The following is a 72089-nucleotide window of genomic DNA, read 5'->3' as shown; positions in this document are numbered from 1 at the left end:
ATTTTAAGTCTAAGGGAACGAAAAAAATCAGTTAAATCCATCTCTAAGTCAAACCAATTTACCTTTGTACTTGGGCAAAAGGTGAGACCCTTGGACAGGACACTCAGTTGGGCTTCAGTCAATTCAACTGAGGATAAATTAAAGACTATTGTCTCTTTCTCTGAGATGGCGCTTTGGTTGATTGCAGTCTGGTTCTGTTCTGTCGCTGTTTTCCCTTGTCTTCTATACCGGCGACCTCCCCTCCTGGTTCTTGTTCTTTTCCTTTCTTTATCTCTGGATCCACCCCTAAAAAAGCTTTATCTTCATCTGTGGGCAATGGAGTATACTTTTTCTTTCTCCTATTATCACGATTGGAGCTCATTGATGGCTGGTCAGTTTGCCAGGTGTATATATCACCTCGTTTGTAGTCGTCCACATCACGTGACCACTTGCTCCTTTTCCCTTCCTCCAATTCCATCTGAAACTTATCAAGTTGAATTTTAATTTCCTCTTTGTATAAAGTAAGATCGTCGGCAGGTAATTGTGTCTGCAATGTCCGTTCAACCTCTGTCAGTTCCTCCGAAAGTGAGGCCACTTCTATTTGCAAAAAATCGATGTTTAGCAAAATATAATCAAGTGAATACCTGTTTGATAACATCTCGAAGCGTTTACAAAATAATTCATTATTAGGAAAAAGATTCGGCCGCAGATTTGAACGCATTCCTCTCGGAATTTTCTTTTCTTTATAATACTGCCCCAGAGTGGCCATATGTAATCTCATTGCAATGAGGCGCCTGGATAAAGCGACATACTTGCGTTTGAGTTCCTTTACGGTTGGAGCTTGTAGAAATGAGGCATCACTCTCAATTCCCCGCATAATGCGATCCACCTCCTCAGCAGTATAGGTGCCGCCATAGGGTGTTTCCGTATTTGACATGGTAAATACTTCAGGTGTGCTCACCCACGGTGCCAGTAATAGTAGATGAAAAAAGTCCAGTGGGAGCACCACCAGAGTACGGGTGCAAAGTCCAACACAGGGCAGTGGCAAACCCCAAAATTGTATAAAGCGAAGAAGTAGGACTGCACTCCAAAATGTAGTAAAATAGCAGTGATTTATTCACCCATAATATGGCAAGTCTTGCGACGTTTCGGCTCACAAGAGCCTTCCTCAAGCATAGTAACAGTGAAAGTCAGAACATATAAAGGCATTTACAAAGTGTCCAACCCACAAAGGTGTGGTCACAATCAATTACAATTACATACATCTGGTTGAGATCAATAAAGTGCAAATATATAAAGTGACAAGTGCTAAATAATGTACAACTCTAGGGATGCCTTACCCTCAGCGAGAGCCAAAATGTGTACAATACTTTGTATAGGTAGATTCACAATTAAATAAGTGACTTATTGAATGGGGATCACAGAAACACGGCCTTCAGTGGCGATGGGGCCCACATATACCATCGCGTTCGTTGCGGATCTTCAACTCATCAATGCGCATGTTCGCACTGACCTCATGGTGTGCGTCATAGTGTAAAGTTCGCGCGCATGCGCATGAGCGCAAATACGCGCGCACGCGTCTGCGCGCAAATTCGCGCGCACGCGTTCGCGCGCAAATTCGCACGCATGCGTATCATGCGATCGGCGCAAAGGGCACCATTTTACTTAAGGGAATCCACCCTACAATTCTATTTGTATTATATGTGACTGTTATATAAGTAGGAACGTTATATAAACATGCGACCGCTGTAGGGATCTCCTACAAAAGCCAGCTTCTGGACCGGGATCCCGACCTTACGAGCGAGACACCTGACCAGGGGGCCGTGAATGCCAGGGGAGCGCATTTCCATGATCTCTGCCGGCAGTCTAGGCCCATTGCTGGTAATTAAAGCAGTCATGAAGAGATACTCACTCCCAAATAAACAGTCATATCATATAAATATAAAGGTACAGATGTATATCTGAAGTGACGCATGGATGTAAAGACGCAAAGACGCAGATGTCCACGCTGGGCCGCATCGTCCACAAAGGCAAAAAATTCCAGGATCCACATCCAATAGTGTGAAAATATATAAAACCTAAAAACAAAGAGAGAGGAATAAATATTTCCAAATATAGTACAGATATATATTGATCTTTTCACGGTTATCTTACACCAATATACCGATATAAGGAGGACAGGAACACATATATGCGATTGGACTAAGAACGACCCGCAGATCCACAACACTGTCACCTGAACTCGATGTTGAGACCCTTAGGGTGCAAGCTGTCAAGATCATAAATCCAGCGTAATTCTCTTTTTTTCAAGAGAGTTAAGCGATCACCACCTCTTCTAGGGAGCCTAACCTGATCGATGATCCAACATCTTAGATCCCGCTCGCAGTGTCCTAGGGATCCAAAATGTCTGGATACTGGTAGATCAGTGCGTTTCTTCCTTATTGAGTTCCTATGGTTATTCAACCTAACTTTTAATTCTGTAGAAGTTTCCCCAACATATAATAAGTTACAGGGGCAGGCCAACACATATATCACATATGACGATGAACAGTTTAAATGGAACTTAATGGGGTATTCTTTATTTGTGAACGGATGTACAAAGGACTTAGCTTTGCAAATATGTCGACAATTGACGCAACCGAGACACGGAAAACATCCGAGGCCCGGCTGCGCCAATGTCCGCTGCACACTGATCTTCTTCGGACCTATATCAGCCCTGACCAATTGATCTTTAAGGTTTTTATTTTTACGGTACGATAGAAGAGGAGGGAATTTAAATTCCGGAACATCTACAATGGACCTGCTTAAGATACTCCAATTATTTTTGAGGATACGACCTATCTCCAAAGAACACTCAGAGTAGGTAGACCTGAATGGTATTCTCTGAGTTTCCTTGGGGGTAGTTGATATTATTTCAGTATTCGTATCTAGAATTTTATTCTTGTGTGTATCTAATAATTTACGGGGATAGCCCCGGTCCCTGAATTTACAAGCCATCGTTTCCAATGTGTCTAACAGTTCAGTATGGTCAGAGACAATGCGTTTCGTACGTAAAAATTGTGAGTAAGGGAGGTGTTTCACTAAACTGCGTGGGTGATTACTTTCGTATCGCAAAATAGTGTTCCTATCGGTCGGCTTAACATACAATCCTGTACCAATTGTACCATCGACCAATTTCACATTGGTATCCAAGAATGATAATTGTGTCTTGGAGTATGATACAGTGTATTGAAGATCCGGGTCTATATTATTAAGGTATGCATGGAACTCACTCAATTGTGATTCCGTACCAGACCACAGGAGGAAGACGTCATCTATGTATCTCCACCACCTAATCACATGTTCAAAGTGGTGGGACACATAGATAAAGTCTTCCTCCATGTGTCGCATGTAGATATTTGCGTACGTTGGGGCCACATTGGACCCCATCGCCACGCCACGTTTCTGATTATAGAAAATGTCTTGAAACAAGAAGTAATTGTTTTCAAGAATTAGTCTCAGTAGAGTATTTATAAAACATTTCGCATTCTGTGTTACGGGCGAGTCATCCAGATATTTGTTGACCGCACTAATGCCCTTCTCATGCCCTATTGATGTGTATAAAGACACAACATCAAAGGATACGAGAATCACAGTCTGCATGTCACTGATGTCCACAGCCCTCAGTTGTTCTAGAAAATCGCCTGTATCCTTTATATAAGACTTTCCAGCCATTGAAAATTCTCTGAGTAACCTGTCTAGAAAAATGGATATCCTACTGAAGACAGAATCAGAGCCAGACACGATGGGGCGGCCGGGGGGGTCCACCAAGCTCTTATGGACCTTAGGTAATATATATATGACGGGAGTAATGGGAGTAGTGATCGTCAGATACTCCCTTAATCCCTCATCTATAATACCCCCGGCCACCGCATCGGATAGGCTCTCTGTTGATAATGGCCATAATGCGAAATTTAGGGTCACCTTGCAATACACCATACACATTTATATCACTCAGTTGACGTTCGATTTCCTTAATATACTTTTGTGTATCAAGGACAACTACCCCACCGCCCTTATCGGCCGGTTTAATAGTTAACTGGGGGTTGTTCTTGAGTTGGGATAGGGCCTCTATTTCAGCAGTGGTCAGATTGGGGTTGCTTACTCTAGCTGTATCCCCATGTAGGGATTTTAGCATACTGACATCTCGTTGAACTGCCGAAATATAGGCCTCTATCGCAGGTTCGTCTATATTAGGAAAAAAGGCGCTTTTATTAAACAGGTTTAATCCCCTAAGTGAAAATTCGCTAGAGCATGTTTGTAAATTTACATTACGTCCCTTAAAGAATATTTTAAGTCTAAGGGAACGAAAAAAATCAGTTAAATCCATCTCTAAGTCAAACCAATTTACCTTTGTACTTGGGCAAAAGGTGAGACCCTTGGACAGGACACTCAGTTGGGCTTCAGTCAATTCAACTGAGGATAAATTAAAGACTATTGTCTCTTTCTCTGAGATGGCGCTTTGGTTGATTGCAGTCTGGTTCTGTTCTGTCGCTGTTTTCCCTTGTCTTCTATACCGGCGACCTCCCCTCCTGGTTCTTGTTCTTTTCCTTTCTTTATCTCTGGATCCACCCCTAAAAAAGCTTTATCTTCATCTGTGGGCAATGGAGTATACTTTTTCTTTCTCCTATTATCACGATTGGAGCTCATTGATGGCTGGTCAGTTTGCCAGGTGTATATATCACCTCGTTTGTAGTCGTCCACATCACGTGACCACTTGCTCCTTTTCCCTTCCTCCAATTCCATCTGAAACTTATCAAGTTGAATTTTAATTTCCTCTTTGTATAAAGTAAGATCGTCGGCAGGTAATTGTGTCTGCAATGTCCGTTCAACCTCTGTCAGTTCCTCCGAAAGTGAGGCCACTTCTATTTGCAAAAAATCGATGTTTAGCAAAATATAATCAAGTGAATACCTGTTTGATAACATCTCGAAGCGTTTACAAAATAATTCATTATTAGGAAAAAGATTCGGCCGCAGATTTGAACGCATTCCTCTCGGAATTTTCTTTTCTTTATAATACTGCCCCAGAGTGGCCATATGTAATCTCATTGCAATGAGGCGCCTGGATAAAGCGACATACTTGCGTTTGAGTTCCTTTACGGTTGGAGCTTGTAGAAATGAGGCATCACTCTCAATTCCCCGCATAATGCGATCCACCTCCTCAGTAGTATAGGTGCCGCCATAGGGTGTTTCCGTATTTGACAGGAGGGGAGGTCGCCGGTATAGAAGACAAGGGAAAACAGCGACAGAACAGAACCAGACTGCAATCAACCAAAGCGCCATCTCAGAGAAAGAGACAATAGTCTTTAATTTATCCTCAGTTGAATTGACTGAAGCCCAACTGAGTGTCCTGTCCAAGGGTCTCACCTTTTGCCCAAGTACAAAGGTAAATTGGTTTGACTTAGAGATGGATTTAACTGATTTTTTTCGTTCCCTTAGACTTAAAATATTCTTTAAGGGACGTAATGTAAATTTACAAACATGCTCTAGCGAATTTTCACTTAGGGGATTAAACCTGTTTAATAAAAGCGCCTTTTTTCCTAATATAGACGAACCTGCGATAGAGGCCTATATTTCGGCAGTTCAACGAGATGTCAGTATGCTAAAATCCCTACATGGGGATACAGCTAGAGTAAGCAACCCCAATCTGACCACTGCTGAAATAGAGGCCCTATCCCAACTCAAGAACAACCCCCAGTTAACTATTAAACCGGCCGATAAGGGCGGTGGGGTAGTTGTCCTTGATACACAAAAGTATATTAAGGAAATCGAACGTCAACTGAGTGATATAAATGTGTATGGTGTATTGCAAGGTGACCCTAAATTTCGCATTATGGCCATTATCAACAGAGAGCCTATCCGATGCGGTGGCCGGGGGTATTATAGATGAGGGATTAAGGGAGTATCTGACGATCACTACTCCCATTACTCCCGTCATATATATATTACCTAAGGTCCATAAGAGCTTGGTGGACCCCCCCGGCCGCCCCATCGTGTCTGGCTCTGATTCTGTCTTCAGTAGGATATCCATTTTTCTAGACAGGTTACTCAGAGAATTTTCAATGGCTGGAAAGTCTTATATAAAGGATACAGGCGATTTTCTAGAACAACTGAGGGCTGTGGACATCAGTGACATGCAGACTGTGATTCTCGTATCCTTTGATGTTGTGTCTTTATACACATCAATAGGGCATGAGAAGGGCATTAGTGCGGTCAACAAATATCTGGATGACTCGCCCGTAACACAGAATGCGAAATGTTTTATAAATACTCTACTGAGACTAATTCTTGAAAACAATTACTTCTTGTTTCAAGACATTTTCTATAATCAGAAACGTGGCGTGGCGATGGGGTCCAATGTGGCCCCAACGTACGCAAATATCTACATGCGACACATGGAGGAAGACTTTATCTATGTGTCCCACCACTTTGAACATGTGATTAGGTGGTGGAGATACATAGATGACGTCTTCCTCCTGTGGTCTGGTACGGAATCACAATTGAGTGAGTTCCATGCATACCTTAATAATATAGACCCGGATCTTCAATACACTGTATCATACTCCAAGACACAATTATCATTCTTGGATACCAATGTGAAATTGGTCGATGGTACAATTGGTACAGGATTGTATGTTAAGCCGACCGATAGGAACACTATTTTGCGATACGAAAGTAATCACCCACGCAGTTTAGTGAAACACCTCCCTTACTCACAATTTTTACGTACGAAACGCATTGTCTCTGACCATACTGAACTGTTAGACACATTGGAAACGATGGCTTGTAAATTCAGGGACCGGGGCTATCCCCGTAAATTATTAGATACACACAAGAATAAAATTCTAGATACGAATACTGAAATAATATCAACTACCCCCAAGGAAACTCAGAGAATACCATTCAGGTCTACCTACTCTGAGTGTTCTTTGGAGATAGGTCGTATCCTCAAAAATAATTGGAGTATCTTAAGCAGGTCCATTGTAGATGTTCCGGAATTTAAATTCCCTCCTCTTCTATCGTACCGTAAAAATAAAAACCTTAAAGATCAATTGGTCAGGGCTGATATAGGTCCGAAGAAGATCAGTGTGCAGCGGACATTGGCGCAGCCGGGCCTCGGATGTTTTCCGTGTCTCGGTTGCGTCAATTGTCGACATATTTGCAAAGCTAAGTCCTTTGTACATCCGTTCACAAATAAAGAATACCCCATTAAGTTCCATTTAAACTGTTCATCGTCATATGTGATATATGTGTTGGCCTGCCCCTGTAACTTATTATATGTTGGGGAAACTTCTACAGAATTAAAAGTTAGGTTGAATAACCATAGGAACTCAATAAGGAAGAAACGCACTGATCTACCAGTATCCAGACATTTTGGATCCCTAGGACACTGCGAGCGGGATCTAAGATGTTGGATCATCGATCAGGTTAGGCTCCCTAGAAGAGGTGGTGATCGCTTAACTCTCTTGAAAAAAAGAGAATTACGCTGGATTTATGATCTTGACAGCTTGCACCCTAAGGGTCTCAACATCGAGTTCAGGTGACAGTGTTGTGGATCTGCGGGTCGTTCTTAGTCCAATCGCATATATGTGTTCCTGTCCTCCTTATATCGGTATATTGGTGTAAGATAACCGTGAAAAGATCAATATATATCTGTACTATATTTGGAAATATTTATTCCTCTCTCTTTGTTTTTAGGTTTTATATATTTTCACACTATTGGATGTGGATCCTGGAATTTTTTGCCTTTGTGGACGATGCGGCCCAGCGTGGACATCTGCGTCTTTGCGTCTTTACATCCATGCGTCACTTCAGATATACATCTGTACCTTTATATTTATATGATATGACTGTTTATTTGGGAGTGAGTATCTCTTCATGACTGCTTTAATTACCAGCAATGGGCCTAGACTGCCGGCAGAGATCATGGAAATGCGCTCCCCTGGCATTCACGGCCCCCTGGTCAGGTGTCTCGCTCGTAAGGTCGGGATCCCGGTCCAGAAGCTGGCTTTTGTAGGAGATCCCTACAGCGGTCGCATGTTTATATAACGTTCCTACTTATATAACAGTCACATATAATACAAATAGAATTGTAGGGTGGATTCCCTTAAGTAAAATGGTGCCCTTGCGCCGATCGCATGATACGCATGCGTGCGAATTTGCGCGCGAACGCGTGCGCGCGAATTTGCGCGCAGACGCGTGCGCGCGAATTTGCGCTCATGCGCATGCGCGCGAACTTTACACTATGACGCACACCATGAGGTCAGTGCGAACATGCGCATTGATGAGTTGAAGATCCGCAACGAACGCGATGGTATATGTGGGCCCCATCGCCACTGAAGGCCGTGTTTCTGTGATCCCCATTCAATAAGTCACTTATTTAATTGTGAATCTACCTATACAAAGTATTGTACACATTTTGGCTCTCGCTGAGGGTAAGGCATCCCTAGAGTTGTACATTATTTAGCACTTGTCACTTTATATATTTGCACTTTATTGATCTCAACCAGATGTATGTAATTGTAATTGATTGTGACCACACCTTTGTGGGTTGGACACTTTGTAAATGTCCTTTATATGTTCTGACTTTCACTGTTACTATGCTTGAGGAAGGCTCTTGTGAGCCGAAACGTCGCAAGACTTGCCATATTATGGGTGAATAAATCACTGCTATTTTACTACATTTTGGAGTGCAGTCCTACTTCTTCGCTTTATATATATATATATATATATATATATATATATCACATAAACCACATACATGTACACAAATCACTGAAGGCTGATAATGAATACATGGAAAGTATCGCAATGTGGTGGATCCATGATCACTGTTGGGTGTGGAAGCGGAACATCTGGTAATGTCATCATGTAGAATCTTCAGGCCTAGGGAAGCTCCCATACTCTATATGATGTCATAATCAATCTCTGGTCTGGCCAACTTCTTGTGACATCATAATGTGCAGAATCTGGATGAGGTCAGCCTCTTATGATGTCATAATTAGGGATGAGCGAACTCGAACTGTATAGTTCGGGTTCGTACCGAATTTTGGGGTGTCCGTGACACGGACCCGAACCCGGACATTTTCGTAAAAGTCCGGGTTCGGGTTCGGTGTTCGTCGCTTTCTTCGCGCTTTTGTGACGCTTTCTTGGCGCTTTTTGAAAGGCTGCAAAGCAGCCAATCAACAAGCGTCATACTACTTGCCCCAAGAGGCCATCACAGCCATGCCTACTATTGGCATGGCTGTGATTGGCCAGAGCACCATGTGACCCAGCCTCTATTTAAGCTGGAGTCACATAGCGCCGCCCGTCACTCTGCTCTGATTAGCGTAGGGAGAGGTTGCGGCTGCGACAGTAGGGCGAGATTAGGCAGATTAACTCCTCCAAAGGACTTGATTAACTGATCGATCTGCAGCTGTGGATCATTGAGCTGCTGATCCTCAATTGCTCACTGTTTTTAGGCTGCACAGACCGTTTGTCAGTCTCATTTTTCTGGGGTGATCGGCGGCCATTTTGTGTCTTGTGGTGCGCCAGCACAAGCTGCGACCAAGTGCATTTAACCCTCAATGGTGTGGTTGTTTTTTGGCTAAAGCCTACATCAGGGTGAAGCTGTCACACCAAGTGCATTTATCCAGCAATAGTCTGTTCATTTTTTGGCCATATACAAAATCAGGGGCAAGCTGCGCCTGTCACCAAGTGCATTTAACCCTCAATGGTGTGGTTGTTTTTTGGCTAAAGCCTACATCAGGGTGAAGCTGTGACACCAAGTGCATTTAACCAGCAATAGTCTGTTCATTTTTTGGCCATATACAAAATCAGGGGCAAGCTGCGCCTGTCACCAAGTGCATTTAACCCTCAATGGTGTGGTTGTTTTTTGGCTAAAGCCTACATCAGGGTGAAGCTGTCACACCAAGTGCATTTAACCAGCAATAGTCTGTTCATTTTTTGGCCATATACAAAATCAGGGGCAAGCTGCGCCTGTCACCAAGTGCATTTAACCCTCAATGGTGTGGTTGTTTTTTGGCTAAAGCCTACATCAGGGTGAAGCTGTCACACCAAGTGCATTTAACCAGCAATAGTCTGTTTATTTTTTGGCCATATCCCAGTCTAATTCTGTCACTAAATCCATACCGGTCACCCAGCGCCTAAATACTAGGCCTCAAATTTATATCCAGCTAAATCTGTCCCTAGTGCTGTAGCTGGGCGAGTTATTTAGTGTCCGTTCAAGCACATTTCTTGTTCTGGGTTGAAATACAATTCCCAATTTAGCAATTTCATAATTTAGTGGTTCCTGCTATATCAGAGCTATTTGAAATCTATCCCAAAAAGGGTATATAATATTGAAGGTGCACATTGGGTCATTCAGAATAACTTCACACACACCCGCTACTGTGTATTTCCAAGTCTAATTCTGTCACTAAACCCATACCTGTCACCCAGCGCCTAAATACTAGGCCTCAAATTTAAATCCCTCTAAATCTCTCGTTACCCACCGCTGTACTGTTGTTGCTGGGCAAGATATTTAGTGTCCGTCAAAGCACATTTTTTGTTCTGGGTTGAAGTACAATTCCCAATTTAGCAATTTCATAATTTAGTGGTTTCTGCTATATCAGAGCTATTTGAAATCTATCCCTAAAAGGGTATATAATATTGAAGGTGCACATAGGGTTGTTGTGGAATCATATATCTATATATCTAGTATCAAATGTATACTTGCTTGTATTATATCTAACAGTTTGCTTAACAAACAAGATGGCCCCTGAAGTAGCAGCCAGCTCCCTTAATAATCCCTTACTAAACACTTTATGATATTGAAATTGCTGACATAGTGCTGACATTGCTAAAGTATGGAGTGATAATGTGATACCTTGTCATGGGACTTAGTAATGTGACAATTAGATCATCAAAATTAGCCGAGTCATAAAGTTCCTCTTTTTTGTTATAAAATATCATGTAATCTCAATAAACGCAGCATCTTGCATTGACTGACTTCTCTGTGACAGTCTGTGTGTGATCTCTTTCAAGGCGTACGTATGCCAATCATTTTATATCATTCGGAGCAATACATCAACAATACATCACTGACTATTGGAGTCAGATCCAGAACCATATCAGTTGGCGCCAAACGACGTGGGGCCTGAGGATTGGACCTCCTGCTGGCGTACCCCCAGAGACTGGACCCAGAGAGACAAGCCAACGGACACCGGGACCGCGGCCCGTAATAAGAGGTGAGAAAATATATTCATCTTACCTATTCTGTGTCCCTTGGCTTAGTCTATCCATATTTGTTCTAGGGAGGGGTGCACCGACAGTGAGGCATCCTCAGGGGCATGAAAGTAAGAACCCCATTGTATTGATAAGCTTGATGTATTGTGTTTTATTATTTTTTTGTGTATGGTCGGTTTCTCTGGTCTCTGGGAGAAAGGAGAGGCATAGACTGACAGAACAATAGAAGTCTCCTAAAGTGCCTACATTGAGGGGTAACCCTGGTGTGTAACCCCAAGAAATAGTAGAAGGGAAGGAGACGGCTTGCTGATAACCCAGTGGTGTGTTAATCTCAAGCTCAAGGTGTTTGTTTGTCAGTGTCTGTGCTAATCCAACTATCAGAGACAGAAAGTGTTGAAGGCTCCAGAAAGTGTTGAAGGCTCCAGAACGTGTTGTTTTGAAAAAATGGGTAACCGAAATAGTGTCCCGAAGGGCTATTGTTCACCTGAACAGTACGTGGCGGACCGGAGAGGAAAAGGTTATGTCAAAGGACTAAGCAAGTTAGAAAAGAATTATGGTATTGCAAAAGGAGGTGTATTGTGTTCTGCTGTGTGGCAGACATTGTTGACTGAGAAAAGAGGCAAATTGAATGATGATAAGTTGATAGATACAGTCAGGATATGGCTGGACTGTAGCAAAGAATTTGAACAGACAAAAGGAGAAGCAATGTTTGATGAAAAATCAGGACTCCATTATTATCGGCCTGGCCCAGTCTTAGTACAGGAACAGCCACCGCCCTATAACAATGGCGCAGCTGAAAGAAAAAGGGGAAGTTGGACTTGTACACATTGTGGTCAGCAGAACCCTGCCCCCCGTGATACGTGCTTAGCCTGTGGTGCTCCACGCCCACATAATCATGCTCTTTTAGCCCCCCAGCACGTCTCACCAGTCCCAGCAGTGACGCCATCTTGTCCTCAGCCAACGCCCAAGGCTGGACTTGTAATCTCCCCAAACCCTGCTCTTTCTGTCATGCCACAAGTCACTGCTATATACCCACTTGTAAATCCTGACGGCACCTACATGCTACCCAGTCAGCCCATAGCTCCAGCTCATATAATGGTAGGAGGTAGTGGTGCTGTAGATCAGGAAGATGAGGATGGGGAGAAACAAAAGGAAGATGCAGGGGAAGACTCACAGCAGACAGTGGACTATGCACCTGGTACTGCAGCACAAACCCCGGGATATCGCAGCCCCCCACCGCACCTTGGACAATTTTCTGATATTACCCTAAGTAGCCAGCAGGGTGCAGCAAGAGCAATGAATGAGTCTTTTCAAAACCAAATTACAGAGCTGCAAAGAGAGATCCATAACATAGGACAAGGAAATCTTGAAGCCTTAAGGGAAATATACTTGAACACTCGCCCAGTCGGGCCACCTAAGTATGTGTCCTTTACCCCCCAGCAGTTGTTCACCATAGTGAACCTCATGCCTGACCCAGATACACACCCTATGCCCTTTTACAGAAAATTGGCACAAGTATATCAAACCTACGGGTGTACTTGGTCAGACTTGCAAAGTATTGTACAAAATAAAACTGGTGAATTTTCTTCACTTATAATGGATCACATACGCCAACCAGAACTCCCTGGAGCAAATTATGACACTCGTGATTCAGAATCTGGCCGTGATTTCATTCAGCAATTATATAAGTGGGCGAAAGACAGACTAGCAGAGCAGTCCACGACCCTGCAAGACATGGTGCAGGATAAAGCAGAGTCAGTAGAAAAGTTTGTACAAAGAGTTAAACAAAACTATAAAGATATGGGATTCAGTCCAAATGAACCTGTGCACTTAAGACTCCTAGCACGGTCATTTGTAGATGGCCTTAGGCCAGATCTGCCCGTGTATGGCAGTCTCTGCCCCTCCTGCAGGCCCCGCCCCTCGAATCACCCTCGATGTGGCAGGGAAGGAACTCTCATTCCTTGTAGACACTGGTGCAGCCCGCAGTGTGTTATGTGAGAACGCCATACTCCCTTCCTGGCTCACAGATATGCATTTACCCTGCTCTGGTTTAGAAGGGGTCACCCAGCACAACCCTGTTACTAAGCCTCTCTTGATTACTCCTCCCTCTACTAAATCCCAAAGCCAATCTCCACAGTTACATCTGCCCACTGGAGTAATGTCACAATTTGTTGTAAGCCAGACATGTCCTTATAACCTATTAGGCTCAGATTTTCTTCAGAAAATACGTGCCAACATCCAGTTCAAGGAAAATGGTACAGTTGTTCTAGGTACGGCATTGAGTCCTGAAGAAACCTGCCTCCTAATGGCATTAAAATCCCAGTCACTTGAATCACATGAACAAGGGGATTCGCTGCAAAGCATTTTGCACCTCATCCCTAATACCCTTTGGACCAAAGGTCCCCAAGACATTGGGCGTCTCAAAGTCCCACCAGTCACTGTAACCTTGAAGAATCCTAACTTACTGCCTTATAAAGCACAATACCCTCTCTCCATTTCCCAGAGAGATGCTATCACCCACCAGATACAGGCTCTTCTTGCAAATGGAGCTATTAAAATTACCACCTCACCATGTAACACTCCCTTATACCCAATTAAAAAGAAGAGTGTGAAGGGACAGCCTCCTGTATATCGCATGGTACAAGACCTCAGAGCAGTTAATGAGGCTACGGTCTTTGAAACCCCCATTGTACCAAATCCCCACACTTTGCTTGCTAGCATTCCTCCTGTGGCTGCTATCTTTACTGTCATTGATCTAGCAAATGCCTTTTTTTCTGTCCCATTACATGAAGACTCCCAATTTCTCTTTGCTTTTACACATGATGGAAAACAATACACCTGGACGGTGTTGCCTCAAGGAGCTCATAATAGTCCTTCCTGCTTTAGCAAAGCAATGGCATCCATCTTACAACCATGGCAAGCAGATCACCCAGAGGTGGAACTCTTACAATATGTGGATGATTTACTCCTCTGTGCTGACTCACACCCCGTCTGCCTGAACTCATCTGCCTCACTTCTTGCCTACCTGGCGGATGCTGGGTGCAGAGTCTCACGTTCTAAATTACAGTTGTGTCTTCCAAAAGTTGTTTTCCTAGGTCACTGCATCTCTCAAGGCAGTAAGCATCTTACGGATGCCAGAAAGAAAGCAGTCTCAGACATCCCACTGCCAGATACCCCTCACCAACTGCAAACCTTTCTGGGACTCATTTCATACTGTAGACCATGGATCCCTGATGCATCCGTTCTGATGCAGCCACTATTTGATTGCATACCCCGTATTGCTACTGTCCCTTTCCAAATGACTGCAGAAGCCATAAAAGCATTCCAATCTCTCAAACAAATCATTGTCACTGCCCCAGCTCTTGGCATCCCTAACTATCAGCTTCCCTTTCGCCTTTATGTCATGGAACGTCAGGGTCATGCCACTGGAGTTCTCACCCAGAGCCATGGAGGTCGTAGTAGACCTCTAGGCTACTTCTCAAAACGTCTAGACCCTGTAGCCAGAGCCACCCCTTCCTGTGTCAGGGCCGTTCATGCTGCTAGTTCTCTCCTGAACGCTACAGCTGACATCGTCCTGGGACACCCACTCACCATCATGGCTCCCCATGACATCTCAGCTATCCTGCAACAAACACAACCTAAACACCTCACTGCACAACGCCACCTCAGGCTCCAGTGTAGCCTGCTTCTGCCAGATAATGTCACCATCCAGAGATGCCACATCCTCAATCCTGCTGCACTCCTTCCTCTCCCAAGGGGGGAGTATACTGCAGATGGAGATTCTGCAGATTTTATTGATCTACGTGCTGAAGAAGATCTTCAGGAAGAAGAACTATGGGCCTCAACCGACTCTCTTTACAAAGAACAAGAACATGATTGCATTACAATGATGGAAGCTGAAGTAGGAACTCCACCATCAATACAGGATACTCCTTTGCAAAACCCACACTGGACACTCTTTGTAGACGGTTCAAGGTATGCCGATGACAAAGGGAAATTCCATACAGGCATGGCAGTTACTAGTGAGTATGAAGTACTGTGTGCAAGGCAATTGCGCCCAGACCAGTCAGCACAAGAGGCTGAACTCATAGCCCTTACTGAGGCCTGCCTCATAGCAAAAGACTCCACTGCTAACATCTACACAGACTCCAGATATGCTTTTGGAGTAGTTCATGATTTCGGAATAATATGGAAGGCCAGAGATTACATTACAGCAGCAGGAACCCCAATTAAACATGCTTTAGCAGTAGAGGCTTTGATGACTGCAGTACTCCTGCCCACCAAAGTAGCAGTAATCAAAGTAAAGGCACATACCCGTGCTGACACACCAGAAGCCAAAGGAAATGCATTGGCTGACCAAGCAGCCAAACAGGCAGCAATGGAAGAGGAAAGAGCACAGCCAGATAAAATCATGTTAGCACAACCGAATGTCAAGCAACAAGAAATATCATGGGATCTACTGAAACAGATGCAGAAGCAAGCCACCCGCTCAGAAAAGGAAACCTGGCTAAAGGAGTCAGCCCTGGAAGAAGAATCCGGACTTTGCACACAAGGGAAGAAAGTGTGCTTGCCTAGAGCACTCTATCCTGTAATAGCCTCTGTGGCCCATGGGCCCACTCATCAATCTAAGACAATAATGAAAGAGCTCATCGATAAAATATGGGTAGCCCCAGGAATCACTCCTGTACTAGTGAAATATGTCCAGTCATGTTTAATCTGTGCCCAATGCAATCCAGGTAGGACTGAGCCCACGCCCAAAAAATGTCTCCCAAAAGCCTTATACCCCTTCCAGAGGATCCAGATTGATCATATCCAGATGCCAATGTGCCAAGGGTTTCAATACGTGTTAGTAGTGGTAGACATGTTCTCTGGGTGGCCAGAAGCCTACCCCGTCAGGAATCAGACAGCAACAACTACTGCTAAAAAATTGATACAGGAAACTGTCTGTAGGTACGGGGTACCTGAGGTCATTGAGAGTGATCAGGGCCCAGCATTCACTGCTAACCTAACCCAAGAGGTCTGGAAGATGGTAGGGTCACACCTGGCATTCCACACCCCTTACAGACCCCAAAGTAGCGGCAAAGTCGAGAGACTGAATGGGGTATTAAAGTCAAAAATGCTGAAAATGACTAGGGAAACAGGGCTCAATTGGGTTCAGTGTTTACCAATAGCACTCTTTGCAGTCAGACACACTCCCAAACCTCCCCATAAGCTGACTCCACATGAGATATTGTTTGGGTCGGGACCCCGGATGGGGCTGTACTTCCCTCAACAGTTGCAAATGCATTATGAATCTGTTGCAAAGTATGTGATAGCTTTGAGCAAACAGTTGTCTAACATCCATGTACAAGTCTTTTCTTCCATTCCAGATCCTGACTCCCTAGAAGGCAGCCACACTCTGAAACCAGGAGAGTGGGTAGTGGTCAAGAAACACGTCAGAAGTACCCTAGAACCACGCTTCGAGGGGCCTTACCAAGTACTACTGACCACTCCAACTTCTGTAAAGCTCGAAGGGAGATCCACCTGGATCCACGCCTCTCACTGCAAAAGGATAAGGAACCCGCCAGATTCAGAAATAACAAAATGATTTTCTTTTATCTGCTAGCACTGGTGACACTCACCACCAGTGCATACATTCCTCCCCCGGCGGAAATGGATGATGACGGGTGGGACAATAAGTTTGTCAAACATCATCAAGTGTTGTATAAAAGTCTGAAGGAAGGTGATTCTGACACCACCACCTCTTCACTAAAAGATTGTTGGATATGTACACATGGCCCAGTAAAATGCTAGAGCTATGCCTTATTTAGCTGTGCCCCTAACCTTCCAAGAGATAAGAGATTTGGCAGGATCAGCTGTTTTCCTTTCTAGCATAAAAGAGGTTAATACCAAAAATGGCAACAGAAAAGCTTCCCTAATAGTAGTAGCATGAGATGGGTCCCCATGGCTAATGATAAACAGAACAGGACCCTCAGCTCAGAATAGCAATATGCCCTGGAATGACTATATGTGGAGCAATGTATCCTGCTTCCCAAATTGGACCCACTGTTACTGCCTACAGGTACAAACCCATGGTATGGTTTTCAGTTCCCATAACAGATCAGGCTGTAATGATTCCAACCCAGACAGTCCAGTACAGTGCATTGGTATATATGCTGAAGCAAGTGGTGATCTGGCCTGCGCCCGGCGCAGTGTAAAGGACTTGACAATAGGGATGACTAGTGAAACCACAGAGGGTCAAGAAAAGGGTCAAAAACTGGCAGAAGGTATCAAACTAGCCCACTTAATCACTCGTTTGTTCAATAGCACAGTGGTTTCGGTCCCAAAAAATATATACCTAGTATGTGGACACAGGGCATATAAATGGCTCCCTTCGGATTTCAAAGGTTTATGTACAATTGCTAGGCTCACACCAGCCACTTTTACACTGCCTCATGGAAAATTAAATGTCAATGCTATCCCCAAACACACCTTATATAAAAGAGCCGCAGATAACATTCCTAGACCAAATGGAAAACCCCATCTTGTGGAAATGAGTGGTGCCAACAAGTTCTTTAGTACTCTATTAATCTATCCTATGCTTACACAAACATATGACAAGCTAGTAATGGCTACCGACTACTTGGATGATCAGATTTGGGAAATTATGAAACTGATGAATACATCTAATGTTGTCCAGAATCAGCTCATCATAGTCACTAATCAACACACTTTAGTATTAGACTACTTGACTGCAAAGGATGGAGGTATGTGTCAGGTAGTAGGTACTGCATGCTGCCATTATATCGATCCACAAGGTAATCTACAAGTAAAAGCTGGTTTGGAAAAGATGAGTGAGATACGTGATGAATGGCTAGAGTCTCACAGTGCAGATAAGTCAACATGGTGGTCTGACACTTTCTCATTCCTTAATCCCAGTAACTGGTTCAAGGGAATTAGTGGATGGACGATGGGAATAATTCAGGGAATATTACAGATAGCCCTAATATTGATGGTAATCTACATATTTATCAAATTTGTTGTTTCCTGCATTAACCGTATCACCAACAGAAAGAAGCCTGCTGAAGAAGCCATACTACTTCTCTATGAACAAATGGCTAGCACCGCAATAGACGTGGATGTCGTCCCTGCATTCCCGACACCCCCTACATTCCCGACACCCCCGCCTTCTCCAACTCCCGCGGATGAAGCTCCTCCACCCAGACCTGAAGATCCAAGAGATGATGAGAATTAGGGACAAATGAATCCCAGGGTATTACCAGAAGTCCGCTCAATCGGGAACTTATTCACAAGGGATAAGTTGTCGCCACTGTGGGTGAAGAGGATACGAATGGTATGCCAGGGGATTCGCTAGGTTTAGGGAAAGTCTACAATCAAGTCTACAATCAAGTCTACAAGGGGGGACTGTTGTGGAATCATATATCTATATATCTAGTATCAAATGTATACTTGCTTGTATTATATCTAACAGTTTGCTTAACAAACAAGATGGCCCCTGAAGTAGCAGCCAGCTCCCTTAATAATCCCTTACTAAACACTTTATGATATTGAAATTGCTGACATAGTGCTGACATTGCTAAAGTATGGAGTGATAATGTGATACCTTGTCATGGGACTTAGTAATGTGACAATTAGATCATCAAAATTAGCCGAGTCATAAAGTTCCTCTTTTTTGTTATAAAATATCATGTAATCTCAATAAACGCAGCATCTTGCATTGACTGACTTCTCTGTGACAGTCTGTGTGTGATCTCTTTCAAGGCGTACGTATGCCAATCATTTTATATCATTCGGAGCAATACATCAACAATACATCACTGACTATTGGAGTCAGATCCAGAACCATATCAGGGTCATTCAGAATAACTTCACACACACGCTTCTGTGCATTTCCAAGTCTAATTCTGTCACTAAATCCATACCGGTGACCCAGCGCCTAAATACTAGGCCTCAAATTTAAATCCCTCTAAATCTCTCGTTACCCACCGCTGTACTGTTGTTGCTGGGCAAGATATTTAGTGTCCGTCAAAGCACATTTTTTGTTCTGGGTTGAAGTACAATTCCCAATTTAGCAATTTCATAATTTAGTGGTTCCTGCTATATCAGAGCTATTTGAAATCTATCCCTAAAAGGGTATATAATATTCAAGGTGCACATTGGGTCATTCAGAATAACTTCACACACACGCTTCTGTGCATTTCCAAGTCTAATTCTGTCACTAAATCCATACCGGTCACCCAGCGCCTAAATACTAGGCCTCAAATTTATATCCCGCTGAATTTGAATACAATACATTGGGCCAAATAATATATTTGTTGTTGTGGTGAACCATAACAATGAGAAAAACATCTAGTAAGGGACGCGGACGTGGACATGGTCGTGGTGGTGTTAGTGGACCCTCTGGTGCTGGGAGAGGACGTGGCCGTTCTGCCACATCCACACGTCCTAGTGTACCAACTACCTCAGGTCCCAGTAGCCGCCAGAATTTACAGCGATATATGGTGGGGCCCAATGCCGTTCTAAGGATGGTAAGGCCTGAGCAGGTACAGGCATTAGTCAATTGGGTGGCCGACAGTGGATCCAGCACGTTCACATTATCTCCCACCCAGTCTTCTGCAGAAAGCGCACAGATGGCGCCTGAAAACCAACCCCATCAGTCTGTCACATCACCCCCATGCATACCAGGGAAACTGTCTCAGCCTCAAGTTATGCAGCAGTCTCTTATGCTGTTTGAAGACTCCGCTGGCAGGGTTTCCCAAGGGCATCCACCTAGCCCTTCCCCAGCGGTGAAAGACATAGAATGCACTGACGCACAACCACTTATGTTTCCTGATGATGAGGACATGGGAATACCACCTCAGCATGTCTCTGATGATGACGAAACACAGGTGCCAACTGCTGCGTCTTTCTGCAGTGTGCAGACTGAACAGGAGGTCAGGGATCAAGACTGGGTGGAAGACGATGCAGGGGACGATGAGGTCCTAGACCCCACATGGAATGAAGGTCGTGCCACTGACTTTCACAGTTCGGAGGAAGAGGCAGTGGTGAGACCGAGCCAACAGCGTAGCAAAAGAGGGAGCAGTGGGCAAAAGCAGAACACCCGCCGCCAAGAGACTCCGCCTGCTACTGACCGCCGCCATCTGGGACCGAGCACCCCAAAGGCAGCTTCAAGGAGTTCCCTGGCATGGCACTTCTTCAAACAATGTGCTGACGACAAGACCCGAGTGGTTTGCACGCTGTGCCATCAGAGCCTGAAGCGAGGCATTAACGTTCTGAACCTGAGCACAACCTGCATGACCAGGCACCTGCATGCAAAGCATGAACTGCAGTGGAGTAAACACCTTAAAACCAAGGAAGTCACTCAGGCTCCCCCTGCTACCTCTTCTGCTGCTGCCGCCTCGGCCTATTCTGCTGCTGCCGCCTCGGCCTCTTCCTCCGCCTCTGGAGGAACGTTGGCACCTGCCGCCCAGCAAACAGGGGATGTACCACCAACACCACCACCACCACCTCCGTCACCAAGCGTCTCAACCATGTCACACGCCAGCGTTCAGCTCTCCATCTCACAAACATTTGATAGAAAGCGTAAATTCCCACCTAGCCACCCTCGATCCCTGGCCCTGAATGCCAGCATTTCTAAACTACTGGCCTATGAAATGCTGTCATTTAGGCTGGTGGACACAGACAGCTTCAAACAGCTCATGTCGCTTGCTGTCCCACAGTATGTTGTTCCCAGCCGGCACTACTTCTCCAAGAGAGCCGTGCCTTCCCTGCACAACCAAGTATCCGATAAAATCAAGTGTGCACTGCGCAACGCCATCTGTGGCAAGGTCCACCTAACCACAGATACGTGGACCAGTAAGCACGGCCAGGGACGCTATATCTCCCTAACTGCACACTGGGTAAATGTAGTGGCAGCTGGGCCCCAGGCGGAGAGCTGTTTGGCGCACGTCCTTCCGCCGCCAAGGATCGCAGGGCAACATTCTTTGCCTCCTGTTGCCACCTCCTCCTTCTCGGCTTCCTCCTCCTCTTCTTCCACCTGCTCATCCAGTCAGCCACACACCTTCACCACCAACTTCAGCACAGCCCGGGGTAAACGTCAGCAGGCCATTCTGAAACTCATATGTTTGGGGGACAGGCCCCACACCGCACAGGAGTTGTGGCGGGGTATTGAACAACAGACCGACGAGTGGTTGCTGCCGGTGAGCCTCAAGCCCGGCCTGGTGGTGTGTGATAATGGGCGAAATCTCGTTGCAGCTCTGGGACTAGCCAATTTGACGCACATCCCTTGCTTGGCGCATGTGCTGAATTTGGTGGTGCAGAAGTTCATTCACAACTACCCCGACATGTCAGAGCTGCTGCATAAAGTGCGGGCCGTCTGTTCGCGCTTCCGGCGTTCACATCCTGCCGCTGCTCGCCTGTCTGCGCTACAGCGTAACTTCGGCCTTCCCGCTCACCGCCTCATATGCGACGTGCCCACCAGGTGGAACTCCACCTTGCACATGCTGGACAGACTGTGCGAGCAGCAGCAGGCCATAGTGGAGTTTCAGCTGCAGCACGCACGGGTCAGTCGCACTACAGAACAGCACCACTTCACCACCAATGACTGGGCCTCCATGCGAGACCTGTGTGCCCTGTTGCGCTGTTTCGAGTACTCCACCAACATGGCCAGTGGCGATGACACCGTTATCAGCGTTACAATACCACTTCTATGTCTCCTTGAGAAAACACTTAGGGCGATGATGGAACAGGAGGTGGCCCAGGAGGAGGAGGAGGAGGATGAGGAAGAGGGGTCATTTTTAGCACTTTCAGGCCAGTCTCTTCGAAGTGACTCAGAGGGAGGTTTTTTGCAACAGCAGAGGCCAGGTACAAATGTGGCCAGCCAGGGCCCACTACTGGAGGACGAGGAGGACGAGGATGAGGAGGAGGTGGAGGAGGATGAGGATGAAGCATGGTCACAGCGGGGTGGCACCCAACGCAGCTCGGGTCCATCACTGGTGCGTGGCTGGGGGGAAAGGCAGGACGATGACGATACGCCTCCCACAGAGGACAGCTTGTCCTTACCCCTGGGCAGCCTGGCACACATGAGCGACTACATGCTGCAGTGCCTGCGCAACGACAGCAGAGTTGCCCACATTTTAACCTGTGCGGACTACTGGGTTGCCACCCTGCTGGATCCACGCTACAAAGACAATGTGCCCACCTTACTTCCTGCACTGGAGCGTGATAGGAAGATGCGCGAGTACAAGCGCACGTTGGTAGACGCGCTACTGAGAGCATTCCCAAATGTCACAGGGGAACAAGTGGAAGCCCAAGGCCAAGGCAGAGGAGGAGCAAGAGGTCGCCAAGGCAGCTGTGTCACGGCCAGCTCCTCTGAGGGCAGGGTTAGCATGGCAGAGATGTGGAAAACTTTTGTCAACACGCCACAGCTAACTGCACCACCACCTGATACGCAACGTGTTAGCAGGAGGCAACATTTCACTAACATGGTGGAACAGTACGTGTGCACACCCCTCCACGTACTGACTGATGGTTCGGCCCCATTCAACTTCTGGGTCTCTAAATTGTCCACGTGGCCAGAGCTAGCCTTTTATGCCTTGGAGGTGCTGGCCTGCCCGGCAGCCAGCGTTTTGTCTGAACGTGTATTCAGCACGGCAGGGGGCGTCATTACAGACAAACGCAGCCGCCTGTCTACAGCCAATGTGGACAAGCTGACGTTCATAAAAATGAACCAGGCATGGATCCCACAGGACCTGTCCGTCCCTTGTCCAGATTAGACATTAACTACCTCCCCATAACCATATATTATTGGACTCCAGGGCACTTCCTCATTCAATCCTATTTTTATTTTCATTTTACCATTATATTGCGATGCTACCCAAAGTTGAATGAACCTCTCCTCTGCCTGTGTGCTAGGCCTAAATATATGCCAATGGACTGTTGCAGTGGTGGCTGACATGAAGCCTGATTCTCTGCTATGACATGCAGACTAATTCTCTGCTGACATGAAGCCAGATTGTCTGTTACGGGACCTCTCTCCTCTGCCTGGGTGCTGGGCCTAAATTTATGACAATGGACTGTTGCAGTGGTGGGCTGACGTGAAGCCTGATTCTCTGCTATGACTATGAAGACTGATTCTCTGCTGACATGAAGCCAGATTGTCTGTTACGGGACCTTCTCCTCTGCCTGGGTTCTGGGCCTAAATTTATGAAAATTGACTCTTACAGTGGTGGGTGACGTGAAGCCTGATTCTCTGCTATGATATGAAGACTGATTCTCTGCTGACATGAAGCCAGATTGTCTGTTACGGGACCTTTCTCCTCTGCCTGGGTTCTGGGCCTAAATTTATGAAAATTGACTCTTACAGTGGTGGGTGACGTGAAGCCTGATTCTCTGCTATGATATGAAGACTGATTCTCTGCTGACATGAAGCCAGATTGTCTGTTACGGGACCTTTCTCCTCTGCCTGGGTTCTGGGCCTAAATTTATGAAAATTGACTCTTACAGTGGTGGGTGACGTGAAGCCTGATTCTCTGCTATGATATGAAGACTGATTCTCTGCTGACATGAAGCCAGATTGTCTGTTACGGGACCTTTCTCCTCTGCCTGGGTTCTGGGCCTAAATTTATGAAAATTGACTCTTACAGTGGTGGGTGACGTGAAGCCTGATTCTCTGCTATGATATGAAGACTGATTCTCTGCTGACATGAAGCCAGATTGTCTGTTACGGGACCTTTCTCCTCTGCCTGGGTTCTGGGCCTAAATTTATGAAAATTGACTCTTACAGTGGTGGGTGACGTGAAGCCTGATTCTCTGCTATGATATGAAGACTGATTCTCTGCTGACATGAAGACAGATTCTCTGTTACGGGACCTCTCTCCTCTGCCTGTGTGTGTGCTGGGCCTAAATATATGCCAATGGACTGTTGCAGTGGTGGCTGACGTGAAGCCTCATTCTCTGCTATGACATGCAGACTAATTCTCTGCTGACATGAAGCCAGATTGTCTGTTACGGGACCTCTCTCCTCTGCCTGTGTGTGTGCTGGGCCTAAATATATGCCAATGGACTGTTGCAGTGGTGGCTGACGTGAAGCCTCATTCTCTGCTATGACATGCAGACTAATTCTCTGCTGACATGAAGACAGATTCTCTGTTACGGGACCTCCCTCCTCTGCCTGGGTGCTGGGCCTAAATATATGCCAATGGACTGTTGCAGTGGTGGCTGACGTGAAGCCTCATTCTCTGCTATGACATGCAGACTAATTCTCTGCTGACATGAAGACAGATTCTCTGTTACGGGACCTCTCTCCTCTGCCTGGGTGCCGGGGCCTAAATATCTGAGAATGGACTGTTCCAGTGGTGGGTGACGGGAAGCCAGATTCTCTGCTATGGAACCTCTCTCCAATTGATTTTGGTTAATTTTTATTTATTTAATTTTTATTTTAATTCATTTCCCTATCCACATTTGTTTGCAGGGGATTTACCTACATGTTGCTGCCTTTTGCAGCCCTCTAGCTCTTTCCTGGGCTGTTTTACAGCCTTTTTAGTGCCGAAAAGTTCGGGTCCCCATTGACTTCAATGGGGTTCGGGTTCGGGACGAAGTTCGGATCGGGTTCGGATCCCGAACCCGAACATTTCCGGGATGTTCGGCCGAACTTCTCGAACCCGAACATCCAGGTGTTCGCTCAACTCTAGTCATAATGTAGAATGCAGGTATTACCGTTTCACACCCTAACACTAGTCTCAGTCTATGTCTGGCTCACAATGTGCTCACGGAAGCGACGCCGACTTGAAATAGGACAAGTGGAGGCGGTTCTGCGCAAGCAAATCAAAGACGAAGAGGTCGTTCAGCACAAGCGACGACGAGTGGAAACAGATACAGTAGAGGATATGGAGGTAGAAGGAAAACAATATGCGGATGACATCGAGATGAAGGATGCAAATGAGGAAACTGAAGAACCAATGGAGGTCGGGGAGCGGCAGTACCCCGATGACATTGAAATGGCTGATCTTGATGACGACTACCAATATGACAAGGATGGAGACTGCATCATGACAGATGTCAGCACACCCAGACAATGAACCCCAAAATAAGGTGCAGGGATTTCTTATTGTGTTTTTTATGTATTAATACATTCTGGAATTTTTGTCAACTAAACCATAATGTCCATTATTTTCTAGATCATGGATGACAGCAGCACCTGGGATGATGCCTAAAAAAAAACGGACAACATCTGATACACCACCTTATCTACATAGAGACACACAGCTGAACATTGAAACATCACAGCCAAAAATTACAGCAAACTCAGTTAAAAAAAAGAATCAATATATTTCAATAAACATGTTTATTATACATTAATGGTGTTTTCAGTTTTTATGCCACAAGGTTTGTTGGTGTTGGGTGGGCGGGGGGGGGGGGGGGGTAGTGCTGTTAATTGGGCAGGTGTCCATGGCTACATCTGACTAGAGAGATCCTAATGGCCGGTCTAGTGTTCTGTTCTGCTCGTTTTTATTGGGCTGTTGTCCAGGGCATCTTAATCCCAAGAGGATCACAAGGGTTTTCTGGGGGAACAATTAATTGAGCAATAGTCCAGAACCAATTTTTGCTCGGGGATACTAATGATTGGGATTGGTCTAGAATGATTAATTAGACAACTGTCCAGGGCCACTTCTTACTAGAGAGATCCTCAAGGGTTAATCTGGGGGTTGTTCATTGGGCAAATTTTTTTGGCTTGTTCATTCAGGGGATCCTAATGGTTGTTCTGGGGGATGGGGGGGTTAATTGGGCAGTACAGGACCGCTTCCTAGTAGGGGATCCTAACAGTTGGTCTTGGCGGGATTATTTGAGTAATTGTCCCTGACCACATCTCGCTAGGGATCCTATGGTATGTTCTTGAACAGGTGTTAATTAGGCAGTTGTTTATCATGACTATCTACTTGGAGGATCTTAAGGGTTATTTTCGGTAAATTGGCCGGGTAGGTTACCTAGACAGTTGTCCAGGTCCATTTTATTTTCTAGGGCAATCACAAGGGTCAGCCTTATAGGGGGTGGTAGATTAATTGTGCTATTTTTCAGGGCCACTTATTTCTAGGACTCTTTTAAAGGATTCCATAGATACACAAAGCTCATATTATATCATAATAATACACAGAGTCCATGTTATAATACACAGAATCCATATTATAATACACAGAGTCAGGGTCGGCTCCAGGTTCATGTGGGCTCTTGGGCGATAAAAGTCTCAGTGGGCCCCTTACACAGTGAAAACTCTCTGAGTACAGTAATATAGTATATATCATCTGGAGTCCTATGTAATAACACCGATAACACAGTGATGGCTATCTGAGTACAGAAAATGTGTTAGTAATACCTGCAATCCTATGTAAAACCACAGATATCACCAGTGCTGATAATGCAGTAGTGTTGCCTGCAGTCCTATGCAAAACCACAGATAACAATAGTGTAGATCATGTGGTAGTGTTACCTACGCCCTCAGTGTGCCTCCCTGTGTCTCTCCCACAGACTCCATTCTGGTGGGGCTGCCTCCTCTTCTACCTTCTTCTTGTCCGCCACATAACATCCTGATGCAGCTGCGTCAAGTCATAGGAACATTCTGGGCATGGTGATGGGGACACACACACAGGGACACACATACATACAGGGACACACATACAGACAGACAGACACACATGCATACAGGGACACACACACAGGAAAAGACAGACACACACACACAAAGGGACAGACACACACAGCTAGGCCTCACCACATTCCAGCCTTGCTTTTCTCTGTACAGGAACACAGCTCTCTGCTCCTCTGGCTCCTCCCCCCACTAGTCACATGGGCAGATGACATCAGAAAGGTACTTTTGCCCGGTGGGAAACTCCATCTACCCTGTTCAGAGTCCTGGGGCCGCCCACCCCAACAGTGCACATGGCGAAGATTGTCTGCATTGCTGGGGTAAGCTGCCCTAGATTTAAGAACAAGCAGTTTAATGAAGACCAGGACACAGCTGCAGGAGTAAGCTGGCACAGTGGGCCCCTCAGCAGCAGTGGGCCCCGACACTTGCCCGTGTGTGCCTGGTACTGACGCCAACCCTGCACAGAGTTTATTTTATAATACACAGAGTTCATATTGTAATACACAGAGTCTACATTACAATACACAGAATCCATATTATAATACACATATGGGGCCATTTATCAAACTGGTGTAAAGGAGAACTGGCTTAGTTACCCATAGCAACCAATCAGATTCCACCTTTCATTTTACAGCTCCTTAGGAAAATGAAAGGTGGAGTCTGACTGGTTTCTATGGGCAACTTAGCCAATTCTACTCACCAGTTTGAAAAATCTCCCACAGGAACTATATTATCATATTATATCCATATTATAATACACAGAGTCCATATTATAATGTAGAGAGTCCATGTTATAATGTAGAGAGTCCATGTTATAATACACAGTGTCCATATTAGAATACACAGAGTCCATATTATAATGTAGAGAGTCCATATTATAATGTAGAGAGTCCATGTTATAATACACAGTGTCCATATTAGAATACTCAGAATCCATATAATAATATACACAGTCCATATTATAATACAGAGTCAATAATAATATTCTTTATTTATATAGCGCCAACATATTCCTCAGCACTTTTACAATCAGAGGGTTCATGTACAAACAGAGTCATAAATAACATAGCAACAGACAATTCAGCAAGCGAAATGAGGGCCCTGCTCACAAGAACTTACATTCTATGAGGAGATAGGGGTGACACAGAAGGTAACAAGTCAGGGGCGTAACGGTCGCAGAGGGTGTGACCATGACCGGGCACGGCGGGGGCCCGCTGCACTGACATGTAATGTGAGCGCTCTGAATGGGCCAGCATGGAGTACAGTGGCAATGCCAGGACCCGTCAAAGCGCTCTTAAAACATGCACCCTGGGTGCAGAGGCAGGGGTGGGGGACGCGCCAGAGTGAAGCAGGGAGCCCTTCCCTGCTTCACTGTTCTTAGCTCAGGCACTCCCCCTGCTGGCCGCACATCGCGCTGCTGGCTGTGGGAGGAGCGCTGAAGGTTCGGGAATCAGCCTCCAGTACAGCCAGCAGCGCGATGTGAATGTGGGATCCATAGGCGTGCTCAGCCTATTGCATTAGGGTGTGCACCCTAAAGCACAAACACACGCCGCACACGTGTGTATATATATATCTACATACACACTCACACACACACAAATACACTAAGGGGTATCCTGGTACATTATTATACAGGGGTAATATAACTAAGGGCTATCAGGGTAAATTATACAGGAGCAATATAACTGAGGAGGGCTATCAGGGACATTATACAGGGGTAATATAACTTATATTATATAAGTTATATTACCCCTTTATCATGTGGCCTGAAATAGCCCTCCTCAGTTATATTACCCCTGTATAATAATGTACCCTAATACCCCTTAGTTTTACCCCCTGTATAATTTACCCTGATCCTTCAGTTATATTACCCCCTGTAATTTACCCTGATACCCCTCCGTTATATGGTATCATATAACGGAGGGGTATCAGGGTACATTATACAGGGGTGTAATTGAGGAGGGGTAGCAAGCAGCAGGAAACATACAGGGCAGAGTTCCAGTGGCGTAGTGTGGGTTGCCAGCACCCGGGCAAGCCAAGTATTGCCCCCCCCCCCCAACCTGTGAACACTGCCCCTTTTTACAAATAATGCAGTACATGTCACCTACAGTACTATGTAACACCATAGATAACACAGTGATAACTGAGTACAGATAATGTAGGAGATGTCACCTGCAGTCCTATGTAACACCACAGATAACAACATATTGATACCTCTCTGAGTACAGATAATGTAGCAGATATCACCTGCAGTCCTATGCAACACCACAGATAACAACACATTGATACCTCTCTGAATACAGATAATGTAGCAGATGTCACCTGCAGTCCTATGTAACACCACAGATGACACAGTGGTAACTTTGAGTACATATAATGCAGTAGATTCGTGTGAGGCCCCAGAATTCAGAACACGTACAGTGTGACCTGAAGTCTGGGGCCAGGCTTCGGCAGTGTGGGCCAAATCCTATAGCCACCCCACCCCCCAAACAGATATGTGGATGGACATTACATATAATGGTGCACACTATACAGTAGAGTACAGCAGCACATACCTCTTACATCCAGTGACGTCTCCTTCCGCAACGTCTTCATTCGGAGATAAGACCGCCATGATACCTTCTTTCAGCCGCGACTCTGCAGAGTTTCACAGAATTTTTTTAGATTTCTCACTTTACTATCATCCTCAGATAACAGACTTCCACCCCCCACCCCGTAGTGCCCATAAGTATAATACCCTCTGTATAATTATAATATATACTGGTCCCTCTGTGTTATTATTATTCTTAATATTATAATGGCCCCCTCTATATTAGGCTCCATTCACACATCCGCAAAATGTGTCCGCATCCATTCCGCAATTGTGCTGAACGGGTGCGTGCCCATGCATTCTCTATGGGGACGGAATGGATGCGGAAAGCACACAGTGTGCTCTTCACATCCGCATTTCCGGAGCGGCCTACCGAACTTCCGGTCCGTGGCTCTGGAAAAAAATAGAACATTTCCTATTCTTGTCCGCAGCTGTGGACAAAAATAGGCTGTTCTATGGGGTGCTGGCCGGATCCGCAAAACACTACGGACGTGTGAATGGACCCTAATAGTAATAATTATGGCGCTCTTCAGCCCCTCCAGCATTAAGTCCCATGTAAAATACATCACTCCTTGCCTTCAGCCCCTCCAACATACAGTCCCATGTAAATAATATCACCATTCCTCTCTTCGCTGCCTGCCTTGAGCCCCTTCAGCATACAGTCCCATGTAAAATACATCACGCCCCACCTTCAGCCCCTCCAAAATACAGTCTCATATAAAATACAAAACTCCCCCGGCCTTCAGCCCTTCTAGCATACAGTCCCCATGTAAAATAATATCACCCCTCCTGCCTTCAGCCTCTCCAGCATACAGTCCCCATGTAAATAATATCACTTTACCCCCCCTCTCTTCAGACCCCTCTAACAGTCTCCAGTGTACAAGGATTATTCCTCCTCCCTTCAGCCCCTGCAAAAAGCCCCCCAAGTACATATAACAGTCAATCTTCTCCTGCACATACTCACCTATAGCTTCTGCTCCTCTCTCCAATATCCTGCTCGTTTGAATTTCCTGCATATCTTGAGGCCTGTATGACGAGACTCCGCCTCTTTCCCATCATCATACCTCCCTAGAGCAAATCCATTCTAGCGCTCTAATGTCTCATAGGCTTCAGACCACTAGCCTGAAGCCTATGTGAAGGATCACATCAGTAGATGGCAGATGGCAGTGCAGCACGGAGGTGATGATTAGGGTGTGCCCAGGAACACCGGGCACACCCCGTGCGCACGCCTATGGTGGGAGCGCATCATCAAGGGAATAGGTTAAGTATGTGTTCGTTTTTTTCCTCCTACTTACTGTAGGCGCAGACTAGAGGCAAAAGGGAGGGGGGCACAACTGGTGTGAGGGGGCACCAAATCTGCCATAACTACTGTGAGGGGGCAAATACTGTATGTGGGCATAACTACTAACCAAATCCTGAAAGATGTGGAAGAAAGCGAAAAACTACCATTTGAATAGCTAGAAGAATAGTAAAAATGGCAAGGACTCAGCAAAACAATCAGCCCCAGGAAGATCAAAGAAGGACTGAAGATAACTGTGAGTACTGTTACAATTAGAAGACACCTATGTGAAGCCAAGCTATCTTCAAGAAGTCCCACTGTTGAGAAAAAGACATGTGCTGAAGAGGTTACAATTTGCCAAAGAGCTCATTGACTGGCCGACAGAGACATTTTGTGGACTGATGAAAGTAAGATTGTTCTTTTCGGGTCTAGTGGTCGGAGATAGTTTGTCAGATGACCCCCAAACACTGAATTCAAGCCACAGTACACTGTGAAGACAGTGAAGCATGGTGGCACAAGCATCATGATATGGGGATGTTTCTCATACTAAGGTGTTGGGCCTATTTATCGCATACCAGGGATCATGGATTGGTTTGAATACATCAGAATACATGCTGCCTTATGCTGAAGAGGAAATGCCCTTGAAATGGGTGTTCCAACAAGACAATGACCCCAAACACACCAGTAAATGTGCAACATCTTGGTTCCAGACTAACAAGATTGACGTTATGGAGTGGTCAGCCCAATCCCCAGATCTTAATCCAATAGAAAATTGTGGGGTGACATCAAAAATGCAGTTTCTGAAGCAAAACCAAGAAATAGAGAAGAACTGTGGAATGTGATCCAATCATCCTGGGCTGGAATACCTGTTCACAGGTGCCAGAAGTTGGTTGACTCCATGCAACACAGATGTACAGCAGTTCTCAGAAACAGTGGTTATACAACTAAATATTAGTTAAGTGATTCAAAGAAAAGCAAAATCGTCAAACATTTTTCAGTTTATATAGTAAATGTTTGAGTTTTTGGAACAGTCTAACATTCACTTTTCTTCAATTTCTTTAGAGGAACAACACAAATTTGATATATTTCTCTTCATGTTTTGATTTGGAATAGAATGTGTAGTGTTCACAATGCATTTGTGTGTTTGGAAATAAAAGTAATTAGAAGGATTTTGAGCTATATTCACTTTATTCACTTTTTTAAGCTATTATTTTGAACACAACTGTATATGGCCATAACCACCGTTAAGGGGCACATATCTGGCATAACTACTGTGAGGAGGCACATATTTGGGCATAACTACTATGACAGGAATAAAGATGGGTATAGCTGCTATGAGGGGCCACAAGGAGGAAATAACTTTTGTGAAGGGGCCACAAGGTGGGCATTAGTACTGTGTGGTAGCACTTAGGGGAAATGTCCTAGATTACCCTGCAATATATTGGCATGGTTCAGTCTTACAGGACCCGTATAGCGCCCCCTGCTGGTGATTTCATGGGGACAGTCACCATCCCTTCCTTATGTGATTATTCTTTTTTTCTGTATCACTACACAGACCTTATTCTGGATCCAGTGGACATCACGCCAACGCCAGCAACACTATGGATGAGGTAGGACCAGATTTTATTAGTTAGGACTGGGTGAGTGTAGCCATGCATTGAGCTTAGTGTAAACAAAAATTGCCGCCTCTTCGTATGAATCTGGGGGTGGTGGGGGGGGCACAATCCAAAGTTTGCACTGGGGCCCATAACACTCTAGTTATGCCACTGTAACAAGTGCTTGATTTGAACAATGGTCCGGCCATCCTAACACAATAGAGGAATAGATATAAGGCTGCATGAGCCATCACCAGCCAATATCTGTAGTGCTTGTGAGTGCATGGCGTGTGAGATGGTTCAGAAAAATGAGGATTAGTGGGGAGTGAATGGAAAAGAATAAGATTAAAGGGATCCGATAGGCTAACCTAAAAAGATGTGTTTTTTAGCAGCACATAAAAGTAGGAATGTTATGAACTCACCTAATTGCTTGGGGTAGGGCATTCCAGAGAACTGGTGCAGCTCGGGAGGAGTCTTGGAGACAGGAGTGAGAGGTTCGGTTTATGGTGACTGTTAGTGCTGTTCGAGCATGCTCGGCCGAACACTAGTTCGGCTCGAGCATCTCGATGCTCGGCACATAGCAGTACTCGGCCGAGTACCGCATGTGCTCGAGCGCAATGATCGAGTCTCCTTGGTTGGCGAGAAAGGTCTGTGTAATGTTTAGATGTAGTGGCTGCATGGCTTGTCCTTATATTGACACCACCAATAAATTTTTGAACATTGTCACACAAAGGAGTATGATATTTGGGATATTGATGATGTTCTTTTCATCTGGCAAGGCTCCACATCTGATTTTGATATTTTTATTCAACAACTCAATGTCAATGACTGGAACATCAAACTGACATGGAAATATAGCTGGGGACAGATTGAGTTCTTGGATATCCTACTTGGTAGGGAACTGGATGGAAGGGTCTCCTCAGATCTTTTTAGAAAGCCCACTGCAACAAGTAGCCTTTTTTTTACGACTTCATAGGATCTGCTCCAGTGATGAATGCTTTGAGACCCAGTCTAAAAGATTCAGCAATAGGGACTACAACCAACGTGAAATCAGAAATGGATATTAGAGAGCAAAACTCTCATCTAGAAATTCCCTCTTGCTAAGTAGTAAGAAGGCTAATGATCTGAAACCCCGTTTCATTACACCTTTCAAAGTACTATGGCGAAAAATCTGAGAAATAATGACCAGACGTTCGCCTATCTTGCTTTTTGAAAGTGAACTTAAAGAGTCACTTTCAGATTATCCATTGATTACATATAAGAAAGCTAAGAATTTGGGAGACATCCTTACAAGGAGTCACTATGTTCCACCAATAACACGGTGTGTCTTTGGCAGTAAAGACCCCAGATGGGGGTCATTCTCATGTGGGAATTGTCAAGTATGCAAATAAATGCTGAGGTTATCAGTTTTTGTAGACTCCAAGGGGGCCAGAGAATATCAAATAGTTCACCACATTACCTGTAGGTCTACAGCTATGATGTATCTAATCACATGCCCATGTAATTTTATGTATGTGGGCATGACAACTAGAGAGCTCCCTGTTAGGTTTTTGGAACATGCCAGTAAGATTTGACTGACAACAACATTGAGAATGGAGGATCTGACCAAACTGCAACCCATATCCCTACTTTTTAAAGACAAACATAACTGTGATCCAAGGGGCCTGAAGGTTAGGGGTATTTATAAAGTCATCATGGGTTGTCGGGCGGAGATATTAAAAAACTATTATTACAAGGGAAACAAGATGGATCGTAATGCTGAAAACTGAGATCCCATGTGGTTTAAATGAATCAGTAAGTTATAGGTCTTTTCTTTTATGGCGCTTTTTTATTGCTGATTTGTGTATGTAGGACATGATAAGTCTAGGTGTGGGGTGTTTCCCTATTTGGTGGTTTTAATAAACTTTGATTGTAAATTATCTAATTCTATGTTCTTTTCTTCTTTGAATAGCACCTGTGAGGCTGGTATAATCTTCGAAGCCACGTTGTATTATCTTTATGGACGAGAGACTTCTAATGGGGAGGATATTCTCTATGTTGTGCATAAGACACCTTAGATTATATAACACTTTTTATTGGGTTTCCCTTATGTATCAAAATGGTCATGTATTTACGAATTGATAGATGTAATATCCCTATTTTAATAGTATGTATTCTTCACACGTCACTTAGTATAGATATGCTTTTTGCATGAATTTTTTTCACACGTCACCTTACTCCTTGCACTTTATATTCCTAATTGATTATATGTTTTCTATGTATTTATTTCTAGTAATGTCACAGTGCTGGTTTTAATTGGTATCACTATAAAATCACGATTCCCAGTTTTTACGGTTTTGGTATAATCATGTCTGTTAAATGTACACAGATTATAATATTCTGTACACAATCTGTTTATAGTGTACAATAGGGGGCAAGATCCAAGCTCTAATATTGCAGTAGTCTCTGCAGCATTTAAGGCTTTTTACCTAAGGTTGGATGCTTCCCGCGCATGCGCTGGGCGGTTGCATCGTGTGGCGCTCTGTTCGGCTCGTTCCCTTTGTGACGGTCATAGACCTTTCCCCGCACCACGCTTCATCCACTTCCTGGCTGTACGTGTGGTGGTGTGTGGGAGCGCTTAGCGTCTGTCGCACAGTGACGAATGGCGCGCTTTCATGATGTGGGCCGCCTAATCATGCGGGGTAAGCAACCTCATTAACCTCAGGTGCGATTTAGGCTACTTTCACACTAGCGTTACATTGTAAGTCTGGACGGATCCGCACGGATCCGCGCGCCTCCGCACGGCCAGGCGGACACCCGAACGCTGCAAGCAGCGTTCAGCTGTCCGCCTGTCCGTGCGGAGGCGAGCGGAGCGGAGGCTGAACGACGCCAGACTGATGCAGTCTGAGCGGATCCGCTCCATTCAGACTGCATCAGGGCTGGACGGCTGCGTTCGGGTCCGCTCGTGAGCCCCTTCAAACGGAGCTCACGAGCGGACCGACGAACGCTAGTGTGAAAGTAGCCTTAGATATTTATACCCCAACAAGCACGAGAGAACCGTAGCCTCCTGATGAAGCCAGTGGGTTGGTGAAAAGCACGTCGAGGTAACAGCAGTGCCAAGGCCTCTGGCTTTGTATCCACCATTGGTAATTGATTATTACTATTTGTTCTTTACTACTGCTACCCACTTTGTGTAATTTGTTATCAGGGCTCAGCCTTGGCAATTGGCTTTCTATTGTTTTGCCAGTTCTGCATTTAATTATTTTTCCTTGAAGTTCTCAAAGTTTTGATGCTCACAAGTGGATAGCAGCTAGACACCATTTTGTCTTTTTATTCCGGACAGGATTGATTTTATCCTTTGGTGTACACAATTATACTGTGATTTATATCTGGCGGGTACTTGTTTTCTGGGAGCCTCCGGCCCGTCATTGTAGACAGGGGTTTGGGTGGGTTTGTCATCTTCCCCCATTGTTTGTTTTCACCTTAATATGGATTAATATATTTCTAATAAACTTTTTTACTGGATAGATTTCTAGGCTTAGGCAGATAAGTGGCAGATGAGGTTTAACACTGACAAATGTAAAGAAATGCACATGGGAAGGAATAATGCAAGTCACTCGTACATACTAAATGGCAAAACACCTGGTAACACTGACATTGAAAAGGATCTAGGAATTTTAATAAACAGCAAACTAAGCTGCAAAAGCCAGTGTCAGACAGCTGCTGCCAAGGCCAATAAGATAATGGGTTGCATCAAAAGGGGCATAGATGCCCGTGATAAGAGCATAGTCCTGCCACTTTACAAATTGCTAGTCAGACCACACATAGAGCACTGTATACAGTTCTGGGCTCCTGTGAACAAGGCAGACAAAGCAGAGCTGGAGAGGGTCCAGAGGAGGGCAACTAAAATAATAACTCGAATGGGGCAATTACAGTACCCTGAAAGATTATCAAAATTAGGGTTATTCACTTTAGAAACAAATACGACTAAGGCAAGATATAATTACTATGCATAAATATATCAGGGATCAGTACAGAGATCTACCCCATCATCTATTTATCCCCAGGACTGTGACTGTGAGGAGGGGACATTCTCTGTGTCTGGAGGAAAGAAGGCTTGCACACAAACATAGAAGATGATTCTTTACGGTAAGAGCAGTGAGACTATTGAACTCTCTGCCTGAGGAGGGGGTGATGGTGAGTACAATAAAGGAATTCAAGAGGGGCCTGGATGTATTTCTGGAGTGTAATAATATGACAGGCTATACTAGAGAGGGGTCGTTGATTCAGGGAGTTATTCTGATTACCTGATTGGATTCGGGAAGAGATTTTTTATTCCCCTAAAGTGGGGAAAATTGGCTTCCACCTCACAGTTTTAAATTTGCCTTCCTCTGGATCAACTTGCAGGATAACAGGCCGAACTGCATAGACAAATGTATTTTTTTGGCCTTATGTACTATGTTACTATATTTTATAGATTATGTCTCATGTGTATTTGTATGGGGCTATTGGTTTATTCGAGTATTGGTATACTGAGATTTGCACCCAGAGAGCCCCCCTGACTTGAGCATCGGAGCAGTTCATTCTCCAATGCTCTCCTTTGCCCTGCGTTGAATCGAGCAGGGTAAAGACATTTTGTGGAATTCCAGTGATGAACTGGGCTCTCTTTTGGGCTGTCAGGCAGAGGCCTCCGCCCAGCAGTGAGCCCTGTAACATTACCGGCACTGATGGGTGGGATTCAACGCTGTACTGCCCTGTAAAACGGCTAGGGTAGTGCTAAAGCCCGCCCATCAGAGCCGATGATGTCACTAAATACACTGCTGGGGGGCAGTGTGTTATAGTAAATAAAAGAGCCCTTGCCCTGCGCGATCGTGCACAGGACAAGGAAGAGCATCGGAGCATGAACTGCTCTGAAGCTCATGTTAGGAGCAGCCGCCTGGGTGAAATAATGGGCATGTGCGGGTTCAGCTATGAACCCAGACAACCCCTTAATTATGGAATTTGTGTATTATAATAGGGACTCTGTGTATTACAATATGGGCTTTGTGCATGACACACATAACGTAGGACTAAATCTCATATTCAGTCAACATGGGGCCCAATAGTGGAATTAGGGATGAAATATCAAAAATTTCCACACACGGACATATCTATGTATAGATACATATATCACATAATCCACATACATATATACAAATCACTGAGGGCTGATAATGAATATATGGAAAGTATCACAATGTGGTGGATCCATGATCACTGTTGGGTGTGGAAGCGGAACATCTGGTGATGTCATCATGTAGAATCTTCAGGCCTAGGGAAGATCCCATACTCTATATGATGTCATAATAAATCTCTGGTCTGGCCAACTTCTTGTGACATCATAATGTGCAGAATCTGGATGAGGTCAACCTCTTATGATGTCATAATGTAGAATGCAGGTATTACCGGTTCACTCCCTGGCACCAGTGTCAGTCTATGTCTGGCTCACCATGTGCTCACGGAAGCGACGCCGAGTTGATATAGGACAAGTGGAGGCGGTTCTGCGCAAGCAAATCAAAGTAGAAGAGGTCGTTCAGCACAAGCGACGACGAGTGGAAACAGATACAGTAGAGGATATAAAGGTAGAAGGAAAACAATATGGGGATGACATTGAGATGAAGGATGCAAATGAGGAAACTGAAGAACTAATGGAGGTCGGGGAGCGGCAGTACCACGATGATATGAAAATGGCTGATCTTGATGACGACTACCAATATGACAAGGATGGAGACTGCATCATGACAGATGTCAGCACCCCCAGACAATGAACCCCAAAATATGGTGCAGGGATTTCTTATTGTAATTTTTATGTATTAATACATCCTGGAATTTTTGTCAACTAAACATTAATGTCCATTATTTTCTATATCATGGGTGACAGCAGCTAATGGAGTTTTATATAAGATGCTACCTGGGATGATGCCTAAAAAAAAAAGGACAACATCTCATACACCACCTCATCTACATAGAGACACACAGCTGGACATTGAAACATCACAGCCAAAAATTACAGAAAACTCTGTTAAAAAAAAGAATCAATATATTTCAATAAACATGTTTATTATACATTAATGGTGTTTTCAGTTTTTATGCCACAAGGTTTGTTGGTGTTGGGTGGGCGGGGGGGCTGTTAATTGGCCAGGTGTGCATGGCTACATCTGACTAGGGAGATCTTAATGGCCGGTCTAGTGTTCTGTTCTGTTTGTTTTAATTGGGCTGTTGTCCAGGGCATCCTAATCCCAAGGGGATCACAAGGGTTTTCTGGGGGAAAGATTAATTGAGAAATAGTCCAGGACCAATTCTTGCTCGGGGATACTAATGATTGGGATTGGTCTAGAATGGTTAATTAGACAATTTTCCAGGGCCACTTCTTACTAGAGAGATCCTCAAGGGTTAATCTGGGGGTTGTTCAGTGGGAATATTTTTTGGCTTCTTCATTCAGGGGATCCTAATGGTCGTTCTGGGGGATGGGGAGGGGGGTTTATTGGGCAGTACAGGACCGCTTCCTAGTAGGGGATCCTAACAGTTGGTCTTGGCGGTATTATTTGAGTAATGTTCCTGGCCACATCTCGCTAGGGAACCTACGGTATGTTGTTGAACAGGTGTTAAGTAGGCAGTTGTTAATCATGACTATCTACTTGGAGGATCTGAAGGGTTATTTTCGGTAAATTGGACGGGTAGGTTAACTAGACAGATGTCCAGGTCCAAATTTTTTTCTAGGGCAATCATAGGGGTCAGCCTTATGGGGATTAATTGTGCTATTTTTCAGGGCCACTTATTTCTTGGACTCTTGGGATTCCATAGATACACAATTCTCATATTATATTATAATAATACACAGAATCCATGTTATAATAAACAGAATCCATATGATAATACACAGAGTCAGGGTCGGCTCCAGGTTCATTTGGGCCCTTGGGCGATAAAGTCTCTGTGGGCCCCTTACACAGTGATAACTCTCTGAGTACAGATAATATAGTATATATCACCTGGAGTCCTATGTAATAACACCGATAAGACAGTGATGGCTATCTGAGTACAGAAAATGTGTTAGTAATACGTGTAATCCTATGAAAAACCACAGATAACACTAGTGCTAATAATGTGTTAGTGTTACCTGCAGTCCTATGTAAAACCACAGATAACACTAGTGCCTATAATGTGGTAGTGTTGCCTGCAATTCTATGTAAAACCACAGATAAGACTAGTGCTGATAATATGGTAGTGTTACCTGCAGTTCTATGTAAAACCACAGATAACACCAGTGCTGATAATGCAGTAGTGTTGCCTGCAGTCCTATGTAAAACTACAGATAACACTAGTGTAGATCATGTGGTAGTGTTTCTCAGATGTCTGATGGTGACAGTACCCCTCCTTCTACGAGTGGACTCCGGACACTCATAGCCCACCTTCTCAGGATGGAACCTATGGAAAGCCCTGATGAGACGAGTGGCCTTAATGTCCGTCACTGGGACCCACATCCTCTCCTCAGGACCATAACCCTCCCAATTAACGAGGTACTGGAGAGAACCGCGGACAACACGAGAATCCACAATCCTAGAGACCTGAAATTCAAGATTACCATCAACCACAATCGGAAGAGGAGGCAAAGACGAGGGTACAATGGGTTGGACATAAGGTTTTAATAAGGACTTATGAAAAACATTATGGATCTTCCAAGTCTGAGGAAGATCAAGACGGTAGGCAATAGGATTGATGGCAGACAAGATTTTGTAAGGCCCAATAAACTAGAACCTTCAATTTGATATTCTTAGTAGACAACCACACCAGATCACCAACATTCAGGTCCGGACCAGGCACACGTCTCTTATCCACCGCACGCTTATATCTCTCACTCATGCTCTTGAGCATGAGTGAGAGATGACAAAGACGAGGAGAATCTGTCCTCATCAGGTAAGCCAGAAGACCCCTCTCCAGAGAATGTCCCAAACTGCGGATGAAACCCATATGCACCAAAAAATTGTGACTTATTAGAGGACTCCTGACGACGGTTATTTAAAGCAAACTCAGCAAGGGACAAAAAAGAACACCAATCCTCTTGATTCTCCGCCACAAAACAGCGCAGATATGTCTCCAGATTCAGATTGACGCGCTCTGTCTGACCATTCGACTGCGGGTGGAAAGCAGAAGAGAATGACAACCAAACCCCCAAGCGAGAACAGAAAGCTTTCCAGAATCTGGAAACAAACTGTGTGCCCCTATCAGAGACTATGTCTGTAGGAATACCATGCAATTTGACAATGTGATCAATAAATGCCTGCGCCAGCGTCTTAGCATTGGGCAAGCCAGGAAAAGGAATGAAATGCACCATTTTGCTAAAATGGTCCACCACCACCAGAATCACAGTCTTCCCCGAGGAATGAGGCAGGTCCGTAATGGAGTCCATGGACAGATGGACGGAAGGAGAGGACCTGATGGCCGTGAATGAGGGACTTTGGCACGAGCGCAGGTCTCGCAGGCTGCCACAAAACCCTCAACCGACTTACGAAGCGCCGGCCACCAGAATCTCTGAGCGATGAGATCCACTGTGGCTCTTGCCCCTGGGTGCCCAGCAAGGACAGTATCGTGGTGTTCCTTAAAAATCTTGTGTCTTAAAGTGAGAGGCACAAATAACCTCCCAGGAGGACAAAGATCAGGAGCCTCTGGCTGGGCTACCTGAACCTCTGCCTCCAATTCAGGATAAAGAGCAGAGACCACCACACCTTCAGCCAAAATGGGACCCGGGTCTTCAAAATTCCTACCTCCCGGTAAACAATTTCACATTCTTAACCCCAGGGCAGAACGTGACAACAAAATTAAACCTTGAAAAGAACAAAGACCATCTGACCTGTCTCGGGTTCAGATGCTTGGCTGACTCCAAGTAGGCCAGATTCTTATGGTCAGTAAACACGGTAACAGGGGGTCTGGCTCCCTCTAGCCAATGGCGCCATTCCTCAAAAGCCAACTTGATGGCCAACAACTCCCTATCTCCCACATCATAATTTCTCTCTGCGGAGGAGAGTTTCTTAGAGAAAAAGGCACACAGTCGCCATTTGGCAGGAGAGGGACCCTGAGACAAGACCGCACCCACACCCACCTCAGAAGCATCAACCTCAACTATGAAGGGTAGAGAAATATCAGGTTGTACCAAGATGGGAGCGGAAGCAAAACTCTCCTTGATATTAGAAAAGGCCTTACACGCCTCTACCGACCAGGAGGAACAATCTACCCCCTTTCTAGTCATATCAGTGAGTGGTTTAACAAGAGAGGAATAATTCTAAATAAACTTCCTGTAATAATTGGCAAAACCCAAAAAACGCATCAGAGCCTTCTGATTCTCAGGAATCTCCCACTCAAGCACAGCGCGGACCTTCTCGGGGTCCATGCGAAAACCAGAAGCGGAGAGAAGAAACCCCAGAAATTGAATTTCTGGAACCGCAAACACACATTTTTCCAGTTTAGGGTACAATTTATTCTCCCGCAGGATGAGCAAGACCTGACGTAAGTGTTCCTTATGAGTTTTGAAATTAGGAGAAAAAATCAAAATGTCATCTAGATACACTAATGCAAATTTCCCCATTAAATGATAAAAAATGCTGTTCACAAAATGCTGAAAGACGGCTGGAGCATTCATCAAACCAAAAGGCATAACCAAATTCTCAAAATGGCCCTCAGGGGTATTGAAGGCCATCTTCCATTCATCTCCTTCTCTGACCCTGACCAGGCTGTATGCCCCTCTTAGATCCAACTTGGAAAAAACTTTAGCCCCAACAATCTGGTTAAACAGGTCCGGGATGAGAGGAAGCGGATAAGGGTCGCAAATTGTGATACCGTTCAGCTCCCTGAAATCCAGACATGGTCTTAAAGAACCATCTTTTTTCTTAACAAAGAAAAAACCAGCGGCAACAGGTGACTTGGAGGGTCGTATGTGTCCCTTTCTCAGACTCTCAGAGATATAAGCACGCATAGCGACCCTTTCAGGTTGGGAGAGATTGTATAACCGAGATTTAGGCAGCTTGGCGCCTGGGGTGAGATTAATAGGGCAATCGTACTCCCTGTGCGGGGGCAAGTCCTGAACACCACTCTCAGAGAACACATCCGAAAATTCAGAGAGAAAAGATGGTACAGTCTTAGTAGAAACCTCAGAAACAGATGTCGTGAGGCAATTCTCTCTGCAAAAGTCACTCCAACCATTTATTTACCTCGCTTGCCAATCAATGGTGGGGTTATGTTTAGTGAGCCAGGGTAGCCCCAACACTAGAGGAGTAGGCAACCCGCTTAGGACAAAACATGACACATCCTCAACATGAGTATCACTCACAATCAAACGGATATTGTGAACTACGCCCTTTAATGATTTCTGAGAAAGTGGAACGGAATCAATAGCAAAAACAGGTGTATCCTTTCCCAAACTGCATACCTGGAAACCATGAGTTATAGCAAATTGATTATCAATGAGATTGACAGCTGCTCCACTATCTACAAAAATCTCACAAAAAATGTTCTTGCTCTCTAGCGCCACCCTGGCAGGTAGGACAAAACGGGAACTACAAGCAAACGGAAAACCTTCAATTTCCGCATCAACCTTGCCAATAGTAACAGATGGAACGTTTTTAGAGGATTTTTTCTTTTTGTTACTTTATTACTCTCAAAAAACTGCCTGAATCTCCTAGAGGGACAAACATTTGCCAAATGATTTATACCCCCACAACAGAAACAAACCTTCCTATGAAGGCTGTATCTTCTATTGTCAGAGGCAATCAAACCCAGCTGCATGGGTTCCTGCTCAGAAGGGATTGAGAGCGACTGAGACCCCTGTGCACTGAATGAGACCGCCACACTGTCCTTGGACTGAGTATGACAGGAAGGAGTGATCTCTCCTCTCTCTCTAAGACGCCTGTCAATACGAACGGCCCGAGACATGGCAGAGTCCAAGGAGGTAGGTCTCTCATGAAAGGCAAATGCATCTTTCAATCCCTCTGAAAGACCATGGCAAAATTGACTTCGGAGTGCAGCATCATTCCAACCAGTATCAGCTGCCCATCTCCGAAATTCTGAGCAGTATATCTCTGCGGATTGTTTACCCTGGCATAACAGACGTAGTCTAGACTCAGCCAAAGCAACACGATCCGGATCATCATATATCTGACCCAGGGCTAAAAAGAAATCATCCACTGAACGGAGGGGCCGTGCCCCCACCGGCAGCGAAAAGGCCCACGACTGAGCGTTACCCCTGAGCAGCGATATAATGATCCCCACCCTCCGTTCCTCATCACCAGAGGAATGGGGAAGAAGGCGAAAATGGAGTTTGCAAGCCTCTATAAAACGCACAAAATTCTCACTACCCCCGGAGAACGTATCCGGGAGCGAGATCTTAGGCTCAGAACAACATCCATAAATGCAAGCTAAACCGGTCACTTGAAACTGAGAAAGAGTCTTACGGAGATCAGCTACCTCCAATGGCAAAATTGACTTCGGAGTGCAGCATCATTCCAACCAGTATCAGCTGCTCGTCTCCAAAATTCTGAACAGTATATCTCTGCGGACTGTTTACCCTGGCATAAAAGACGTAGTCTAGACTCAGCCAGAGCAATATGATCCGGATCATCATATATCTGACCCAGGGCTAAAAAAAATTCATCCACTGAACGGAGGGGCCGTGCCCCCACCGGCAGCGAAAAGCCCCAGGACTGAGCGTTATCCCTGAGCAGCGAGATGATGATCCCCACCCTCCGCTCCTCATCACCAGAGGAATGGGGAAGTAGGCGAAAATGGAGTTTGCAAGCCTCTCTAAAATGAACAAAATTCTCACTACCCCCGGAGAACGTATCCGGGAGCGAGATCCTAGGCTCAGAACAAACTCCATGAACGCAAGCTGAACCGGTCACCTGAAACTGAGAAAGAGTCTTACGGAGATCTGCTACCTCCAATGAAAGACCCCGCATGTGTTCAGTCAAAAGTGAAACCGGATCCATGCTTGAGACGGTTTTGGCAGTTTATAATATCATGGAAGGTGTACAGAAAACTAGAAGACACAAAATGAAGATCCGACTGACTGGATCCAAAACTAAGGAACAAAAGGGAGAGACCTGCATCAGACCTGGCTCTCTCCCTAACTGCTCAGCCTAAGCGAAAATCCCAATGGTAGATGATCGCATATCCTCGAACCTCGACTGTATAACACCTGAACACCCTATAATAGTGAGGGGACACGACCACCGGCTCCCTACACTTGATACGGAGGGAGTCAGGGTCACCTGGGATCCAGCAAACAGGAAAACACAAATGAACGAACAACATTTTTCTGTAGAAGACTCAGTAGTAGCATCAGCATGCACACACTCCAGGAAGTAATATAAACCGCAAAGTGATGCAGTATGGGGAGGGATTTAAAGGGATGCAATCAGTGCAACTACATTACAGCTGAGAGAGGCTAACAAGATGAGAAAATGAAAGCAAAACAAAAGGAACCTCAAGGAGGAGGTTCTGAAGGACGCCTGTCAGAGCTTCTCAGATGTCTGGTGGTGACAGTTACCTACGCCTTAGTGTGCCTCCCTGTGTCTCTGCCACGGACTCCATTCTGGTGGCGCTGCCTCCTCTTCTACCTTCTACTTGTCCCGCACATAACATCCTGATGCAGCTGTGTCAAGGCATAGAAACACTGTGGGCATGGTGATGGTGACACACACACAGGGACACACATACATACAGAGACACACATACACACAGGGACACACACCCAGGGACAGGGACACACACACAGGAAAAGACACACACACACATGAAGGGACAGACACACACACACACACACAGGGACACACACACGCACAGGGAAACACACCCAGGGACACCCAGGGACAGGGACACACACCCAGGGACAGGGACACACACACAGGGACAGACACACACACAAAGGGACAGACACACACAGCTAGGCCTCACCACATTCCAGCCTTGCTTTTCTCTGTACAGGAACACAGCTCTCTGCTCCTCTGGCTCCTCCCCCCACTAGTCACATGGGCAGATGACATCAGAAAGGTACTTTTGCCCGGTGGGAAACTCCATCTACCCTGTTCAGAGTCCTGGGGCCGCCCACCCCAACAGTGCACATGGCGAAAATTGTCTGCATTGCTGGGGTAAGCTGCCCTAGATTTAAGAACAAGCAGTTTAATGAAGACCAGGACACATCTGCAGGAGTAAGCGGGCACAGTGGGTCCCTCAGCAGCAGTGGGCCCCGACACTTGCCCGGGTGTGCCTGGTACTGATGCCAGCCCTGCACAGAGTTTATATTATAATACACAGAGTTCATATTGTAATACACAGAGTCTATATTATAATGCACAGAATCCATATTATAATACACAGAGTCTACATTATAATGCACAGAATTGATATTATAATACACTAAAAGTCAGTATTTTAATACACATAATTGGCCGTTTATCAAACTGGTGTAAAGGAGAACTGGCTTAGTTACCCATAGCAACAAATCAGATTCCACCTTTATTTTACAGCTCCTTAGGATAATGAAAGGTGGAATCTGACTGGTTTCTATGGGCAACTCAGCCACTTCTATTCACCAGTTTGAAAAATATCCCACAGAAACTATATTATCATATTATATCCATATTATAATACAAACCAGATTCCAAAAAAGTTGGGACACTATACAAATCGTGAATAAATACTGAATGCAATGATGTGGAGGTGCCAACTTCTAATATTTTATTCAGAATAGAACATAAATCACGGAACAAAAGTTTAAACTGAGAAAATGTACCATTTTAAGGGAAAAATATGTTGAATCAGAATTTCATGGTGTCAACAAATCCCCAAAAAGTTGGGACAAGGCCATTTTCACCACTGTGTGGCATCTCCCCTTCTTCTTACAAAACTCAACAGACGTCTGGGGACCGAGGAGACCAGTTTCTCAAGTTTAGAAATAGGAATGCTCTCCCATTCTTGTCTAATACAGGCCTCTAACTGTTCAATCGTCTTGGGCCTTCTTTGTTGCACCTTCCTCTTTATGATGTGCCAAATGTTCTCTATAGGTGAAAGATCTGGACTGCAGACTGGCCATTTCAGTACCCGGATCCTTCTCCTACGCAGCCATGATGTTGTGATTGATGCAGAACGTGGTCTGGCATTATCTTGTTGAAAAATGCAGGGTCTTCCCTGAAAGAGATGACGTCTGGATGGGAGCATATTTTGTTCTAGAACCTGAATATATTTTTCTGCATTGATAGTGCCTTTCCAGACATGCAAGCTGCCCATGCCACACGCACTCATGCAACCCCAGACCATCAGAGATGCAGGCTTCTGAACTGAGCGTTGATAACATTTTGGGTTGTCCTTGTCCTCTTTGGTCCGGATGACATGACGTCACAGATTTCCAAAAAGAACTTCGAATCGTGACTCGTCTGACCACAGAACAGTCTTCCATTTTGCCACACTCCATTTTAAATGATCCCTGGCCCAGTGAAAACGCCTGAGCTTGTGGATCTTGCTTAGAAATGGCTTCTTCTTTGCACTGTAGAGTTTAAGCTGGCGGATTGTGTTCACTGACAATGGTTTCTGGAAGTATTCCTGAGCCCATTCTGTGATTTCCTTTACAGTAGCATTCCTGTTTGTGGTGCAGTGTCGTTTAAGGGCCCGGAGATCACGGGCATCCAGTATGGTTTTACGGCCTTGACCCGTACGCACAGAGATTGTTCCAGATTCTCTGAATCTTCGAATTATGTTATGCACAGTTGATGATGATAGATGCAAAGTCTTTGCAATTTTTCGCTGGGTAACACCTTTCTGATATTGCTCCACTATCTTTCTATGCAACATTGTGGGAATTGGTGATCCTCTACCCATCTTGGCTTCTGAGAGACACTGCCACTCTGAGAAGCTCTTTTTATACCCAATCATGTTGCCAATTGAACTAATTAGTGTTAATTGGTCTTCCAGCTCTTCGTTATGCTCAAATTTACTTTTTCCAGCCTCTTATTGCTACTTGTCCCGACTTTTTGGGGATTTGTTGACACAGTGAAAATTTGAATTAAAGTATTTTTCCTTTAAAATGATACATTTACTCGGATTAAACGTTTGATCTGTCATCTACGTTCTATTACAAATAAAATATTGACATTTGCCATCTCCACATCATTGCATTCAGTTTTTATTCACAACTTGTTTAGTGTCCCAACTTTTTGGGAATCCGGTTTGTACACAGAGTCCATATTATAATGTAGAGAGTCCATGTGTTAATACACAGAGTCCATATTATAATACACAGAGTCCATATTATAATACACAGAGTCCATATTATAGTGCAAAACGTCCATTTAATAATACACAGAGTCCATATTACAATGTAGAGTCCATATTATAATGTAGAGAGTCCATATTATAATGTAGAAAGTCCATATTATAATGTAGAGAGTCCATGTTATAATACACAGAGGCCATGTTATTATACACAGAGTCCATGTTATAATACACAGAGTCCATGTTATTATACACAGAGTCCATGTTATAATACAGAGTCTATATTATAATACACAGAGTCCACATTATAATACACAGAGTCCATATTATATTGTAGAGAGTCTATGTTATTATACACAGAGTTCATGTTATAATACACAGAATCTATATTATAATACACAGAGTCCATATTATAGTACAAAATGTACATATAATAATACACAGAATCCATATAATAATACACACAGCCCATATTAAAATACAGAGTCAATAATAATATTCTTTATTTATATAGCGTCAACATATTTCTCAGCACTTTACAATCAGAGGGTTCATGTACAAACAGAGTCAAAAATAACATAGCAACAGACAATTCGGCAAGCAAAACTTACATTCTATGAGGAGAAAGGGATGACACAAAAGCTAACAAGTCATTGGCGTAACGGTCACAGAGGGTGAGACCGCGACTGGGCAGGGCGGGGGCCCGCTGCACTAACATGTAATGGGAGTGCTCTAAGGGGGCCAGCATGGAGTACAGTGACAATGCCAGGACCCATCAAAGCACTCTTCAAACATGCATCCCGGGCGCAGAGGAAAGGGGGGGGGGGGCGCCAGAGTGAAGCAGGGAGCCCTCCCCTGCTTCACTGTTCTTTGCTCAGGCACTCCCCGTGCTGGCTGCATATCGCGCTGCTGACTGTGGGAGGAGCGCTGAAGGCCCAGGAATCAGCCTCCAGTACAGCCAGCAGCGCGATGTGAGTGTGGGAGCTCGTGTTCAGGGAATAGGTTAAGTATGTGTTTGTTTTCTTCCTCCTACATAGGTGCAGACTAGAGGCAAAAGGGAGGGGGGCACAACTGGTGTGAGGGGGCACAAAAGTGTGCATTTTTACTGAGGGGGCATGTACGGTAAACTGGAAAAACTATTGTGAGGGGGCACCTAATCTGCCATAACTACTGTGAGGGGGCACATACTGTATGTGGGCATAACTACTAACCAAAACCTGAAAGATGTGGAAGAAAGCAAAAAACTACCATTTGAATGGATAGAAGAATAGCTAAAATGGCAAGGACTCAGCCAACAATCAGCTCTAGGAAGATCAAAGAAGGTCTGAAGTTACCTGTGAGTACTGTTACAATTAGAAGACGCCTTTGTGAAGCCAAGTTATGTTCAAAAAGTCCCACTGTTGAGAAAAAGACATGTGCTGAAGAGGTTACAATTTGCCAAAGAGCTCATTGACTGGCCTACAGAGACATGTTGTGGACTGATGAAAGTAATATTGTTCATTTTGGGTCTAGTGGTCGGAGATAGTTTGTCATATGACCCCCAAACACTGAATTCAAGCCACAGTACACTGTGAAGACAGTAAAGCATGGTGGCACAAGCATCATGATATGGGGATGTTTCTCATACTAAGGTGTTGGGCCTATTTATGACATACCAGGGATCATGAAACTGTTTGAATACATCAGAATACTTGAAGAGGTCATGCTGCCTTATGCTGAAGAGGATATGCCCTTGAAATGGGTGTCCCAACAAGACAATGACCCCAAACACACCAGTAAACGTGCAACATCTTGGTTCCAGACCAACAAGATTGACGTTATGGAGTGGCCAGCCCAATCCCCGGACTTAATCCACTAGAAGATTGTGGGGTGATATAAAAAATGTAGTTTCTGAGACAAAACCAAGAAATAGAGAAGAACTGTGGTATGTGGTCCAATCATCCTGGACTGGAATACCTGTTCACAGGTGCCAGAAGTTGGTTAACTCCATGCAACAGAGAAGTACAGCAGTTCTCGGAAACAGTGCTTATAAAAAAAATATTAGTTAAGTGATTCAAAGGAAAGCAAAATAAAAAAAAAATCAGTTTATATAGAAAATGTTTGAGTTTGTTAAGAGAAATACAAACACTGCTATTTTTTGGAACAGTCTAACATTCACTTTTCTTCAATTTCTTTAGAGAAACAACACAAATTTGATATATTTCTCTATATGTTTTGATTTGGAATAGAATGTGTAGTGTTCCCAATGCATTTGTGTGTATGGAAATAAAAGCAATTAGAAGGATTTTGAGCATTATTCATTTTATTCACTTTTTTAAGCTATTATTTTGAACACAACTGTATATGGCCATAACCACTGTGAGGGGGCACATATCTGGCATAACTACTGTAAGGAGGCACTTATTTGGGCATAACTACTTTGAGGGGGCACATATCTGGCATAACTACTGTTAGGGGGGCAAATAATCTGTCATAACCACTGTGAGGTAGCACATATCTGGCCATAACCACTGTGAGGGGGCACATATCTGGGCATAACTTCTTTGAGGAGGCATATATCTGGCCATAACTACTGGAGGGGGAACATATCTGGCCATGAGTATTGTGAGGAGGCACATATCTGGGCATTACTACTGTGAGGGGGGAACATATGTTGTATAACTACTGTGAGGGGACACAAAAGTGGGCATAACTACTGTGACAGGAATAAAGGTGGATATAGCTGCAGTGAGGGGCCACAAGGAGGAAATAACTTTTGTGAAGGGGCCACAAGGTGGACATTAGTACTGTGTGTTAGCACTTAGGGGAAAGATCCTAAATTACGCTGCTATATATTGGCATGGTTCAGTCTTACAGGACCTGCTGGTGACTTCATGGGGGCAGTCACCATCCCTTCCTTATGTGATTATTCTTTTTTTCTCTATCACTACAGAGACCTTATTCCGGATCCTGTGGACATCACGCCAACGCCAGCAACAATATGGATGAGGTAGGACCAGATTTTATTAGTTAGGACTGGGTGAGTGTAGCCATGCATTGGGCTTAGTGTAAACAAAAATTGTCGCCTCTTCGTATGAATCTGATTGGTGGTGGGGGGCCCAATCCAAAGTTTGCACTGGGGCCCATAACACTCTAGTTATGCCACTGTACCAAGTGCTTGATTTTAAAAGTGGTCCTGCCATCTTAACACAATAGGGGAGTAGATATAAGGCTGCATGAGCTGTCACCAGCAAATATCTGTAGTGCTTGTGAGTGCATGGCGTGTGAGATGGTTCAGAAGAATGATGATGTCACGGAATGTGTACAGGTAACAAGGCAAAGCAACATGTATAAACGACTCGCTGGATCCAAAAACTAAGGAACCAAGGGAGACCCCTGCAGAAGACCTGGCACTTTCCCTGGCTGCTCAGCCTATGCAAAGATCCTAATGGTGGAGGTTTGCATATCCACAAACCTTGACTATAAAGCCCTGAGCACCCTACTATAGTGAGGGGACACGACCACCGGCTCCCTACACAAGATACGGAGGGAGTCAGGGTCATCTGGGATCCAGCAAACAGATATAAACATATAAAAGTACACTTAGCTTTGAAGCAAACAGGAGGACAGATCAGCGTGCACACACACTCCAGGAAGTAGTATAAGCCGCTCAGAAAAGCATTCTGGGGAGGCATTTAAAGGGAAGCAATTAAGACATGGCAGCTGAGAGAGGCTGACGAGAGGAGGAGCTGAATACCACAACACAGAAATTCAAGGAGGAGGTTCTGAAAGGCCTCTGTCAGAGCTTCTCAGCTGTCTGGTTGTGACAGTACCCCTCCCTCTACGAGTGGACTCCGGACACTCAGAACCCACCTTCTCAGGATGGGACCTATGGAAAGCCCTGATGAGACGAGAGGCCTTAATGTCCGTCACTGGGACCCACATCCTCTCCTCAGGACCATACCCCTCCCACTGAACAAGGTACTGAAGAGAACCGCGGACAAGACGAGAATCCACAATCCTAGAGACCTGAAATTCAAGATTCCCATCAACCATAATCGGAGGAGGAGGCAAAGGCGAGGGTACAATGGGTTGAACATAAGGTTTCAATAAGGACTTATGAAAAACATTATGGATCTTCCAAGTCTGAGAAAGATCAAGACGGTATGCAACAGGATTGATGACAGACAGGATTTTGTAAGGCCCAATAAACCTAGGACCCAACTTCCAGGAGGGAACCTTCAATTTGATATTCTTGGTAGACAACCACACCAGATCACCAACATTCAGGTCCGGACCAAGCACACGTCTCTTATCAGCCACACGCTTATATCTCTCACTCATGCTCTTTAGATTATCTTGAATCTTTTGCCAAATAGATGACAAAGACGAGGAGAATCTGTCCTCATCAGGTAAACCAGAAGACCCCTCTCCCGAGAAAGTCCCAAACTGTGGATGAAACCCATATGCACCAAAAAATGGTGACTTATCAGAGGACTCCTGACGACGGTTATTTAAAGCAAACTCAGCAAGGGACAAAAAAGAACACCAATCCTCTTGATTCTCCGCCACAAAACAACGCAGATATGTCTCCAGATTCTGATTGACGCGCTCCGTCTGGCCATTCGACTGCGGGTGGAAAGCAGAAGAGAATGACAACCGAACCCCCAAGCGAGAACAGAAAGCCTTCCAGAATCTGGAAACAAACTGCGTGCCCCTATCAGAGACTATGTCTGAAGGAATACCGTGCAACTTGACAATGTGATCAACAAATGCCTGCGCCAGCGTCTTAGCATTGGGCAAACCAGGAAAAGGGATGAAATGCACCATTTTGCTAAAACGGTCCACCACCACCAGAATCACAGTCTTCCCCGAGGAACGAGGCAGGTCCGTGATAAAGTCCATGGACAGATGTGTCCAAGGACGGGAAGGAATGGGTAAGGGAAGGAGAGGACCTGATGGCCGTGAATGAGGGACCTTGGCACGAGCGCAAGTCTCGCAGGCTGCCACAAAACCCTCAACCGACTTACGAAGCGCAGGCCACCAGAATCTCCGAGCGATGAGATCCAGTGTGGCTCTTACCCCCGGGTGCCCAGCAAGGACCGTATCGTGGTGTTCTTTAAAAATCTTGTGTCTTAAAGCGAGAGGCACAAACAACCTCCCAGGAGGACAAAGATCAGGAGCCTCTGACTGGGCTGCCTGCACCTCTGCCTCCAATTCAGGAAAAAGAGCAGAGACCACCACACCTTCAGCCAAAATGGGACCCGGATCTTCAAAATTCCCGCCTCCCGGAAAACAACGTGACAGGGCATCTGCCTTCACATTCTTAACTCCAGGGCGGAACGTGACAACAAAATTAAACCTAGAAAAGAACAACGACCATCTGGCCTGTCTCGGGTTCAGACGCTTGGCTGACTCCAAGTAGGCCAGATTTTTATGGTCAGTAAATACGGTAATAGGGTGTCTGGCTCCCTCTAGCCAATGGCGCCATTCCTCAAAAGCCAACTTGATGGCCAACAATTCCCTATCTCCCACATCGTAATTTCTCTCCGCGGAGGAGAGTTTTCTTGAGAAAAAGGCACACGGTCGCCAATTGGCAGGAGAGGAACCCTGAGACAAGACCGCCCCCACACCCACCTCAGAAGCATCAACCTCAACTATGAAGGGTAACGAAACATCAGGTTGCACCAAGATGGGAGCGGAAGCAAAACTCTCCTTGATATCAGAAAAGGCCTTACGCGCCTCTACTGACCAAGAAGAAAAATCTACCCCCTTTCTGGTCATATCAGTGAGTGGTTTAACAATAGAAGAATAATTCAAAATGAACTTCCTGTAATAATTGGCAAAGCCCAAAAAACGCATCAGCGCCTTTTGATTCTCAGGAAGCTCCCACTCAAGCACAGCGCGGACCTTCTCGGGGTCCATGCGAAAACCAGAAGCGGAGAGAAGAAACCCCAGAAATTGAATTTCTGGAACCGCAAACACACATTTTTCCAGTTTCGCATATAATTTATTCTCCCGCAGGATGAGCAAGACCTGACGTAAATGTTCCTTATGAGTTTTGAAATCGGGAGAAAAAATCAAAATGTCATCCAAATACACCAATACAAATTTTCCCATCAAATGATAAAAAATGCTGTTCACGAAATGCTGAAAAACGGCTGGGGCATTCATCAAACCAAAAGGCATAACCAAATTCTCAAAATGGCCCTCAGGGGTATTGAAGGCCGTCTTCCATTCGTCCCCTTCTCTGACCCTGACCAGGTTGTATGCCCCTCTTAAATCTAATTTGGAAAAGACTTTAGCCCCAACAACCTGGTTAAACAGGTCCGGGATCAGAGGAAGCGGATAAGGGTCACGAATTGTGATATTGTTCAGCTCCCTGAAATCCAGACAAGGTCTTAAAGAACCATCTTTTTTCTTAACAAAGAAAAAACCAGCGGCAACAGGTGACTTTGAGGGTCGTATGTGTCCCTTTCTCAGACTCTCAGAGATATAAGTACGCATAGCGATCCTCTCAGGTTGGGAAAGATTGTATAAACGAGATTTAGGCAGCTTGGCGTCTGGGATGAGATTAATAGGGCAATCGTACTCCCTGTGCGGGGGCAAATCCTGAACTCCACTCTCAGAGAAGACATCCGAAAATTCAGAGAGAAAAGATGGTACAGTCTTAGTAGCAACCTCAGAAACAGATGTCGTGAGGCAATTCTCTCTGCAAAAGTCACTCCAACCATTTATTTGCCTTGCTTGCCAATCAATGGTGGGGTTATGTTTAGTGAGCCAGGGTAGCCCCAACACTAGAGGAGTCGGCAAACCGCTAAGGACGAAACATGACACATCCTCAACATGAGCATCACTCACAATTAAACGGATATTGTGAACTATGCCCTTTAATGACTTCTGAGAAAGTGGAGCGGAGTCGATAGAAAACACAGGAATATCCTTTCTCAAAGCGCACACCTGGAAACCATGAGTTATCGCAAAGTGATTATCAATGAGATTGACCGCTGCTCCACTATCCACAAAAATCTCACAAAAAATGTTCTTGCTCTCTAGCGCCACCCTAGCCGGCAGGACAAAACGGGAACTACAAGCAAACGGAAAATCTTCAATTTCCGCCTCAATCCTGCCAATAGTAACAGACGGAACATTTTTCAAAGATTTTTTCCTCTTTGTTTCTTTATTATACCCAGAGAACTGCCTGAATCTCCTAGAGGGACAAATATTTGCCAAATGATTAATACCTCCACAACAAAAACAAACCCTCTCATGCGGGCTGAATCTTCTATTGTCAGAAGCAATCAACCCCAGCTGCATGGGCTCCTGCTCAGAAGGGGCTGACAGCGACTGAGACCCCTGCGCAGAGAATGGGACCGCTGCACAGTCCTGGGACCGAGTATGACAGGAAAGAGAGATCTCTCCTCTCTCTCTAAGACGCCTGTCAATACGAACGGCCTGAGACATAGCAGAGTCCAAAGAAATAGGCCTTTCATGAAAGGCAAATGCATCTTTCAATCCCTCTGAAAGACCATGGCAAAATTGACTTCGGAGTGCAGCATCATTCCAACCAGTATCAGCTGCCCAACTCCGAAATTCTGAGCAGTATATTTCTGCGGATTGTTTACCCTGGCATAGGAGACGTAGTCTAGACTCCGCCAGAGCAATACGATCCGGATCATCATATATCTGACCCAGGGCTAAAAAGAATTCATCCACTGAACGGAGGGGCCGTGCCCCCTCCGGCAGCGAAAAGGCCCAGGACTGAGCGTTACCCCTGAGCAGCGATATAATGATCCCCACCCTCCGTTCCTCATCACCAGAAGAATGGGGAAGAAGGCGAAAATGGAGTTTGCAAGCCTCTCTAAAACGCACAAAATTCTCACTACCCCCGGAGAACGTATCCGGGAGCGAGATCTTAGGCTCAGAACAAGCTCCATGAACGCAAGCTGAACCGGTCACTTGAAGCTGAGACAAAGTCTTACGGAGGTCAGCTACCTCCAATGAAAGACCCTGGAAGCGTTCAGCCAAAAGTGAAACCGGATCCATGCTTAAGACGGTTTTGGCGGCTTATAATGTCACGGAATGTGTACAGGTAACAAGGCAAAGCAACATGTATAAACGACTCGCTGGATCCAAAAACTAAGGAACCAAGGGAGACCCCTGCAGAAGACCTGGCACTTTCCCTGGCTGCTCAGCCTATGCAAAGATCCTAATGGTGGAGGTTTGCATATCCACAAACCTTGACTATAAAGCCCTGAGCACCCTACTATAGTGAGGGGACACGACCACCGGCTCCCTACACAAGATACGGAGGGAGTCAGGGTCATCTGGGATCCAGCAAACAGATATAAACATATAAAAGTACACTTAGCTTTGAAGCAAACAGGAGGACAGATCAGCGTGCACACACACTCCAGGAAGTAGTATAAGCCGCTCAGAAAAGCATTCTGGGGAGGCATTTAAAGGGAAGCAATTAAGACATGGCAGCTGAGAGAGGCTGACGAGAGGAGGAGCTGAATACCACAACACAGAAATTCAAGGAGGAGGTTCTGAAAGGCCTCTGTCAGAGCTTCTCAGCTGTCTGGTTGTGACAGATGATTAGTAGGGAGTGAATGGAAAAGAATAAGATTAAAGGGATCCGATAGGCTAACCTAAAAAGATATGTTTTTTTTGCAGCGCATAAAACTAGGGATGTTATGAACTCACCTAATTGCTTGGGGTAGGGCATTCCAGAGAACTGGTGCAGCTCTGGAGAAGTCTTGGAGACAGGAGTTAGAGGTTCGGATTATGGTGACTATTAGTGCTGTTCGAGCATGCTCGGCCGAACACTAGTTTGGCTCGAGCATCTCGATGCTCGGCACATAGCAGTACTGGGCTGAGTACAGCATGTGCTCGAGCGCAATGCTCGAGTCTTCTTGGTTGGCGAGAAAGGTCTGTGGAATGTGTAGATGTAGTGGCTGCATTGCTTGTCCTTATATTGACATCACCAATAAATTTTTGAGCATTGTCACACAAAGGAGTATTATATTTGGGATATTGACAATGTTCTTTTCATCTGGCAAGGCTCCACATCTGATTTGGATATTTTTCTTTAACAACTCAAAGTCAATGACTGGAACATCAAACTGACATGGAAATAAAGCCGGGAACAGATTGAGTTCTTGGATATCCTACTTGGTAGGTAACTGGATGGAAGGGTCTCCTTAGATCTTTTTAGAAAGCCCACTGCAACAAGTAGCTTTTTTTACAACTCCATAGGATCTGCTCCAGTGATGAATGCTTTGAGACTAAGTTTGAAGACCTTTCTAAAAGATTCAGGAATAGGGACTACAGCCAACGCGACATCAGAAAGGGCTATTAGAGAGCAAAACTCTCAACTAGAAATTCCCTCTTGGTAAGTAGTAAGAAGGCTAATGATGTGAAACCCCGTTTCATTACACCTTTCAATGTACATTGGCAAAAAATCTGGGAAATAATGACAAGACATTGGCCTATCTTGCTTTCTGAAAGTAAAATTAAAGAGTCACTTTCAGATTATCCATTGATTACATGTAAGAATATGGGAGACATCCTTACAAGGAGTCACTAGGTTCCACCAATAATACAATGTGTCTTTGGCAGTAAAGACCCCAGATGGGGGTCATTCTCATGTGGGAATTGTCAAGTATGCAAATAAATGCTGAGGTCATCACTTTTTGTAAACTCCAAGGGGGCCAGAGAATATCAAATAGATCACCACATTACCTGTAGGTCTACAGCTATGATGTATCTAATCACATGCCCATATAATTTTATGTATGTGGGCATGACAACTAGAAAGCTCCCTGTTAGGATTTTGGAACATGCCAGTAAGGTTTGACTGACAACAACATTGAGAATGGAGGATCTGACCAAACTGCAACCCATAGCCCTACATTTTAAAGACAAACATAACTGTGATCCAAGGGGCCTGAAGGTTAGGGGTATTTATAAAGTCATCATGGGTTGTGGGGCGGAGATATTAAAAACTATTATTACAAAGGGAAACAAGATAGATCGTAATGCTGAAAACTGAGATCCCATGTGGTTTAAATGAATCAGTAAGTTATAGGTCTTTTCTTTCATGGCACTTTTTTATTGATGATTTGTGTATGTAGGACATGATAAGTCTAGGTGTGGGGTGTTTCCCTATTTGGTGGTTTTAATAAACTTTGATTGTAAATTATCTAATTCTATGTTCTTCTTTTCTTTTTTTGAATAGCACCTGTGAGGCTGGATAATCTTTGAAGCCACGTTGTATTATCTTTATGAATGAGAGACTTCAAATGAGGAGGATATCCTCTATGTTGTGCATAAGACACCTTAGATTATTTAACACTTTTTATTGGGTTTCCCTTATGTATCAAAATGGTTATGTATTTACAAATTGATAGATGTAATATCCCTATTTTAATAGACAGTTTTTTTGTATGTATTCTTCACGTCACTTATTAGTATAGATAAGATACTGCTCTTTGCATGAATTTTTTTCACACGTCACCTTACTCCTTGCACTTTATATTCCTAATTGATTGTATGGTTTTTATGTATTTATTTCTAGTAATGTCACAGTGCTGGTTTTAATTGGTATTATAAAATCATGATTCCCAGTTTATATGGCTTTTGTATAATCATGGCTGTTAAATGTACACAGATTATATTATTCTGTACACAATCTGTTTATAGTGTACAATAGGGGGCAAGATCCAAGCTCTAATATTGGTGTAGTCTTTGCAGCATTTAAGGCTTTTTACCTAAGGTTGGATGCTTCCCGCGCATGCACTGGGCGGTCGTATCGTGTGGCGCTCTGTGCGGCTCGTTCCCTTTGTGGCGGTTGTGTTCCCAGCACCACGCTTCATCCACTTCCTGACTGTACGTGTGGTGGTGTGCGAGAGCGCGCAGCGTCTGTCGCACAGTTTTGAGTGGCGCGTTCATGATGCGGGTCGCCTAATCATGCCTGGTAAGCGACTTCATTAACCTCAGGTGCGATTTAGATATTTATACACCAACAAGCACGAGCGTACCGTAGCCTCCTGATGAAGCCAGTGGTTTGTGTTGAGGTAGCAGCAGTGCCAAGGCCTCGGGCTTTGTATCCACTGAAAAGGGATTTTTCATATGATTATGTTTGTGTTCAGTGCAAAAACACTTACTGATAAACCTTATGCTTATCAGTTTATGTGGTTTTTATCTAATTTCTTCTAATTCAGGTTCATAACTTCTCCTGAATTTATGGCAGATTTTAAACTATTCTGGATGGTATTAATTCTAATTCAGGCTCATATTACTCCTGAATTTATGGCAGATTTTAAACTCTTGATGGCCAATTTTATACCTTCAATTTCAGCATGAACTCTCAATCCACGATTCTCAAAGTTTTGATGCTCACAAGTGGATAGCAGCTAGACACCATTTTGTATTTTTATTCCTGACAGGATTAATTTTATCCTTTGGTGGGTACTTGTTTTCTGGGAGCCTCCGGCCCATCTTTGTAGACAGGGGTTTGGGTGGGTTTGTCATCTTCCCCCATTGTTTGTTTTCACCTTAATATGGATTAATATATGTTTAATAAACTTTTGTAATGGATAGATTGGAGGCTTGGGCAGATAGATGGCAGATGAGGTTAAACACTGACAAATGTAAAGAAATGCACATGGGAAGGAATAATGCAAGTCAATCGTACATACTACAGTGGGATGCGAAAGTTTGGGAAACCTTGTTAATCGTCATGATTTTCCTGTATAAATCGTTGGTTGTTACGATGAAAAATGTCAGTTAAATATATTATGTAGGAGACACACACAGTGATATTTGAGAAGTGAAATTAAGTTTATTGGATTTACAGAAAGTGTGCTATAATTGTTTAAACAAAATTAGGCAGGTGCATAAATTTGGGCACCACAAAAAAGAAATTAAATCAATATTTAGTAGATACTCCTTTTGCAGAAATTACAGCCTCTAAACGCTTCAATGAGAGTCTGGATTCTGGTTGAAGGTATTTTGGACCATTCCTCTTGACAAAACATCTTTAGTTCATTCAGGTTTGATGGCTTCCGAGCATGGACAGTCACACCACAGATTTTCAATTATATTCAGGTCTGGGGACTGAGATGGCCATTCCAAAACATTGTACTTGTTCCTCTGCATAAATGCCTTAGTGGATTCTGAGCAGTGTTTAGGGTCGTTGTCTTGTTGAAAGATCCAGCCCTGAAGCAGCTTCAGCTTTGTCACTGATTCCTGGACATTGGTCTCCAGAATCTGCTGATACTGAGTGGAATCCATGCGTCCCTCTACTTTGACAAGATTCCCAGTCCCTGCACTGGCCACACAGCCCCACAGCATGTTGGAACCACCACCATATTTTACTGTAGGTAGCAGGTGTTTTTGAATGGAATGCTGTGTTCTTTTTCCTTCATGCATAACACCCCTTGTTATGGCCAAATAACTCAATTTTAGTTTCATCAGTCCACAGCACCTTATTCCAAGATGAAGCTGGCTTGTCCAAATGTGCTTTGGCCCACCTCAAGCGGCACTTTTTGCGCTGTGGGCGGAGAAAAGGCTTCCTCTGCATCACTCTCGCATACAGCATCTCCTTGTGTAACGTGTGTTGAATGGTTGAGCGATGCACAGTGACTCCATCTGCAGCAAGATGATATTGTAGGTCTTTGGTGCTGGTCTGTGGGTTGACTCTGACTGTTCTCACCATTCGTCGCTTCTGTCTATCCGAGATTTTTCTTGGTCTGCCACTTCGAGCCTTAACTTGAACTGAGCCTGTGGTCTTCCATTTCCTCAATATGTTCCTAACTGTGGAAACAGACAGCTGAAATCTCTGAGGCAGCTTTCTGTATCTTTCCCCTAAACCATGATGGTGAACAATCTTTGTCTTCAGGTCATTTGAGAGTTGTTTTGAGACCCCCATGTTGCTACTCTTCAGAGAAAGGGAAACTTACAATTGACCCCCTTAAATACTCTTTCTCATAATTGGATTCACCTGTGTATGTAGGTCAGGGGTCACTGAGCTTACAAGCCAATTTGAGTTCCAATAATTAGTTCTAAAGGTTTTGGAATCAATAAAATGACAACAGTGCCCAAATGTATGCACCTGCCTAATTTTGTTTAAACAATTATAGCACACTTTCTGTAAATCCAATAAACCTTATTTCACTTCTCAAATATCACTGTGTGTGTCTCCTATATGATATATTTAACTGACATTTTTTTATCACAACAACCAACGTTTTATACAGGAAAATCCTGACGATTAACAAGGTTGCCCAAACTTTTGCATCCCACTGTAAATAGTAAAACACTCAGTAACACTGACATGGAAAAGGATCTAGGAATTTTAATAAACAGCAAACTAAGCTGCAAAAACCAGTGTCAGGCAGCTGCTGCCAAAGGCAATAATATAATGGGTTGCATCAAAAGGGGCAGAGATGCCCATGATAAGAGCATAGTCCTGCCACTTTGCAAATTGCTAGTCAGACCACACATGCAGTACTGTGTACAGTTCTGGGCTCCTATGAACAAGGCAGACAAAGCAGAGCTGGAGAGGGTCCAGAGGAGGGCAACTAAAGTAATAACTGGAATGGGGCAATTACAGTACCCTGAAAGATTATCAAAATTAGGGTTATTCACTTTAGAAAAAAGACGACTGAGGGGAGATATAATTACTATGCATAAATATATCAAGGGTCAGTACAGAGATCTATCCTATCATCTATTTATCCCCAGGACTATGACTGTGGCGAGGGGACATCCTCTGTGTATGGAGGAAAGAAGGTTTGCACACAAACATAGAAGATGATTCTTTACGGTAAGAGCAGTGAGAATATGGAACTCTCTGCCTGAGAAGGTGGTGATGCTGAGTACAATAAAGGAATTGAAGAGGGGCCTGGATGTATTTCTGGAGTGTAATAAAATGACAGGCTATATCTACTAGAGAAGGGTCGTTGATCCAGGGAGTTATTCTGATTACCTGATTGGATTCAGGAAGACATTTTATTTTCCCCTAAAGTGGGGAAAATTGGCTTCCAACCTCACAGTTTTAAATATCCCTTCCTCTGGATCAACTTGCAGGATAACAGGCAGAACTGGATAGACAAATGTACTTTTTTGGCCTTATGTACTATGTTAGTATATTTTATAGATTATGTCTCATGTGTATTTGTATGGGGCTATTGGTTGATTCGAGTATTGGTATGCTGAGAATTTCACCCAGAGAGCTCCCCTGACTTGAGCATCGGAGCAGTTCATTCTCCAATGCTCTCCTTTGCCCTGAGCTGAATCGAGCAGGGTAAAGGCATTTTGTGGAGTTCCGGTGATGAACTGGGCTCTCTTTTGGGCTGCCAGGCAGAAGCTTCCGCCCAGCAGTGAGCCCGGTAACGGAACCGGCACTGATGGGTGGGATTCAACGCTGCGATGACCTGTAAAACGGCTAGGGTAGTGCTAAAGCCCGCCCATCAGAGCCGATGATATCACTGAATACACTGCTGGGCAGCAATGTGTTATAGTAAATAAAAGAGCCCTTGCCCTGCACGATCGTGCGCAGGACAAGGAAGAGCATCAGGAGCATGAACTGCTCTAAAGCTCATGTTAGGGGGGGCCGCCTGGGTGAAATTATGGGTATGTGCGGGTTCAGCTATGAACCCAAACAACCCCTTTAATATGGAATTTGTGTATTATAATAGGGACTCTGTGTATTACAATATGGGCTTTGTGCATGACACACATCACAAATTATTAAATTTCATAATCGGTCAACATGGGGCCCAATAGTGGAATTAGGGGTGAAATATCTAAATTACCACACATGTACATATCTATGTATATCACATAAACCACATACATATACACAAATCACTGAGGGCTGATAATGGATACATGGAAAGTATTGCAATGTGGTGGATCCATGATCACTGTTGGGTGTGGAAGCGGAACATCTGGTGATGTCATCATGTAGAATCTTCAGGCCTAGGGAAGCTTCCATACTCTATATGATGTCATAATAAATCTCTGGTCTGACCAACTTCTTGTGACATCATAATGTGCAGAATCTGCATGAGGTCAGCCTCTTATGATGTCATAATGTAGAATGTGGGTATTACCGGTTCACTCCCTGGCACCAGTGTCAGTCTATGTCTGGCTCACCATGTGCTCACGGAAGCGACGCCGAGTTGATATAGGACAAGTGGAGGCGGTTCTGCGCAAGCAAATCAAAGTACGAAGAGGTCGTTCAGCACAAGCGACGACGAGTGGAAACAGATACAGTAGAGGATATGGAGGTAGAAGGAAAACAATATGTGGATGACATCGAGATGAAGGATGCAAATGAGGAAACTGAAGAACCAATGGAGGTCGGGGAGCGGCAGTACCCCGATGATATTGAAATGGCTGATCTTGATGACGACTACCAATATGAAAAGGATGGAGACTGCATCATGACAGATGTCAGCACCCCCAGACAATGAACCCCAAAATAAGGTGCAGGGATTTCTTATTGTAATTTTTATGTATTAATACATCCTGGATTTTTTGTCAACTAAACATTATTGTCCATTATTTTCTAGATCACGGATGACAGCAGCTAATGGAGTTTTATGTCAGATCCTACCTGGAAAAATGATGCCTAAAAAAAAAACTGACAACATCTGATACACCACCTTATCTACATAGAGACACACAGCTGAACATTGAAACATCACAGCCAAAAATTATAGCAAACTCAGTAAAAAAAAAAAAAAGAATCAATATATTTCAATAAACATGTTTATTATACATTAATGGTGTTTTCAGTTTTTATGCCACAAGGTTTGTTGGTGTTGGGTGGGCGGGGGGTGGGGGGGCTGTTAATTGGCCTGGTGTCCATGGCTACATCTGACTAGGGAGATCTTAATGGCCGGTCTAGTGTTCTGTTCTGTTTGTTTTAATTGGGCTGTTGTCCAGGGCATCTTAATCCCAAGAGGATCACAAGGGTTTTCTGGCGAAAGATTAATTGCTCGGGGATACTAATGATTGGGATTGGTCTAGAATGGTTAATTAGACAATTTTCCAGGGCCACTTCTTACTAGAGAGATCCTTAAGGTTTTTTTTGGGCTTCTTCATTCAGGGATCCTAATGGTCGTTCTGGGGGATGGGGGGGGGAGGTTAATTGGGCAGTACAGGACCGCTTCCTAGTAGGGAATCCTAACAGTTGGTCTTGGCGGGATTATTTGAGTAATTGTCCCTGACCACATCTCGCTAGGGATCCTACGGTATGTTCTTGAACAGGTGTTAATTAGGCAGTTGTTAATCATGACTATCTACATGGAGGATCTTAAGGGTTATTTTCGGTAAATTGGACGGGTAGGTTAACTAGACAGATGTCTAGGTCCATTTTTTTTCCTAGGGCAATCATAGGGGTCAGCCTTTTGGGGGGGTCGGGGATTAATTGTGCTATTTTTCAGGGCCACTTTTTTCTAGGACTCCATAGATACACAAAGCTCATATTATATTATAATAATACACAGAGGAGTACTGCAGGAGTAAGCGGGCACAGTGGGCCCCTCAGCAGCAGTGGGCCCCGACACTTGCCCGGGTGTGCCTGGTACTGACGCCAGCCCTGCACAGAGTTTATATTATAATACACAGAGTTCATATTGTAATACACAGAGTCTATATTATAATGCACAGAATCCATATTATAATACACTGAAAGTCAGTATTATAATACACATAATTGGCCGTTTATCAAACTGGTGTAAAGGAGAACTGGCTTAGTTACCCATAGCAACCAATCAGATTCCACCTTTAATTTTACAGCTCCTTAGGAAAACGAAAGGTGGAATCTGACTGGTTTCTATGGGCAACTCAGCCAATTCTAGTCCATATTATAACGTAGAGTCCATATTATAATGTAGAGAGTCCATGTTATTATACACAGAGTCTATATAATAATACACACAATCCATATAATAATACACACAATCCATATTATAATACAGAGTCAATAATAATATTCTTTAAGCCTCATTCACACTTGCGTTGTACAGATCCGGCATGTACTCCATTTGCCGGAATTACACGCCGGATCCGGAAAAACGCAAGTGTACTGAAAGCATTTGAAGACGGATCCGTCTTCAAAATGCTTTCAGTGGTACTATGGCAGCCAGGACGCTATTAAAGTCCTGGTTGCCATAGTAATAGTGGGGAGCGGGGGAGCGGCATACTTACAGTCCGTGCGGCTCCCAGGGCGCTCTAGAATGACGTCAGAGCGCCCCATGCGCATGGATGACGTGCCATGCGATCACGTCATCCATGCGCCTGGGGCGCCCTGACGTCACTCTGGAGCGCCCCGGGAGCCGCACGGACGGTAAGTATGAAGCTCCCTCGCTCCCCACTACACTTTACCATGGCTGCCGGGACGCTAAACGTTGGATCCGGCAATGCGCAGAAACGTCGTTTAGCTTAAGGCCGGATCCGGATCAATGCCTTTCAATGGGCATTAATTTCGGATCCGGCCTTGCGGCAAGTCTTCAGGATTTTTGGCCGGAGCAAAAAGCGCAGCATGCTGCGGTATTTTCTCCGGCCAAAAAACGTTCCGGTCCGGAACTGAAGACATCCTGATGCATCCTGAACGGATTTCACTCCATTCAGAATGCATTAGGATACAACTGATCAGGATTCTTCCGGCATAGAGCCCCGACGACGGAACTATGCCGGAAGAAAGAACGCAGATGTGAAAGAGCCCTTAGTTATATAGCGCCAACATATTCCTCAGCACTTTACAATCAGAAGGTTCATGTACAAACAGAGTCAAAAATAACATAGCAACAGACAATTCAGCAGGCAAAATGGGGGCCCTGCTCACAAGAACTTACATTCTATGAGGAGATAGGGGTGACACAGAAGGTAACAAGTTATTGGGTGACGGTCGCAGAGGGTGAGACCACGGCCGGGCACGGCTGCTGTCATGCTGCCTTATGCTGAAGAGGAAATGCCCTTGAAATGGGTGTTCCAACAAGACAATGACCCCAAACACACAAGTAAACGTGCAACATCTTGGTTCCAGACTAAAAAGATTGATGTTATGGAGTGGCCAGCCCAATCCCCGGATCTTAATCCAATAGAAAATTGTGGGGTGACATCAAAAATGCAGTTTCTGAGGCAAAGCCAAGAAATAGAGAAGAACTGTGGAATGTGGTCCAATCATCCTGGGCTGGAATACCTGTTCACAGGTGCCAGAAGTTGGTTAACTCCATGCAACGCAGATGTACAGCAGTTCTCAGAAACAGTGGTTATACAAAAAAAATATTAGTTAAGTGTTTCAAAGGAAAGCAAAATTGTCAAACATTTTTCAGTTTGTATAGAAAATGAATGAGTTTGTTAAGAGAAATACAAACATGCTATTTTTTGGAACAGTCTAACATTCACTTTTCTTCAATTTCTTTAGAGGAACAACACGAATTTGATATATTTCTCTTCATGTTTTGATTTGAAATAGAATGTGTAGTGTTCCCAATGCATTTGTGTGTATGGAAATAAAAGCTATTAGAAGGATTTTGAGCTTTATTCACTTTATTCACTTTTTTAAGCTATTATTTTGAACACAACTGTATATGGCCATAACCACTGTGAGGGGGCACATATCTGGCATAACTACTGTGAGGAGGCACTTATTTGGGCATAACTACTTTGAGGGGGCACATATCTGGCATAACTACTGTTAGGGGGGCAAATAATCTGTCATAACCACTGTGAGGTAGCACATATCTGGCCATAACCACTGTGATGGGGCACATATCTGGCATAACTACTGTGAGGAGGCACATATCTGGGCATAACTTCTTTGAGGAGGCACATATCTGGCCATAACTACTGGAGGCGGAACATATCTGGCCATAAGTACTGTGAGGAGGCACATATCTGAGCATTACTACTGTGAGGGGGGAACATATATTGTATAACTACTGTGAAGGGACACAAAAGTGGGCATAACTACTGTGACAGGAATAAAGGTGGGTATAGCTGCTGTGAGGGGCCACAAGGAGGAAATAACTTTTGTGAAGGGGCCACAAGGTGGGCATTAGTACTGTGTGGTAGCACTTAGGGGACATATCCTAGATTACCCTGCTATATATTGGCATGGTTCAGTCTAACAGGACCCGCACAGCGCCCCCTGCTGGTGATTTCATGGGGGCAGTCACCATCCCTTCCTTATGTGATTATTCTTTTTTTCCTCTATCACTACAGAGACCTTATTCCGGATCCTGTGGACATCACGCCAGGCTAACATAAAAAGATGTGTTATTTAGCAGCGCATAAAACTAGGGATGTTATGAACTCACCTAATTCCTTGGGATAGGGCATTCCAGAGAACTGGTGCAGCTCGGGAGAAGTCTTGGAGACAGGAGTGAGAGGTTCGGATTATGGTGACTGTTAGTGCTGTTCGAGCATGCTCGGCCGAACACTAGTGCTGTTCGAGCATGCTCGGCTGAACGCAGTACTTGGCTGAGTACAGCATGTGCTCAAGCGCAATGCTTGAGTCTTCTTGGTTGGCGAGAAAGGTCTGTGGAATGTTTAGATGTAGTGGTTGCATTGCTTGTCCTTATATTGACACCACCAAGAAATTTTTGAGCATTGTCACACAAAGGAGTATGATATTTGGGATATTGACGATGTTCTTTTCATCTGGCAAGGCCCCACATCCGATTTGGATATTTTTCTTTAACAACTCAATGTCAATGACTGGAACATCAAACTGACATGGAAATATAGCCGGGAACAGATTGAGTTCTTGGATATCCTACTTGGTAGGCAACTGGATGGAGGGGTCTCCTTAGATCAGGGATGTCAAACTCGTGGCCCTCCAGCAGTTGCAAAACTACAACTCCCATCATGCCTGGGCATACTACAGCTATCAGGGAATGATGGGAGTTGTAGTTTTGCAACATCTGGAGGGCCATGAGTTTGACATCCATGCCTTAGATCTTTTTAGAAAGCCCTACTGTAACAAGTAGCTTTTTTTACGACTCCATAGGATCTGTTCCAGTGATGAATGCTTTGATACCCAGTCTGAAGACCTTTCTAAAAGATTCAGCAATAGGGACTACAACCAACGTGACATCAGAAAGGGCTATTAGAGAGCAAAACTCTCAACTAGAACTTCCCTCTTAGTAGCAAGAAGGCTAATGATGTAAAAACCCGTTTCATTTCACCTTTCAATGTACATTGGCGATAAATCTGGGAAATAATGACCAGACATTGGCGTATGTTGCTTTATGAAAGTGAACTTAAAGAGTCACTTTCAGATTATCCATTGATTACATGTAAGACAGCTAAGAGTTTGGGAGACAGCCTTACAAGGAGCCACTATGTTCCACCAATAACACGGTGTGTCTTTGGCAGTAAAGACCCCAGATGGGGGTCATTCTCATGTAGGAATTGTCAAGTATGCAAATAAATGCTGAGGTCATCAGTTTTTGTAAACTCCAAGGGGGCCAGAGAGTATCAAATAGTTCACCACATTACCTGTAGGTCTTCAGCTGTGGTGTATCTAATCACATGCCCATGTAATTGTATGTATGTGGGCATGACAACTAGAGAGTTTCCTGTTAGGATTTTGGAACATGCCAGTAAGGTTTGACTGGCAACAACAATGAGAATGGAGGATCTGAATAAACTGCAACCCATAGCCCTACTTTTTAAAGACAAACATAACTGTGATCCAAGGGCCTGAATGTTAGGGGTATTGATAAAGTCATCATGGGTTGTCGGGCGGAGATATTAAAAACTATTATTGCAAAAGGAAACAAGATGGATCGTAATGCTGAAAACTGAGATCCCATGTGGTTTAAATGAATCAGTAAGTTATTGGTCTTTTCTTTTATGGCGCTTTTTTATTGCTGATTTGTGTATGTAGGACATGATAATTCTAGGTGTGGGGTATTTCCCCATTTGATGGTGTTATTTAAATAACATTGATTGTAAATTATCTAATTCTAAGTTCTTCTTTTCTTTTTTTTGAATAGCACCTGTAAGGCTGGTATAATCTTTGAAGCCACGTTGTATTGTCTTTATGGACAAGAGACTTCTAATGGGGAGGATATCCTCTATGTTGTGCATAAGACACCTTAGATTATATAACACTTTTTATTGGGTTTCCCTGATGTATCAAAACGGTCACGTATTTACGAATTGATAGATGTAATATCCCTATTTTAATAGATTGGTTTTTGTATGTATTCTTCACGTGTCACTTATTAGTATAGATAAGATAGTGTTTTTTGCATGAATTTTTTTTCTCACGTCACCTTACTCCGCACTTTATATTCCTAATTAATTATATGGTTTTTATGTATTTATTTCTAGTAATGTCACAGTGCTGGTTTTAATTGATATCATTATAAAATCATGATTCCCAGTTTTTACGGTTTTGGTATAATCATGGCTGTTAAATGTACACAGATTATATTATTCTGTACACAATCTGTTTATAGTGTACAATAGGGGGCAAGATCAAAGCTCTAGTATTGGTGTAGTCTCCGCAGTATTTTAAGCTTTTTACCTAAGATTGGATGCTTCCCGTGCATGCGCTGGGCAGTCGCATCGTGTGGCGCTCCGTGCGGTTCGTTCCCTTGGTGACAGGTATGGCCCCCCCTCCCTCCCCTGTAGTTAACTCATTGGTGTCCGGTGGACCCCCTCTCCCTCCCCTGTAGTTAACTTGTTGGTGGCCAGTGGGCCCTCTCCCCTCCCTCCCCCTCCTAATTAAAATCGCCCCCCCCCCCTATCATTGGTGGCAGTGGAGAGTACCGATCGGAGTCCCAGTGTAATCGCTGGGGCTCCGATCGGTAACCATGACAACCGGGACGCTACTGCAGTCCCGGTTGCCATGGTTGCTTAGCAATTTGTAGAAGCTTCATACTCACCTGGGAGCTGCGATGTCTGTGTCCGGCCGGGAGCTCCTCCTACTGGTAAGTGACAGGTCTGTGCTATAGGCAATGCGCCGCACAGACCTTTCACTTACCAGTAGGAGGAGCTCCCGGCCGGTCACAGACATCGCTGCTCGCAGGTAAGTATGAAGCTTCTACAAATTGCTAAGCAACCATGGCAACCGGGACTGCAGTAGCGTCCTGGTTGCCATGGTTACCGATCGGAGCCCCAGCGATTACACTGGGACTCCGATCGGTACTCTCCACTGCCACCAATGATAGGGGGGCGATTTTAATTAGGAGGGGGAGGGAGGGGAGAGGGCCCACTGGCCACCAACGAGTTAACTACAGGGGAGGGAGGGGGGGTCCACTGGACACCAATGAGTTAACTACAGGGGAGGGAGGGGGGGCCCACTGGACACCAATGAGTTAACTACAGGGGAGGGAGGGGGGGCCCACTGGACACCAATGAGTTAACTACAGGGGAGGGAGCGGGGGGCGGCCGCACTGGCCACCAATGAGTTAAAAACAGGGGGGGTCTGCCCCCTGCTGCCTGGCAGCACCTGCCAGGCAGCAGGGGGCAGTCATGTACACAGTTTTTAAGTATATTCTAACCTGAAGCGTCCCCATCGCCATGGGAACGCCTCTGTGTTAGAATATACTGTCGGATCTGAGTTTCACGATGTAGCTCATATCCGACAGTATATTCTAACATAGAGGCGTTCCCATGGTGATGGGGACGCTTCAAGTTAAAATATACCATCGGTATAAAAGAACCGATGGTATAAAAGAACTCCAGACTTTACATTGAAAGTCAATGGGGACGGATCTGTTTGAAATGGCACCATATTGTGTCAACGTCAAACGGATCCGTCCCCATTGACTTGCATTGTAATTCAGGACGGATACGTTTGGCTCCGCACGGCTAGGCGGACACCAAAACAACTTTTTTTTTCCATGTCCGTGGATCCTCCAAAATTCAAGGAAGACCCACGGACGAAAAAACGGTCACGGATCACGGACCTACGGACCCCGTTTTTGCGGACCGTGAAAAAATACTGTCGTGTGCATGAGGCCTTATACTGTGATTTATATCTGGTTGGTACTTGTTTTCTGGGAGCCTCTGGCCCGTCTTTGTAGACATTGGTTTGGGTGGGTTTGTCATCTTCCCCCATTGTTTGTTTTCACCTTAATATTGATTAATATATGTCTAATAAACTTTTGTACTGGATAGATTGGAGGCTTGGGCAGATAAGTGGCAGATGAGGTTTAGCACTGACAAATGTAAAGAAATGCACATGGGAATGAATAATGCAAGTCACCCGTACATACTAAATAGTAATACACTTGGTAACACTGACATGGAAACAACCTAGAAATTTTAATAAACAGCAAACTAAGCTGCAAAAACCAGTGTCAGACAGCTGCTGCCATGGCCAATAATATAATGGGTTGTATCAAAAGGGGCAGAGATGTCCGTGAAAAGAGCATAGTCCTACCACTTTACAAATCGCTAGTCAGAAAACACATGGAGTACTGTGTACAGTTCTGGGCTCCTGTGAACAAGGCAGACAAAGCAGAGCTGGAGAGGGTCCAGAGGAGGGCAACTAAAGTAATAACTTGAATGGTGCAACTACAGTACACTGAAAGATTTTCAAAATTAGGGTTATTCACTTTAGAAAAAAAAGACGACTGAGGGGAGATCTAATTACTATGCATAAATACATCAGGGGTCAGTACAGAGATCTATCCCATCATCTATTTATCCTCAGGACTGTGACGAGGTGACATCCTCTGCGTCTGGAGGAAAGAAGGTTTGTACACAAACATAGAAGAGGATTCTTTACGGTAAGAGCAGTGAGACTATGGAACTCTTTGCCTGAGGAGGTGGTGATGGTGAGTACAATAAAGGAATTCAAGAGGGGCCTGGATGTATTTCTGGAGTGTAATAATATGACAGGCTATAGCTATCAGAGAGGGGTTGTTGATCCAGGGAGTTATTCTGATTGCCTGATTGGAGTCGGAAAAACATTTTTTATTCCTCTAAAGTGGGGAAAATTGCCTTCTACCTCACTTTTTTTTTGGCTTCCTCTGGATCATAGGCGTGCGCAGCCTATTGCATTAGGGTGTGCATTCTAAAGCACAAACACACACGCCACATAGAGATGTCGCGAACATAACATTTTCTGTTCGCAAATGGCGAATGCAAATTTTTGCAAATGTTCACGACGGGCGAACTGGGCGAACCGCCATTGACTTCAGTAGGCAGGCGAATTTTAAAACCCACAGGGACTCTTTCTAGCCACAGTAGTGATGGAAAAGTTGTTTCAAAGGGACTAACACCTGGACTGTGGCATGTCGGAGGGGGATCCCATGGAAAATTACATAGTTGACGCAGAGTTGGGTTTTAATCCATAAAGGGCATAAATCACCTAATAATCCAAAAAATTTCTGAACATTGTAAAACATCCAGTGTGTGTATACAATCAGGTATAATGTTGTATCGATCAGGTAGTATACGCCCGCTTCACAGACATTGACAGACCAAACTCCCCTTTTAATGCAC

Source organism: Bufo gargarizans, chromosome 5 (assembly GCF_014858855.1).
Source record: "Bufo gargarizans isolate SCDJY-AF-19 chromosome 5, ASM1485885v1, whole genome shotgun sequence".
Classification (NCBI taxonomy): Eukaryota; Metazoa; Chordata; class Amphibia; order Anura; family Bufonidae; genus Bufo; species Bufo gargarizans.
The sequence above is the reverse complement of the archived record's forward strand: the minus strand, read 5'-3'. Positions refer to the sequence as shown.